The sequence below is a fragment of the Mobula birostris genome, chromosome 5 (genome assembly GCF_030028105.1).
Source record: "Mobula birostris isolate sMobBir1 chromosome 5, sMobBir1.hap1, whole genome shotgun sequence".
NCBI lineage: Eukaryota > Metazoa > Chordata > Chondrichthyes > Myliobatiformes > Myliobatidae > Mobula > Mobula birostris.
The window spans coordinates 191,092,196-191,164,284 of record NC_092374.1 but is presented as its reverse complement, the minus strand read 5'-3'; the positions used below and the strand labels follow the sequence as shown (position 1 = coordinate 191,164,284).

At 44.1% G+C, this 72,089-nt stretch overlaps 1 protein-coding gene across 1 annotated transcript; it reads right to left on the bottom strand.

The window, feature by feature from the left end:
- Window positions 1-16,342: 16,342 nt before the first annotated feature.
- Window positions 16,343-34,285, bottom strand: LOC140197403 (nurim-like). Its single transcript, XM_072257361.1, has 4 exons — window positions 34,090-34,285; window positions 26,140-26,342; window positions 23,322-23,498; window positions 16,343-18,654 (listed from the first exon to the last, which is right to left on the bottom strand). The coding sequence occupies exons 1-4, from the start codon at window positions 34,250-34,252 to the stop codon at window positions 18,328-18,330; spliced, it is 870 nt and encodes a 289-aa protein (XP_072113462.1). The 5' UTR covers window positions 34,253-34,285; the 3' UTR covers window positions 16,343-18,327.
- Window positions 34,286-72,089: the final 37,804 nt, after the last annotated feature.

The following is a 72,089-nucleotide window of genomic DNA, read 5'->3' as shown; positions in this document are numbered from 1 at the left end:
TAATAAATCTCCTCTGCACCCTCTCTAAAGCTTTCACACCCTCCCTATAATGAGGCAACCAGAACTGAGCACAGTTTTCCAAGTCTTGTCTAACCAGAGCTTTTTAGAGCTGCAGCATTATCTTGCAGCTCTGGAACTCAGTCCCCTGACCAATGAAGGGCAGCACACCATACGCCTGCTTAACAACCCTGTCAACCTGTGTGGCAGCTCCAAGGGATCTATGGATGCGAACCCCAAGATCCCTCTGTTCCTCCAAACTGCTGAGAATCCTGCCATTAACCCTGCCACTCTGCCTTCAGGTTCCGCCTTCCAAAGTGAACCCCTTCAGACTTCTCCAGGCTGAACTGCATCTGCCACTTCTCAGCCTGGCTGCCACCTCTCGCTGTTAATTCTTCCACTGAAATGCCCCAGCTGAAGCAACACCCACTGTTGTAACTGCATAAAAGAGGTGATTGCATGGCCAAATCGTAGCCTTGGGGGTCAGGAATATAGGGTTTCAAATTCCTTGGTAACCGTGAGCACAAACTCTAGGCTTAGACAGTGCCTCATTGTTGTTAAACAATCTGACTCGTCGGGTGTATGTAAATTGTCCGGTATTATCCTTCAAGGTATAGCATTGCTGACTTATGACTTCATTGTTTCATTTAATTTATCTTGATGTCTGAGGACAATGCACACCACTGCATTAATGCAAATCATGCTTTCTTTTACATTTTGCATTATCGAGGCCAATGTTAATAATTTCAGGAAAAAATATGTGTAACTGTAGGTATTCTGCTTCATCACCTATATCACCTACTGAGCAGCCACTTTACCTCCTTCCTATATCTTATAAAGTGGCCTCTGAGTGTATGTTTGTGGTCTTCTGCTGTTGTAGCCAAGATTCGAAGTGTTGTGTGTTCAGAGATGTTCTCCTGCACAATACTGTTGCAACACATTTGAGTTGCTGTCGCCTTCCTGTCAGCTTGAAGCAGTCTGGCCATTCGCCTCTGACCTCGCTCATTAAAATGGTCTCCAAGGAGCTGCAGCTTGACGCTCTTCATGCAGACGTAGTTATCAGAGAGACCGATCACTCATTGGTGAAGCAGCATAGGTTTTAATAAACAGCTGCGGTGCTTTCAGGACTTTTTGGTGGGCTGCAATCATAATCATCTATTAAACTTGGCAGGGGCCAATAAAAATCAGTGGGATGATGACAGAAGCATATAAACATAGAAAACTGACAGCACAATACAGGCCCTTCGGCTCACAAAGCTGTGTTGAACATGTCCTTACCTGAGAACTACCTAGGCTTACCCGTAGCCCTCTATTTTTCTAAGCTCCATGTAATCATCCACGAGTCTCTTAAAAGACCCGATCGTTTCCGCCTCCACCACCGCCGCTGGCAGCCCATTCCACGCTCTCACCACTCTCTGAGTAAAAAACTTACCCCTGACATCTCCTCTGTACCTACTTCCAAGCACCTTAAAAATATGCCCTCTCGTACTAGTCATTTGAGCCCTGGGAAAAAGCCTCTGACTATCCACATGATCAATGTCTCTCATTATCTTGTACACCTCTATCAGGTCACCTCTCATCCTCCATCACTCCAAGGAGAAAAGGCTGAGTTCACTCAACCTATTCTCATAAGGCATGCTCCCCAATCCAGGCAACATCCTTGTAAATCTCTCTGCACCCTTTCTATGGTTTCCACTGTGGCCACTGCGTGACTGGATGGTGTTAGAGTGGTCAGGTTTGGACAAGCACAGGTGGAGGCTCTAAGTAAAGTTTTTTTTCTCTGTTAGTACATTGCTAGGGGGCTGAGAATGGCTGCAGAGTATGTTCCTTGTGTGAGTCGTGGGAACTTCAGGAGACCTCCAGTCTCCCTTATAGCACCATCAGCATAAAATGCATCGAGCTGCAGATCCTTGGAGACCATCAAGGAAATGGAGCTGCAGCTGAATGTCCTTTGGCTCATACTGGAGAATGAGGAGGTGATAGACAGGAGCTATAGGGAGCCAGGTACCTTGGTGACTATCAAGAGAGAGAAAAGGAATAGGCAGACAGTCCAGAGTACCCCTTTAGCCATTCCCATTAATAACAAGTATACCACTTTGGATACTGTTGAGGGGGATGGCCTGCCAGGGGGATGCGACAGTGACTGGGCCTCTGGCACTGAGTCTGTGATTCAGACTGGAAGAGGGGAGACGTGTAGTGCAGTTGTGATAGGGGTTCCATAATTAGAGGAGCAGACAGCAGATTCTGTGCACATGAAAGGGATACCCAGATGGGCTGTTTCCTTCCAGATGCCGGGGTCGGGATGTCTCGGATCGGGTCCGCAGCATTCTAAGGGGGAGGGTGAACAGCTGGAAGTCACGGTACATATTGGTTTCAATGACGTAGATAGAAAAAGGAAGGAGGCCCTGAAAAGAGACTATGGGGAATTAGATATAAAGCTGAATAGCAGGACCTCCAGGGTAGTAATCTCTGGATTGCAAAACCTGGTGCCACACACCAGTGAGGGTGAGAATAGGATGATTTGGCAGATGACTGCTTGGCTGAGGAACTGGTGCAGGCTTTCAGATTTCTAGATCATTGGAATCTCTTCTGGAAAAAGAGTGACCTGTACGAAGAGGACGGGCTACACCCGAAGCCAATATCCTTGCGGGCAGGTTGGCTAGAGATGTTGGAGAGGGTTTAAACTAATTTGGTCAGGGTATGGGAACCGGAGATACAGGGCAGAGAATGGGGCAATTCGTATACAACTAGATGCAGTGTGTAGTGCGACTGTGAGGTAGGACAGACAAATGATAGGGCAAAATTCCAGTCAGTGGGATGAGTTAAACTGTAACAGGGGCCCAAACCTGAAAAGCGCAATGAATACAGGTTTTGTACTGGAATGCACATAGCCTATGGACTAAAGTAGGTGATCTCGTAGTGTGGTTAGAGATTGGCAGGTATGATGTTGTGGGCATCACTGAGTCGTGGCTGAAAGAAGATTATAATTGTGAGCTCAGCATTCTAGGATAAACATTGTATTGAAAGAACAGATAGATAGGCAGAGGGGGTAGACTGGCTCTGTTAGTAACCAATTGAAATCAAATCTTTAAAAAGAGGCGACGAAGGATCAGAAGATGTAGAAACCTTGTGGGCAGAGTTAAGAAACTGTGAGGCTAAAAAGTCCCTGATGAGAGTTATATATGGGCCCCCGTACAGTAGCTAGGATGTGGGATACAAATTAGAACAGGAGATAGAAAAGGGCAATGTTACGATAGTCATGGGGGATTCCAATGTGACTGGAGAAATCAAGTTGGAGCTGGGTCCCAAGTGAGGGAATTTGTAAAATTCCTTTGAGATGACTTTTTACAGCAGCTTGTAGTTGAGCCCACCAGGGGAAAGGCAATTCTGGACTGGGTGTTATGTAATGTGCCAGAATTTGTTAGTGAGCTTAAGATAAAGGAACCCTTAGGAAACAGTGATTATAATATAATAGAATTATATATCAGGACCCTTCATTGGTCTTGAAGAAGAGTCTTGGCCTGAAACGTCGACTGTTCATTCTTTTCCCTAGATGCTGCCTGCCCTGCTAAGTTCCTCCAGCAACTTGTGTGTGTTGCTTGGATTTCCAGCACTTGTGGAATTTCTCTTGTTTGTTCTGAAAGAGGTAGCTGAAGAGATGTGGAGGTATTAGTAATAATCTTTCAAGAATCACTGCATTCTGGAGGACTGGAAATTGCAAATGTTACTCCACTCTTTAGAAAGGAGAGAGGCAAAAGAAAGGAAATTCTAGGCCAGTTGGCCTGACTTCAGTGGTTGGAACGATACTGGAGTCTATTGATAAGGATGAGATTTTGGATTACTTGGATGCACATGACAAAAATAGGCCAAAGTCAGCATGATTTCCTTCAGGGAAATTCTTGCCTGACAATTCTGTTGGAATTTTTTTGTGGAAATAACAGGCAGGATAGACCCAGGAGAGTCAGTGGATGTTGTTTATTTGGATTTTCCAAAGCCCTTTGACGAGGCTGCTTAACAAGATAAGAGGCAATGGTCTTACAGGAAAGATACTAGCATGGATAGAATTCCCTCTGCTGTCCGTAAGGAGTTTGTACCTTCTCCCTGTGACAGCGTAGTTTCCTCCTGGAGCTCTGGTTTCCTCCCACTGTCCAAAGATGTACTGTTGGTAGGTTAATTGGTGAAAAAGGATTTTGTGCTTTCCCAGTGTGTATGATGCATAAACTCTTCTTGGGCTTCCAGCTGAGTCCAAGTGTCAATTTTGATGATAAACACCAGCATCTTCATCAGGGATGATGGCTAGGCATGTCTAGTCCAGTGGATCATATACTCAACTCCCGTCATCCGTCACTCCTGATTGGTTAGTCCTCAACTGCGACTTGTGATTTTTCCTGTGATTGAGGGGTTGTTGGGCAGGGTGGCTCAGAGGGCGAGAAGGTCATATTCCCCACTGTATTTCAATAAATAAACACAAAGTTTGGCTGACTGGCAAGAGACAGAGAGGAGGAATAAAGGGGGACATTTTCTGGTTGATTGCCAGTAACTAGTGCTGTGCCGGAGAGGTGTTGGTGTTGGGGCGGCTTCTTTTTATGTTATATGTCAGTGATTTGGATGAAGGGATTGATGGGCTGGTGGCCACATTTGTGGATGATACAAGGATAGGTGGAGGGGCAGGTAGTGTTAAGGAAGCAGAATATCCACAGAAAGCATTGGATAGAATGAGAGAACAGACAAAGAACTGACAAATACATAGAAACATAGAAAACCTACAGCATAATACAGGCCCTTCAGCCCACAATGCTGTGCCGACATGTAATTACTTTAGAAATTACCTAGGGTTACCCATAGCCCTCTATTTTTCTAAGCTCCATGTACCTATTTAAAAGACCCTATTGTATCCGCCTCTACCACCATCGCTGGCAACCCCTTCCACACACTCACCACTCTCTGCGTAAAAAACTTACTGCTGACCCCTCCTCTGTTCCTATTTCCAAGCACCTTAAAACTGTGCCCTCTCGTGTTAGCATCAAATGTAGGGAAGTGTATGAAATATCTCCCCATTTAGAAAATAGTCCACAAATTAAGGCGTGGACTATTTTCCAAATGAGGAGAAATTTCAAAGATCAAAGGTGCACATCCAGACTCTCTGCCATCCGGGCCATGACATCCTCTCACAGCTACCATTGGGCAGGAGGTACAAAAGCCTAAAGTGTGAAGGTGAGGATGAGGGGAGGGGAGACGGTGGATGGGGGAGAAGGGGTGGAAGGAGAGGGTGAGGAGGGGAGGGGTCGAGAACAGCTGCTTCCCTTCAACCATTCGTACTTGAGCCAATCTGAACAACCCTTACCACCACCTCTGTACTTTGCACTACAATGGACCTTCTTGCATAATTTTGCAGTATTTAACCCTTTCAATGTTGTACCTCTGATACTTTGTGCCTGTGATGCTGCTGCATGTAAGATTTTCATTGCACCTGTGCATACGAGTCCTCGTGCATATGACAGTAAACTCGGCTCATTGAGTTGCTTGTGAGGTTGTATTGTTTGCTCTGCCCTTGTCCCAGAGGACAGAGGCACTCAAAACCCTCCTGGATACAAGTACACACTGGAGTTCCTTGAAAGTGCCAACAGAGGTGGGCAGAGTACTGAAGATAGGTGTTTGGCATCCATGATTTCAGTGGGGGCACTGGGCATGAGAGCTAGCCTGCCATGTTGTAGGTGAGACCACACTTGGAGCTCTGTGCATAGTTCTGGTTGCTGAGTTCTCTGAAGGAAGTGATTAAGCTAAAGACGCTGGGACTGAAGGGTTTGAGTTATAAGGAGACTGGAAAGGCTGGGACTGTTTTCTCTGGAGTGAAGGACCCTGAGGGCTGACCTGATACAGGTTTATAAAATCGCAAGGGCTAGAGAACCCCTGAGGTTGAGAATCTGATTTTGTTATTTTTTAGCTGTCTTTTAGGTTTGTAGGGATAGTTTTGGAAACAAAGAGGGGAGTTACGAGTCAGGTTAGGTGTTAGGGGCTGGGATGTTGGGGGTGGGGAAGGAAAGGTCAATGTCTAACTCTAAGCCTAAGCCTCTGCTCCACATTCATAGCCCAGCAGCGTGGGCCAACCGGAGTTCGAGGCTAGTTTTCGGGATTCTGTCATCAGCGAGGCCTGGAGCTTGGAGCCTCACCCAGGGTCATTATCTATGAGTCCTGGGTTCAGAATCAGGTTTGTTATCACTGGCATGTGATGTGAAATTTGTTAACTTCGCAGCAGCAGCAGTTGAATTCAATACGTAATATAGAGGAGAAGAAATAAATAATAATGATAATAATAAATGAACAAGTAAGTCAATTACATGTTGATTTAAATTACGGGCTGATACTAAAGATCAAAACTCGAAGGTCAGTTGGATGTGAGGACAGGAGACATGGATAGGAAAGGTTTAACGGGAATAAGGGCCAAAAGCAGGCAAATGTGACCAGCACTTTGGTCGGCCATGGATGAGTTGGGTCAAAGGGCCCGTTTCTGTAAAGTCAATAAATCTACACCCTTTTCCAAGTCATCCCGGGCCAGGGATTCCCATGAGCAGGTGAAGGCTGTAACATACTCACAGGAAAGGTTGGCACAGACTGGTTGGGGTGAAGGTGCTCTACTGCCCTACAACTCTAAGGAGACCTAGAGAATCTCCTTGTAGCTGTTACACCCTCAGTCGCCTTCCCTCGCTCTTCCTCCCACCCCCCACAGGCTTCCTTGAGAGAAAACTGAAAGTACTTTTTGGAATACTCTGAACAGTCAGTCACAGAAGGAAGTTACAGGTGATCAAAGAGCATGTGGATTTAAGGAGGGGGGCAGGGGGTGGATGTTGCTTTATAATTGAATTCCTGGGCCCTGGGCTGCTGAAATGAGGGTGGGGTAAAGGAAAATGAGAACGTGGAAGGGAGTCACAATTGGAATGGCAGGATTAGAAGCTATGGTGAAGCAGGAAGGGCAAAGGTCTTTGAGGTATTTAATTCAGTGATCTCAGAATTTCGTACTGAGGGAGGGCACCATCTTTTCATATCCTGAATCCTCTGAACAAACCATACCGAGATCAAATTCCCTGAGCTGTGAAACTTGATTCATTAGTAGGATTGTTAGGCTGGGTTACAGCTTCTTCCCCCAGGCTGTGAGACTTCTGAACACCTGCTACCATCCAGTACGCATTATTTATGACAGCACCAGTAGCATTAGACCGTTGTAAATTTAACTACATGTCAGATATATACTTTATGTTGACTTGTACATCTACACAATATATATTTTTTATTAACTGTTAGTATTACTGGGTTAATATTATTCGATGTGCTGTTTGTAATATACTTACTGTGTTTTGGACCGTGGTCTCAGAGGAATTTAGCTGTATACGTGTGTATGGGTAAATTACAATAAACAAATGATCACTTGAGTCGAATACGATATTCTCCAAAGTGGCATTGGTAGGTCCCCTGGTGGCTGTAGATACCAGGGTGGATTCCCTTAACTGGAAAAATGCCAGTATGTGACTTTTTTTTAATTTCAAAATATACTTTAATAAATATAAACCATTCAATAACTTTCCATCCTTTACATACGTTTCCATTATACTCAGTAAAATACCCGTGTTTATAGCCACCCACGTGGCACTCCAGTAGTTCAGCTTAGCATCTCATTGTTGAGGGGTATACTCCTCGCCCACCAACCCCTCCCACTCCCACGGGTGGAGAAACCTATACTGTGGTCCTTCCCCACCGGGCCCTTGCGGTGGCTGCACCAAGTTTCAGTGCGTCCCTCAGCACGTACTCCTGCAGCCGAGAGTGTGCCAGTCGGCAGCATTCTGCCACGGACATCTCCATGTGCTGGTAGATCACCAAGTTTCGGGCTGACCAAAGAGCGTCTTTCACCGAGTTGATGATCTGCCAGCAGCCCCGGATGTTGGTCTCCGTGTGCGTCCCCGGGAACAGCCCGTAGATCAGAGAGTCCTCTGTCACGCAGCTGCTGGGGATGAAACGTGACACTAGCCCGTCCATCCTCCTCCACACCCTCTTTGCGAACTGGCAGTGTGCAAAGAGGTGGGTCACAGACTCCTCCTCACTGCAGTCCTCCCGTGGGCAGTGGGGTGCGGAGACGACGTTCCGGGCGTACAGGAGGGCTCTGACTGGGAGGGCCCCTCTCACCGCCAGCCAGGCGAGGTCTTGGTGCCTGTTGGTGAGATCTGGCGATGAGGCATTTTGCCAGATGAACTGGACAGTCTGCTCAGGGAACCACCCCACTGTGTCCATCACGTCCTTCTCCTGCAGTGCCTGCAGGACACTTCGTGCCGACCACTGCCTGATGGCCTTGTGGTCAAAGGCGTTCTCCTGGAAGAACTTTGCTACGTGGGATAGGTATGCCGGCAACGACCAGCTGACTGGGGCGTTGCGCGGGAGTGGGGCCAGACCCATCCTTCGTAGCCAGGGCGACAAGTAGAACCTGGGCACATAGTGGTACTTGGTGCCCACATACCTGGGCTCTACACACAACCTGATGCAGCCACATACGAAGCTGGCCATCAGGGTGAGGGCGACATTGGGGACGTTCTTGCCCCCGTTGTCCAGGGACTTGTGCATGGCGGTCCGTCTCACCCGCTCCATCTTGGATCCCCAGACGAATCTGAAGACAGCTCGGGTGATTTCCGAGCTGTAGGAGCGGGGGACGGGCCAGACCTGCGCCAAGTACAGCAGCCCTGAGAGCACCTCACACCTGATGACCAGGTTCTTGCCCGTTATCGACAGGGAGCGCCCTCCCCACAGTCCCAGTTTCTGTTTCACCTTGGCAGTCCGCTCCTGCCAGTTCTTGTTGCACGCCTCAGCCCCTCCGAACCAGATCCCCAACACCTTCACGTGGTCAGACCTGATGGTGAAGGGGACGCTGGATCGGTCGGGCCAGTTGCCAAAGAGCATGGCTTCGCTCTTTGTGCGGTTGACCCTGGCCCCCGACGCTAGCTCGAACTGTTCGCAGGTGCCAATCAACCTGCGAACTGACCTCGGATCAGATCAGAAGACGGTGACGTCGTCCATGTACAGGGAGGTTTTCACTTGGGTCCCTCCACTGCCTGGCAGCGTCACCCCTCTTATGCCCTCATCCCTCCTGATGGCTTCCACAAAGGGTTCTATGCAGCAGACAAACAAGACAGGGGAGAGGGGGCAGCCCTGCCTGACTCCAGACCTGATGGGGAAGCTGTCTGTTTCCCACCCGTTGACCTGGACTGCACTACGGATGTCTGTGTAGAGCAGTCTGATCCAATTCCGGATTCCCTCCCCAAATCCCATTTTGGAGAGCACGTCCGCCATGTACGTGTGCGATATCCTGTCGAAGGCTTTCTCCTGGTCCAAGCTGACCAGGCAGGCGTCCACCCCCCTGTCCTGCACGTAGGCGATGGTGTCCCTCAGCAGCGCGAGGCTGTCTGAGATCTTCCTGCCCGGTACAGCACAGGTTTGGTCCGGGTGGATCACCTGTCCCAGAGCAGACTTGACCCTGTTGGCGATAGCCTTGGACAGGATCTTGTAGTCCACATTCAGGAGAGAGATGGGTCTCCAATTCCTAATGTCCTCCCTTTCCCCCTTCTGCTTGTAGATGAGGGTGATGATGCCCTTCCTCATGGACTCAGACATACTGCCGGCCAGAAGCATAGCGTTGTACACTTCCAGCAGGTCTGGGCCCATCCAGTTCCACAGAGCCGAGTACAACTCAGCCGGTAAGCCGTCGCTTCCGGGAGTCTTACCCGACCCAAAGGAACGGATGGAGCCTGTCAGCTCGTCCAGGGTCAGTGGCTGATCCAGACTCTCCCGCTTGCCGTCGTCTAAGACCTGCGTGATAGACGACAGGAAGTTGCGGGAGGCTGTGGATTCTGTGGCCTTTTCCTCGTACAGACCGGCATAGAAGGACTTGCAGATCCTCAGTATGTCGGTCTGCGAGGACGCGACTGAGCCGTCCTCTTCCTTAAGGTTGTGGATCACAGAGCTCCCCCTGTGCACCTTTTGGAAGAAGAAGCGTGAGCACGTCTCGTCCTGCTCCACGATTTGGACCCTTGATCGGAAGATGACCTTGGAGGATTCAGCGGCGAGGTGCTGGGCTTGCCGGCCCTTCACCTCTCGCAGTTCCTCCCTGACATCCACCCCCTTCGACTGCAGAAGGAGAAGTTGCTGCAACTCTGTCTGGAGTTTACGCAGTTCCCTCTGCTCCTGCCTTGCCTTCTGAATACCCTTGCGGATGAAGAACCTCTTAATGTTCTCCTTGGTGGCTTCCCACCAGTGAACCGGGGAATCAAAGAAGGCTTTCAAGGTTCTCCAACCTGTGTACTCCCTCTCTAGTTCCTCGATGTTCTCTGGGGTCAGCAGCCCCTTCCACGTCCCCCTGCCTGCCTTCTGGTCCTCCCGTAAGTGACAGGTGGCTCTCAGAAGGCAGTGGTCAGAGAAGAACACCGGCGTGACGTCGGTGGACCTGACCGTGAGGGACTCAGACAGGAAGAGGAAGTCGATCCGGGAGCGGGCTGAGCCGTCCGATCGTGTCCAGGTGGCTTGCGGCTGTGCTCCACCTGTGGGGGTGCCAAAGGCGTCGCGCAGCTTGGCTGTCTTCACTATTTCCCTCAGGAGTCTAGAGGTACTGTCTAGCCTGCCGTCGGCACTGCCGGGTCCTCCAGCCGCGTCAATGGTGCAATTGAAGTCTCCGGCCAGAACGACCGGCTGGGTCGTCACCAGCAGCTGTGGGACTTTAACATGAGGAGGCTGATGCTTGGGCAGCCTCATCGACAGAATGGGGTCAGGGTTCCAGCAGCATGGAGTGCAAGACAACTGGGAACACCTCACTGTTGCTGCGTTTTCCCACCTCCGCCGCCATCATCTTCCACAGCTCCACTGCTGAGCTCTTGATTGGTTTGCTCTTTGTCTGGAGCCTCCCCCTTGACCCCTTGGGTGAATAAGGGTGTTGAGATTCACCTGTGTTTAAAGGGTTAATACAAAGGAAGAAGGAGGCACAAGAGATGTCATATGCTGGAATATGGAACAATGAACAGCAGCCGAAGCAGAGTGGGAAGACAGCCAGTATAAAGAGAGTTTGAACTGGAATTACTGGGGGGTGGGAACCAAACTGAAGAAGCTGGGGAAGATGTGGTTGGCTCACAAATAGAGAAAGCTTCGAGACAGTGTGAGAGGTCGGATAGGCAGGTGATAGAGAAAGGACGCGCTCAGACCGATAGTTTGAGATGTGTCTATTTTAACGCAGGGAGTATTGTGAACAAAGCGGATGAGCTTAGAGCGTGGATCAGTATGGAGCTATGATGTGGTGGCCATTACAGAGACTTGGATGGCTCAGGGACAGGAATGGTTACTTCAAGTGCCAGGTTTTAGATGTTTCAAAAAGGACAGGGAGGGAGGCAAAAGAGGTGGGGGCATGGCACTGCTGATCAGAGATAGTGTCACGGCTGCAGAAAAGGTGGACACAATGGAGGGATTGTATACAGAATCTCTGTGGGTGGAGGTTAGGAACAGGAAGGGGTCAATAACTCTACTGGGTGTTTTTTATAGGCTGTCCAATAGTAACAGGGATATCGAGGAGCAGATAGGGAAACAGATCCTGGAAAGGTGTAATGATAACAGAGTTGTCGTGGTGGAAGATTTTAATTTCCCAAATGTCGATTGGCATCTCCCTAGAGCAAGGGGTTTAGATGGGGTGGAGTTTGTTAGGTGTGTTCAGGAAGGTTTCTTGACACAATATGTAGATAAGCCTACAAGAGGAGAGGCTGTACTTGATTTGGCATTGGGAAATGAACCTGTTCAGGTGTCAGATCTCTCAGTGGGAGAGTATTTTGGAGATAGTGATCATAATTCTACCTCCTTTACAATAGCATTGGCGAGAGATAGGAACAGACAAGTTAGAAAAGTGTTTAATTGGAGTAAGGGGTATTATGAAGCTATCAGGCAGGAACTTGGAAGCTTAAATTGGGAACAGATGGTCTCAGGGAAAGGTACGGAAGAAATGTGGCAAATGTTCAGGGAATATTTGTGTGGAGGTCTGTATAGGTACGTTCCAATGAGACAGGGAAGTTATGGTAGGGTACAGGGACCATGGTGTACAAAGACTGTAGTAAATCTGGTCAAGAGGAAAAGAACAGCTTATGAAAGGTTCAGAGAGCTAGGTAATGTTAGAGATCTAGAAGATTACAAGGCTAACAGGAAGGAGTTTAAGAAGGAAATTAAGAGAGCCAGAAGGGGCCATGGCCAAGAGAAGGCCTTGGCGGGCAGGATTAAGGAAAACCCCAAGGCATTCTACAAGTATATGAAGAGCAAGAGGATAAGGCATGAAAGAATAGAGCCTATCAAGTGTGATGGTGGGAAAGTGTGTATGGAACTGGAGGAAATAGCAGAGGTACTTAATGAATACTTAACCAGTATTCACTATGGAAAAGGATCTTGGAGATTGTAGTGATGACTTGCAGCAGACTGAAAAGCTTGAGCATGTAGATATTACGAAAAAAGAGGATGTGCTGGAGCTTTTGGAAAGCATCAAGTTGGATAAGTCACTGGGACTGGATGAGATGTACTCCAGGCTACTGTGGGAGGCGAGGGAGGAGATTGTTGAGCCTCTGGCGATGATCTTTGCATCATCAATGGGGACAGGAGAGGTTCTGGAGGATTGGAAGGTTGCGGATGTTGTTCCCTTATTAAAGAAAGGGAGTAGGGATAGGAAATTATAGACCAGTGAGTCTTACTTCAGTGGTTGGTAAGTTGATGGAGGAGATCCTGAGAGACAGGATTTATGAACATTTGGAGAGGTATAATATGATTAGGAATAGTCAGCATGGCTTTGTCAATTGCAGGTTGTGCCTTAGAAGCCTGACTGAATTTTTTGAGGATGTGACTAAACACGTTGATGAAGGAAGAGCAGTAGATATAATGTATCTGGATTTCAGCAAGACATTTGATAAGGTACCCCATGCAAGGCGTATTGAGAAAGTAAGGAGGCATGGGATCCAAGGGGACATTGCTTTGTGGATCCAGAACTGGCGTGCCCACAGAAGGCGAAGAATGGTTGTAGACAGGTCATATTCTCCATGAAGGTTGGTGACCAGAGGTGTGCCTCAGGGATCTGTTCTGGGACTCTTACTCCTTGTGATTTTTATAAATGACCTGGATGAGGAAGTGGAGGGATGGGTTAGTAAGTTTGCTGATGACACAAAGGTTGGGGGTGTTGTGGATAGTGTGGACAGCTGTCAGGGGTTACAGCGGGACATTGATAGAATGCAAAACTGGGCTGAGAAGTGGCAGATGGAGTTCAACACAGATAAGTGTGAAGTGGTTCATTCCGGTAGGTCAAATACGATGGCAGAACATAGTATTAACGTTAAGACTCTTGGCAGTGTGGAGGATCAGAGGGATATTGGGGTCCGAGTCCATAGGAAGCTCAAAGCAGCTGCGCAGGTTGACTCTGTGGTTAAGAAGGCGTACGGTGTATTGGCCTTCATCAATCATGGAATTGAATTAAGGAGCCGAGAGGTAATGTTGCAGCTATATAGGACCCTGGTCAGACCCCATTTGGAGTACTGTGCTCAGTTCTGGTCGCCTCACTACAGGAAGGATGTGGAAACCATAGAAAGGGTGCGGAGGAGATTTACAGGGATGTTGCCTGGATTGGGAAGCATGCCTTATGAAAACAAGTTGAGTGAACTCAGCCTTTTCTCCTTGGAGCAATGGAGGATGAGAGGTGTCCTGATAGAGGTGTGTAAGATGATGAGAGGCATTGATCTTGTGGATAGTCAGAGGCTTTTTCCCAGGGCTGAAATGGCTGCCACAAGAGGGCACAGGTTTAAGGTGCTTGGGAATAGGTACAGAGGAGATGTCAGGGGTAAGTTTTTTAACGCAGAGAGTGGTCAGTGCGTGGAATGGGCTGCCGGCAACGGTGGTGGAGGCAGAAACGATGGGGTGTTTTTAGAGACTTTTGGATAGGTACATGGAGCTTAGAAAAATAGAGGGCTATGGGTAACCCTAGTAATTTCTAAGGTAGGGACATGTTCAGCGCAACTTTATGGGCTGAAGGGCCTGTATTGTGCTGTAGGTTTTCAATGTTTCTATAAAGGGGAGAGGAGCAGTGGTGAGACAGGGGCTGAGAGGTCACAGGTAGAAGACGGAGAGGTGAGGGATGATGGACAGCAGAGAGAGATGGAACTGGAGATAAGGAGCAGGTGGGCCATAGCTGGAAGAAAACATGGAAGAGAAAAGGAGGAGAGGGTGAAGGTGGAGGCAAGGCTTGCATTGCAAAAAGCGGGGACATAAAGCCTATAAGTGGAAAGTGATAAGCAAGGAAGGTTATATGAGGGAAGTTCGGTACTGGAATATCACTCAAGTTTAAATTGGACTGATGTGGATCGTTCACAGTCGAAAAGACTAATGATGGGCAATTAATAGGTTCGGCTGTTTAAACCAATAACAAAAGATTCAGGAAATGAAATGAGTCCGTCAGAACAACAAACAAGGTGAGAGAAGGTGGATAGAAAGCTGGAGAAACCATGGGCGTCAGAGCAGAGAGGGGAAGACTGTTGGGCAGAGTGTCTAAATCAAATCAAAGTGCTGCAATTGATCAATCGATTATCAGTCCAGGATCCAAGCACAGTGACAATCCGCAGGTGACCGCTGGAAGGATTTCCTTTGCTGTCTACTGCTCAGTGCGGTCCCATGGGGACTGACAGTGTGTTTATGTTTTTCTCAATACTTGGATCCTGCATTCAGAACATAGAACACCACGGGACCTTTAGCCCATGATGTCAAATCCAGCCCAACCCATCTGCCTGCATGAGATCCGTATCACTCCATTTCCCCGATGTGGATGTGTCAAAATGCCTCTATCATGTGTGTGGGAGGGTGAGTGATGCCATCATGTCTTCTTGCAACACCTCCCACTTCAGGAACCTAATACTCTGTGTAAAAGGTTTGCCTGGCATGTCCCCAAATAAGGTCACCTTGCACCTTGTTTGTCCACCTGCTCTGCACTTTCTCAGCAACTGTAACACTATGTTCTGGGTTCCCTTGTTGCTTTTCCCTTTTCACTACCTGGACCGATGGCATGACCTATCCGGTTGGCATGCAGAACAAAAACTTTCCACTGTATCTCTGTGCCTGTGACAATAATAAAACAAACTAAAATGTTGTGGTATAAAGGGATCGAAGAATCCAAGTACAACCACGCAAGTAGAAGCCTAATGGAACATTGACCTTTATTTAAGAGGTGTGGAGTATAAGCAGGGAGGGTTTGATGCAACGTTAGAAGCTGCTGGTAAGACTACACCCAGAATACTGTGTGCATTCTTGAAGGAAGGTATGATTACGTGATAGACTTGTGGAAAGTTTCACAGGGTTTCTCCCTGGGGTGAAGGGCCTGACATGCTAAGCAGGTTGGGCCTGCACTTTGGAATTTAGAAGAACCAGAGAGGATCCTACTGGATTGTACAGATTTCTGAGGGGGACTGACAAACTTGGTGCTGGACCGGAGGGGCACCAGGAACTAGGGAGCATACTTTAAGAATAAGGGGTCGTGAGGTAGAAGAGGAATTCCTTCTCTGTGGGTTGTGACTCCTTGGAATTCTCTATCCCAGACAACTGAGGAGGAGGAGCCATTGAACACAATCAAGTTGGAGACTGACTGACATGAACCCCTCACGCAGGTCACTGGGTAGAGAGAGAGAGAGAGAGAGAGAAAGCTGGAAGGTGGTGCTGATACCAAGACTGGATCTGCCATGCTCACAGCAACTGCTGCAGGAGGAGGGTCGAGGGGCTGATTGGCCTCTTTTGTTCTGCTGGTCCATCTGGGTAGGTGTGGAGACGATGTGCAGAATCCAAAATGGCGGGGGGGGGCAGAGGTCACAGTTTAAACACAACAGGTGCCCCTCAGCACAGGGCCAAGTTATTTTCTCTCAATAGGGTTGGGTTCCCTTCCCTTAAACATCAGAGGTGGGGGAATTCTTGCTCAGTGAGGGAGTGAAAGGTTACTACATGGGTGGGAATGATGAGGTTGTAATCAGAGTCAGATAAGCCACATTGTTATGAATTTGTGGAGCAACTTCAGATGTTTAGCTGATCCACCCGTTTGCTTCCCCCTGCCTGAGAGGACTTGGCTGGTGCCCCAAGCTCTCCCTCCACACCAGGGGTTCTTAACCTTTCTTACGGCATGCACCCCTTTGGCAGTCTGGTGAAGCCTATGGACCCCTTCTCAGAATTATGTGTTTAAATATATAAAACAAAATAGACAGGATTACAAAAAAAAAACAATTACGTTGAAATAGTCATCAAAATATTTAAAAACAAATTTCTGATACAGTAACATTTATGTGCTTCTTTATTAATGCATTTAAATAACTACCGTAACTTTGAAGTAGCGATGAGTGACGATTATTTTGCGATATTATAATGTGATATGAAAATACCTGTGAATTCTACTGGTGACAAGGCCACAGATATTGCTGAAACCACAGAGGCTTGTTGCCCACATGCATAATTGAAAAAAAAAGAGAAATTTTTGTTGGAGGTTATTGACTTAAAGATGTAAATTTTATCCCATTAAAATTCATGGACGCCAGGTTAAGAACTCCTGCTCTGTACCAAGACAGAGAAGAGTGTAGCTATTCTCACTGGTGCAGAACTATGGCTAAGAGGCGGTGTAGTTTAAAAAAAAATGCCCGTACACACAGACTTGGTCAAAGTTCTGAACTCTCGGCTGGTGCTGGTTCAAATGTGAAATGCTGAACCGTCGTTGAGATATTTCTGCTGGGTAGCACGGTACTGCAGCGGTTAGCTCAATGTTACTGTAGCACCAGTAACCGGGGTTCAATTCCGCTGCTGTCTGTTAGTTTGTCCGTTCTCCCCGTGACCACGCAGGCCTCTTTCAGGTGCTCCCATTCTCAGCCACATTCCAAGGACGTACGGGTTAGTAGGCCACAAGGGTGTAATTGGGTGGTGTGTGCTTTCTGGGCCGGGAGGGCCTGTTAGTATGCTATATCTCTAAATAAACAAACAAACACATTGTGGTGGTTGATCTGGAAGACATTGAGTTAGGTCACCGTTTAGCTAGGACCAACCAAACAGTCTGCCTAGAATGACTCACCTCATGTTCTCAAATGGCTTAAATGATAACACCTGCTGAGCAAACTCAGTGATCACCACGTACTGTAAATGATGACAAATGTGGACTGGATTACAGATATTACAATTTTTTAATGGATTTGTATCCTTTCCAATAAAACTCAGAATATTCCTCAAGTTCCACAACTCAGTATCCAAAGCAAATGCAGATTTTTCAGCATGATGGGCATATCTTTTTCTAAGGATATGAATCTTTCTCATATAAAAATTCCTATAAAAATATCAAGCTTCTCAACAGTGTTTTTTGCTGCAGTGGGTAAGACAGACATTACAGAGGTTTTCAGAGGCAGGGAGCCCTCAAAACCACAGTTGATCCAGGAATTGCTGTAGGCGGGAGACTTTGGCTCACTCTTCCCAGTTGAAGACAAGTCCCCAGCTGGACTGCGCCAGTCTTGAACCAGCAGGAATCAGTGGTCACGGGTCTGAAACAAGTGGAAAGGTTTGAGGGAAAGCTGAGGAGGACTGATTTCATGTAGAAGGCAGTGGGCATTCTGAATGTCACTGGCTGGACAGTGCGGAGAGGCAGGAATTCTCACTGCGTTTACAAGGATCCTCAGTGGGTACTTGAAGAGTCAGGACATGCAAGGCCACAGATCCCAGGCTGGAAGGCGAGATCAGGCTGGCTGGTTCCTGTGGGACTGTCACCAATCACAATGGGCCAGACGTCATGGGTTACACCTTCCACTGGAGGCGCGAGAGGCCACGGATGCTGGTACCTGGGGCACAGAACAATCTGCTGTGGCAGCGCCGTGACCACTCCCTCCAGCAGGTTGCCTGCTGCACCTTTCACTGGCTCTTCATGTCTGAGCCCGTTAGTGCTGATGGGAGTCTGCCAGCGATAAGGCACAGGGAGGCAGGAATGAGTGCGGGGGAAGGGGTGTAGGCGGAGGAATGGGAGGAGGGTTAAAGGCACATCACCGAGGCAGGATAAGCGCAGTTTTACTCCACGGCAGGAAGGGACCAGGGCGATACGTTGGAAGAGGAAGAGAAATAGCTAAGGAAACCCCCACCGGGCCACTTTTCTCATCGTTTGCACAGCGGAGACCCGCCTGTCTGCTGTCGGGCCTTACAGGTGGTGGCTGAGAAGGTGGGGTGGGGGAGAGAGAGCGAGATGGCAACGAGGCAGAGGCAGTCACTACGACGGACCTTGGGCAGGCTTGTCGGCTACTCCTGGTGCTGTCCGGCTCTGTCCTGTTCAGGCGGGCAGACGCTCGTGCCTCCCGCCTCCTCCTCCCGGGAGAAGATCTCGAACTTCTTGCGGAGCTGCGACCGCAGGTAGCGGTAATCCTGCTGGTCCAGGCCGTGGCCGCAGGTCAGGTAGAGGGTGAGGGTGGCGGAGAGCAGCAGCCGGTCCAGCGGCAGGCTTGGCACCAGCCACAGGATGACCAGGAACTCCAGGAAGACCGGGTGCCGCAGGTGGCCGTAGAGGCGCTGGGCCCTCTGCGACTTCAGCTCCATCGGGTGCCCGAGGGCGAGGCAGTGGTAGTAAACCTGTGGGAGGGACAAGAGGGTAAAGCACTGACCACACTGCAGGAAGGAGTGTCGCTTTGACCAAACCCTTTCAAACTCTGGAGGGGAGCACTGAGCAGGGTGTTACCAGCAACAGTTAACACAGGTTTGTTCATCCTCCCCATGGATTTCCTCTGGGTGCTCCAGTTTCCTCCCACTGTCCGCAGATTTACCTGTTACTAGGTTAATTGCTCATTGAAAATTGTCCCCTACTTAGGGCCAAATTGGTGGAAGGGTTTGTTCCGTGCTGTGTCGCTAAATTATCGACTTTTCAGACCGAGAACATTTGTCAGGACTGGGAAGGAAGAGGGAAGAAACCAGAATAAGGTGGTGGGGTGAGGGGAAGGGGTACAAGCTGGCAGGTGAGACCGCCTGATCCTGATCTGATGAGTACTGTGTGGCCGCTACTCTGGATCTTCAGCATTCCTTGTGATTCTCTCTCTTGTGCCAGTTCCTCATTGTCCTCAACCTTTCAACTACTTACCTACCTCCACCTCAAATGTATCCAACAATCGGACACTGTACCTTGGTGTGCACCATTGAGGAAATCTTCGAAAGGCGGCAGCCCTCGTGAACCATCCAGAACACGCCCTCTTCTCACTACGTCCATTAGGAAGCTGCTAGGGGAGCCTGAAGGTCCACACTCAACGTTTTAGGAATGGGTCCTCCCCCTCCACCATCGGATTTCTGAACAGACAATGAAACCACGTACGGCTGCACACTACACTGCTTTCTTCTTCACTCCTTAACCATTTAAAATATTTATTATTCCAACAGTTTTTTAAAAACATACTACTGCCACAAAACAACAAATTCCATGACATATGTCAGCGATCATAAACCCAATTCTGATTCATTACAATATAAAAGCACAATTTATCATCCTCAGGGACAGAGAATTCCAAGGATTCATTACCTTCTGAGAGAAGAAATTGTAGTTTTAGATGACCAGACCCCTCTCTCTTTTAACTCTGTCCTTATGCATGTGTCTCTCCCACCAGTGGAAACACCTTAACACCTCGCCTGAAAGAGCAGATGGGCTGGGATTGTTTTATTTTCAACAGAGGAACTTCTTACTACAATCCCCCCAAACCCCACCCAGTCACCTTCCACCTCAGCTGGTCTCACCAGCTTGCACTCCTTCCCCTCACCGACCTTATTCTGGCCTCTGCCCCCTTCCTTTCCTGTCCTGATGAAGGGTCTTGGCCCAAAACGTTGACTGTACATTCCCCTCAACAGATGCTGCCTGCCTGGCTGAGTTCCTCCAGCATTTTCTGTGTGTTGTAAAGAAAGGCAGTTAAGGTGTGGAAAATACTGGGGGGGGGGGGGCAAGATTGAGCTCACCTGCCTTTGTTGAGGCGTCAAAACTAGAGCTGTCGATTGTATTAAAGATTAAAGAGGAGATGAGAACCTGGGTGTCCTTACACACACGTTGCTGAAAGCCAGAATGCAGAAATGATTTATTGCGTTTATTGGCCAATGGTCTATCGGCTGGGTGGTGAGATGGAAGTACATGTCTCCCAAAGCATGTGCAAGGTGAGCCTTCTCTCCCCTAGCCTGCAGGTCACCACTGGCCAGGTGTAGCACCTGCTTGGCTCCTCCACCCCGATCAGGGGCAGGTGAAGCCATGGGAGCCGGTGGTGGGTGGTCGTGAGTCGCTGGTGCAAATCACAAGTCCCGGTTACGTGACCACTGACGCCAGGCAGACAATCTCCAAAGAGTATTGATAATGGCCGGTCCTGATGACGGGTCTCTGCCCGAAACGTCGACTGCGCTCTTTTCCATAGATGCTGTCTGGCCTGCTGAGTAGTGTGCATGTGTTGCTTGGATTTTCCAGCATCTGCAGGTTTGTGACTGCGTGCAGCTTTGGTCTCCTTTTGAGGAAGGATCTCGTTTCTTTATTTTTTTTTTCCATTTACAGATCCAGCACGGTGACAGACCCTTCTGACCCAATGAGCCTAATTAAATCCAGGAGAGCAATTAATCTCATAGCCCGTACGTCGTTGGAACGTGGGAGGAAACCCACATGGTCACGGGGAGAACGTACAAGCTCCTTACAGACAGCGGCGGGAAGTAAACCTGGGTCGCTGGCGTCGCAACGGCGTTACGCGAACCACCGCGATACTGTGCGGCTGTTGCTTGAAGGATGCTCACCAAGGTTCATCAGATTGAGCGTCGGGAGTTTGGGTTAACTTGGCTTTTATTTGTCAGACTTTAGCAGAAGGGCAAGTTGGTTTATTATTGTCACAGGTACTTTGTTTTGCATTCCATCCACACAAATCATTTCATCACATCTGTACCTCAAGGTAGTACAAGGGGTAAACAATAACAGAAAGCTGATTACAGAGGAAGTGCAGTGAATGAGAGAGAATTTTATCGAAACCTCTTCCTTTGTCAGATCAGGGCACTCAGGAGGTTGGAGGATATGGGGTTGGGTACGTAGGACTGCACGTGGGAAAGTCTTTTCCCCCCAGGCAGTGGTGATTTTGTGGAAATCTTCACTGTAGAAAGCAGTTGCAGCAAAAATCAATGAACGTATTCATGAAGGAATTAGACTAATTTTTTTAAGGGTAAAGGGGTGAAGAGGTATGGACAGAAAGCAGAAAGTGCTTACTGAATTTGGAAGATCAGGGCTCAACTTTATTCGCCATAACTTGTATGAGGGATTTGTCGTGGTGCATTGGCCAGGGCACAACATGCAACAACAAAAAAAAAACAACATCCAACAATTACAAAGAAAAACAAATTATATAAAAAGAAATAAGGCTAAAGTATCGATATGCATTAAAATGTGAATAAATACATAAACGAATATTTATAATGTAAACAGCAGTAGGGGAATTGTTATGGGGAAAAGGTAGACAGGTGGAGATGAGTCTATGGTCAGATCAACCGCAATCTTATTGGATGGCGGAGCAGGCTCGATGGGCCAGATGGCCTACTCCTGACCCTACTGTGATTAGCCATGATTGCATTGAAGGGAAGAACAGACTCAAAGGGCTGAACGGCCTTATTCCCCTTCCCACCTTCTCATGCGGAGGGTGGTCAGGATCTGGAATTCAGAGCCTACAAGGGCAGTGGGGGCAGAGATCCTCATCCCTGCCTGCACGCGTCCCTGAAGAGCTGCCACCTGCAGGCTTTGGGCCCAGTACCGGTGGGGGATGAAGCTCGGCAGCACCTAATGAACAGGAACCAATATGATGGGTCAAATGGCCTCCTTCTGTGCTTTAAACCTTCTGATTTGGGAATGTCTGTATGCTGTCAATCCACCCAGCTCCAGCAAGCTGGGTTAAACATTATCTCCACTCCTACTGACATCCACTGCTCCCTATTTACTCTCTGCTAATTTTACTGTCTCAGTGGCAAAGAGAACGATTCAGAAAGGATCAAGGGATCCTTCCTGTTGGAAAGTGGAGAAGATCTGAATGGAACACTCGAAGTGTTGTAAGAGTTTTGAGGCATTCATTAAAACATCTTATTTCTAACAGAACCAGAATCAGGTTTATTTGTTAACTTTGTGGTAGCAGTACAATGCAATGCATGGTAGCATAGAAAACAAAACTGAATTACAAAACGCACATATATGGAAAGCTGAGAAGTGTTTAATTCGTCATAAAAACTGGGAAAGCACGAGATCCTTTCCCATGTATGTCAAATAGTTACACTTAATAGGTAGTGCAAAAACAGAAATGAAAAGTAGTGAGGCGGTGTTCATGATTTAACTGTCCATTCAGAAACTGGATGGCAGACAGGAAGAAACTGTTCCCCAATCATTGAGTGTGTGCCTTCAGGCTTCTGTACTTCCTTCCTGATGGTAACAGTGAGAAGAAGGCATTCTCTGGGTGGTGGTACAGTCAGTGACTTGTAACTCAAGGCTAGGTGTGAGTGACTGGCAGACGGAGTGGAATCAATGGGCACCTTTACTCACAGGTTTGATAAAAGGACTGATTTGGAACTTTCTGTTCCCTGTAACGTCTGTTTTATTTGCAAACATGCAAATTAAAACAGAAATCCCAAAACTCCAGCCGGTGGCCCAGTGTAAACCATGTTCTCATAGAGAGGTACAACATGAAAAAGGCCCTTCGGCCCACTGGGCCCATGCTGACCATCAAGCACCCATTTACCCTAACCCTACTCTGGCTGATTTTGTTCTCATCAACTCCCCCTCCACCCCCCAAACCAGGTTCCACCGCTCAGCTACGCACCAGGGGCACTTCACAGCGGCCAATTAAACCATCTGCTTGTATATCTTTGTGACGTGGGAGGAAATCAGAGCACCTGGGAGAAACTCGCTCAGTCACAAGGAGAATGAGTAAACTCTACACAGAGGCCGGGATTGAACTCAGATTTGTTTTAGTGCCGCTGTCCAAAGATGTGCCACGCCCATACCAATGCCATAGAGACCCACTAGTCCTGTCGCATACTACACTGCGCCAGAACTGGATGCCTTCTGGGATTCTGTTGGTTACGTACAATTTAATCCTCCCAAACGGGACAGAGATTTTCCTGCATAGATCGGGTTGCTTTTCACGGCAGACGCACACAGCAGACTCTCAGTACGATTGGTCTCTTGTTACACCGAGCATCTATAGCCAATACTGGGGTGTTATAACCGGGCCCTGCGGACTTATCAACAGCCTGCCACCCACCTGCTTGAGGCCCATCAGCTCGGCGTAGTCGAAGATGAGGACAATGCTGAAGATGATCAGCCAGGCGATGGTGTGAACAATGAAACAGATGAGTGGGAACCAGGTAGCCCAGGGCTCCCTGCAGACGTCCCACAGGAAGGGGGCATTCCGGATCGGCTTCCAGCACCCCATCAGCAGCTGTGGGAGAACAGAGACGATTAGACTGGGGAGGTAGAGCAGGCAAATGCCAGGACACTCATAGTAATCTGATGTTGTAGGATCTGAGATTTCCTTTATAGTGAGTGGAGAAATGTACAGGGGGACGTCGGGGGCAATTCTCCCCCCCCCACCCCTCTCTATACCAAGAGTGGTAAATGCACTGCCAGGACTGGATACGTTAGGGGTATTTGAAAGACTCTCAGATAGGCACACGGAGGAAGGAAAAATGGAAGGCTATGTGGGACAGAAGGTTTTGATCTCGGAGTAGGTTAAAAGATTGGCACAACATTGTGGGCCGAATAGCCTATACTATTCTATGTTATAATTGGAGATTCTGTATAATATTAATATGGAACAATACTCCATTACAATAACTGTACATAGAACAGTACAGGCCCTTCAGCCCACATTGTTGGGCTGACCTATACAAACCTACTCCACAATCAACCTAACCCTTCCCTCCTACACAGCTGATAACCCTCCATTTTTCTTTCAGCCTTGTGTCTATCTAGGAAGTTTTCAAATGTCCCCCTCAGTGCCACGAGCGGCTGTGGAGGTCAAGTCATTGTGTGTATTTAAAGCAGAGATAGATAGATTCTTGATTAGCCAGGACATCAAAGGGTCTGGGGAGAAAGCAGGGGAGCGGGGAAGACTGGAGGAATTGGATCAGCCCACGATTGAATGGCGGAGCAGATTTGACGGGCTGAATGGCCTACTTCTGCTCCTATATCTTACGGTCTTATGTTATAATATGCAAGTACCTATTACACTGAATGTATAGTATTGTTCTGTCAGAATACAAACAAAATCCTGCTATTTTGCAATATAATATTATAAACATAATACAGTGGATACTGGTTAATTGGAGCAGCAATTTATTTGAGACAACTCAAAGAACAAAGTTTCATAGTACTGGTAGTATTTTAATTTGTTTGGTATTTCATTTGAGTATACAATCTGATGCACAGATTGATTAAAAAAAACCTTTTTAACCATTTCCATGAAACCGGCTAATTGAGGCAGCCACATAATTTGAACCAAAATGTACCAGTGTTGATGTGTCCCAATTAACTGGAATCCACAGTATGGAGACAACCTAACAACATCTGTAAATATGCTAACATACACAATTGCAATATTACAGCAACTCCAGAGCATATTTTGTGCTGTCAGAATAATGTTGGTGGAACATTCTCAAATTGGACAGTGTGTATTATATTGACTTTAAATGTTGTAATTTGGTTAATTTATTTAATATTTGATCGGAGTGACATATCTGATATGGAATGGTGTTACTGTGACAGTTATACACAGGCTGAACACCCCTTATCCAAAATCTAAAAACCTCCGAAATATGATTTTTTTTAAAGTGAGTGCCAACACAAATAGAAAATTCCATAAGATGCTGGGAAAGCTCTCTACACATCAGGCAGTTCTGAGAAGTGAACAGGAGTTAATGAAAAATAGAAAAACACTGTATAAGGTGTAAAATAAAGATCTCGAGCATATATTGAAAGAGTGGATTCCTTAGCGTCGGGACCAGAAAAAATTGGATTTCTGTTGGCAGGAATTTGAGAAAAGGCGGAACGGTACATTTTTAAAGATTTGTGGTGATAAAGCATCTGCCGATCAGGAAGTAGCAGAGAAATTCATTGACGGATTTCCCAAGATTGACGCTGCTGAAAATCTAACACGCTGAGTGTTTGCATCTGTACACAGGCATGATGAACAAATGTAAGGCAGAGACCGGTTACTGACAGCACGTAATTGCATGGTCAGGAATGATGGCGATGCTAAACAGTCATGGACTGCTGAGGTAGAGGTAGCTTACCTTTCTGATGGTTCAACGTACACATTATAGTTTCGTGCACAAAATTATTAAAATATTTCACAAAACTACCTTTAGGGTGTATGCATAAGCTCTATATGTAATGTAATGCAAAGGGACTTTGTGTGTAGACTTGGATCCCATCCCAAAGGTATCTCATTATACAGCGGCAAATATTCCAATATCCAAGCGTTTTGGTTAAGGATAACCTAATCTTTATGGTTAATGTGATTTACTGTGCCACACTGTAGCATAAGAACGCTGGTGGAATAAAATCACTGATGATCTGTGATGCAGGCGAAGGCCACATAATGGTACGGCAGTATCCAGACAGCCAGCTCTGCACAACAAGCAGTGAGGTGTTTCACTGTCTCTTTAACAGCCTAGGCTCTGGGTTAGGTTTTTGTTGTAGGAGAAGACACAGGAGATTGAAAGCCCAGACCTCTACAATCTAGAGCAGCTTCAGCCCCACTGATGTCAGACTTCTGAACCGATTTCCTCGTTCACACCCACTTCCCGGTGATGCTGCCACATTCTCAGGCTCTCAATTCTACCTTTCTCGATTATTTTGTTATCGTCCCTGCAGTGCAGGACGTAGTGTGGGCTCTGCGACCAGCCAATGCTGCCCCCTGCAGTGCAGGAGGTACACTGTGGACAAACGTGGGTTTGCCAGTGCTGCCCCCTACAACATCGGAGGTATAGAGTGGGCACTGGGACCACCCAGTGCAGGAGGCTCAGTGTGGACCCGCTGACCACCTACTGCTGACAGGACGGAAAGCTGAGTCACTTTACCCGCAGCGAGGCGGCTGTACAGAAGACGTAGAGCGATCGCTGGAGCACTCCGAATGCGGCCAGTGTCCAGTTCTTCACGGTCTCCATTGCCATGAGGCTGTGCTGCAGAATGAAGATGAAGAGGAGTGCCAGGTTGAAGAGGAGGGTCAGGAGAACGTTCCGGTCTGTGAGGGCAGACCCCCAATCCGCATGTTCACGAGCATCTAGGAGAGTGATCACAGTGGGTCAGGCAGTATCAGACTGGCTGTCTTATTACGCAAAACTTTGCTCAAGTCAAGTCCATTGTCATACGCACAATTACAACGAGCTACAGATACAAAGAAAATCTTTCTTGCTCAGCATCATTGGCAGACAGGTATAGTAAACAATTGTCTGTCTTATCTGGTTCCACGTCCAAGACAGCTTCTACCCTGCTGTTGCAGGAAAGCAGCATCCATTATTAATGACGTCCACCATGACTTCTTATTGCTGCCATAAGGATCTACAGGAGCCTCAAGTCCCACACCACCAGGTTCAGGAACAGTTATTAGAATACAACCACCAGGCTCCTGAACCAGAGGGGATAACTTCACTCACCTCAACACTGAACTGATTCCCCAACCCACAGGCTCACTCTTAAGGACTCTACAGCTCATGTCTCAATATTTACTGCTTATTTATTATCATTACTATTTATTTTTTCATATTTGCACTGTTTGCAGTCTTTAGCACATTGGTTGTTAGTCTGTCTTTGTCATGTGCAATTATTCACTGATTCTACTGTGTTTCTTTATATCTACTGTGAATGCCCACAAGAAAAATGAATCTCAGGGTAGTATAGTGACATATCTGCACTTTGATAATAAATTGGCATTGAACTTTGAAATATTAAGCAGCTCCCTAGTACAATACGTTGGACTCTTAACCTCACGATCATTAACATTCTGACACTTTACTGTTTTCCTGCACTGCACTTTCTCTATGACTTACACTTTATTCTGCATTCTGTTATTGTTTAATCTTATCCTGCCCTAACGCACATATTTGATCTGTACGAGAAGTATGCAAGACAAGTTTTTCAATGTATCTCTGAACATTCTCCACCTCGGTTCCATCGACTCTACAGACACGAGGCAACACAATAGGGTAGTGGGGAACGCAATGTTTTACAGCGTCACCTATTAGGATCAGGGTTCTATTGCGGACTGTAAGGAGTTTGCATGTTTTCCCGTGACTGCGTGGGCTTTCTCCCACAGTCCAGCTGCACGGGGTCAGGGTCAGGGTCAGTGAGTTATGGACACGCTGTGCTGGCACTAGAAACATGGTGATACTTGAGGGCTGACCAGCATGCTCCTCGCTGATTGGATTTGGTTGGACGCAGATACGCATTTTCACTGTGTGTTTCGACTTACATTCAAGATACAGGAACTTAATGTTATTTCCAGTACACAAGTGTGAGAGAGAAAGAAATAATTGTTACTTTGCATATGATGCAACACACAAAAAAAACACTAAGATAAAGAACACAATTAAAAAAACACAATAAAGATAAATACATAAGATACAGTAGCTTAAATACATAGATTGATTGTACGTCCATAAAGTGACGCATGGCACAGGACTGTCTGACAGGAAACAATGAAGTAGTGGTGTTTGGGGTGTGAAGGGGTGGGCTAGCGGGGAGAGGTTACTGCTCGGAGAAAGTAACCGCCTTTGAGTCTGGTGGTCCTACATAGCCTCGTCCCAGATGGAAGAGGGACAGACGGTCTGCGGTGGGTGTTACTGGCCTTTTCCCAGCATTTTTCTGTATATATTTCCTTGATGGGGGCTGGGCTGGTGCCAGAGATGCATTGGGCAGTTTTGACTACCCATTGTAGAGTCTCCTTGTCTGCCGTCGTGCAGTTTCTGTACCATGTAGTTGGTTAGGATGCTCTCTACTAGATGTCTGTAGATAGCTGCGAGTATAGGTGCCACTGGTTCTCATCAAATCCCACTGCTGCCTCTCTCTCTCTCTGGAAGAGGTGACCGAGTGTTGTGTATCTAAGTTTGCTGATAATACTAAATTGAGTCAAAAAGCAAATTGTGCAGAGGATACGGAGAGTCTGCAGAGAGATATAGATAGGTTAAGTGAGTGGGTAAGGGTCTGGCAGATGGAGTGTAATGTTAGTAAATGCGAGGTCACCTACTTTGAAAAGAAAAATGAAAGTTAATTACTGCTGCTGACACCCTTCAACAGGACCTTGGCCCAGAACGTCGACTGCACTCCTTTTCACAAATGCTGCCTGGCCTGCTGAGTTCCTCCAGCTGCGTGTGTGTGTGTGTGTGTGTGTGTGTGTATGTTTTTGTGTACCTAGTGCTGCCCCCTGCAGCCCAGGAGGTACATCGTAGACCCAGTGCTGCCCCTGCAGGGCAGGAGGTTCAGTGTGGACCCCGTAACCACTCGTGGTAATTCATGATTAGAGTCCGGTCTGTGTTTGACTCCAGCTCAGGAGGACCAAAACGAGGACTGAGTAAGTCTGCTGCTCCTCTACTGCTGGAGGATGGGTGTAGAGTTTGTGCAGATAGAAAGCCAATGAATCAGGGCCTGGTATTTCTCTGGTTCTGCCAGTCCTTGAACAGTGCCTCGAGCACCAGAGGGATTATCTGGAGTGTTTAATTGCCCACTACTGATCTCCAGTGGTGTTGGCAATACATCACATTCTGCAATGGTTGCTTTTTGCTGGATGGGCAAGTTGAAGAAAGGCCAGCACCTGCCCACTCTACCCCATCTAGAGTCATAGTATTAAACAAGATGGATACAGGCACTTCAGCTCAACTTCTCCATTCTGACCAACCTGTCTACCTGAACTAGTTCACCAGCCTACGTTTGACTTGTATCTCTCTAAACTTTTCCTATCCGTGTACGTACATATACAAAAGTTCTAATTGTGCCCACCTCTAACACTTCCTCTGCCACCTTGTTCCACATACCCACCACTCTCTGTGTGAAAAAGTTATCCAACAGAACCCAGCTTTCCCTTTGCACCTTAATCTATACCCTCCAGTCTTCCCTCGGGGGCAAAGGCTGTGACCATCTTCCTGATCTACATCACTCATGGTCTAATACACTTGTACCATAACGTTCTACGTTACAGGCCCTTTGGCTCACAATACTGCATCAACATTTTAACCTTCTCTAAGATCAGTCTAACCCATCCCTCCCACATAGCCCTCCATTTTTCTATCATCCATGTGCCTATCTAAGAGTTTCTTAAATATCTCCAACGTATCTATCTCCACTACCACTCCTGGCAAAGCATTCCACACACTCACTACGCTGTGTTTAAAAAAAAAATACCTCTGACATCCCCCCTATATTTTCCTCTAATCAACTTAAAATTTTCAAGGAACACACTCAAACTGCTGGAGGAACTCAGCAGGCCAGGCAGCATCTGTGGAAAAGAGTAAACAGTTGACATTTTGGACAAAGACCCTTCATCAGGACTGGAAAGGAAGGGGGGGGGGGAGGTTGCAGAATAAAAAGGTGGGGGGAAGAGGAAAGGGGGCAGCTGAACGGTGACAGGTGAAGCCAGGTGAGTGGGAAAGGTCAAGGTCTGGAGAAGAAAGAATCTGACAGGCAAGGAGAGTGGACAATAGGAGAAAGTGAAGGAGGAGAAACCTTGAAATTTTGCCCCCTTGTATTAGCAATTTCCACCCTGGGACAAAGTCTCTAGCTGTCCACTCGACCTACGTCTCTTATTGTCTTGTATACCCCTATCCCCTCAGCAACCCATAGTCCAGGGGAAAGGCCCCTGCCTACCCAGAATCACCTTACAACTTAAGCCCTGCAGTCGTAGGAATATCCTTCTGAACTTTCTGGCCTGGTGACTCCCTTCCTACAGCTGTATAAGTCATCGCTGAGCATCGTGTGCAGTTCTGGGCGACCAACATCTTATACAGTTCCAATAACAAGTCCTAAGTTTTGAACTCTGGTTTAGGAATGATATTGTGAGGCTCACTTTTGGCCAGCTTTGTATCAATCCAATGTTTGATATCACCTCGTTGGTAACTCCAAACAGAAATAGTGCAAGTTTACTGGGAGGTTAGTGCTTACTGAATGCTGGAGGGTTACGAGCAACCGCACTGCCTAGCACTGTCTTGGTGATTCTGAAGGTCAGCTTCAGGCTGGAAGTGCTTGCTGTGGTCCAAGAGCCCAGGGTCAGTGTTTGCCCACTGCTGCACTCCACAGTGGCAGAGGAGGAGCATTGACTCTGTACTTGCCTCTGTTGCTCAATGGAAGTTAAGAGTAGATTTTGTGCTAATTGAGAAGTTGGCACCCAGCATGAAGGACTGTCTCCATTCAGGACATGGCCGGTTCTCATTACTACCATCGGGGAGGAGGTACAGGAGCCTGAAGACGTACAAACAACTTTTTAGGAACAGTTTCTTCCCCTCCATGGATTCCCCATCAGACTTCTGAATGGTCCAAGAACACTACCTCAATATTTAGCTGTCATTTTTCACTTTTTAGACAGATATCCTTATTGTAACATACAGTTTTTTTTTGTACTGTACTGTTGCTGCAAAGCAACAAACTGCACAACTTACAGAACTGTGCAAAAGTCTTGGGCATGTATATACAGTCAATGTGAAGCAGAGCACTTGTAAATCTGGGAGCAAAGGGCGTTGGGAACGGTGAGGGTGGTGCGGGTGCTGACACATCCAGCCCTGAGACACCAGCCAAGGTTATTTCATTCCAAACAATTGCTTTATTGATCATTACAGAATGTCTCTCTGGTGCTCCCCGCTCCCTCCCCTCTTCTCAACCATGATTCCCCTCTCCCTGCCCCTTTCCCACTCTCAGTCTGCAATAGAGAGCCAAATCAGAATCAGGTTTATCATCAATCACCAACGTCATGAATCTGTGTTTCAGTTTGTGGAAGCTAACTGTGCGATACATAAAATTACTACAGCACAAACGTCTTCAGCACTCTCACTGTGTATGTGTGTCCAAGACTTCTGCACAGTACTGTGTGTCACTGATAACAAACCCAATTCTGACTAATTTTTGTAAAAATCATTACTGTTTTTTTATGAGTACTGTTTATCTGATGCTCTGAGCCTGTGACGCTGCCGTAAGATTTTCATTGCACTGTGCAAACACGTACTTGTGCAGATGACAATTGACTTGAGAAAGGGTGAGCAGATTCAGGTTCCTGGGTGTCAGCACCTCAGATGACCAAGGTTTGCCCAACACACAGATGATTCAGCATGTCACTGAAGGCTCTCGACAAACCTCCGCAGATGTACAGTGACTGGCTGTGTGGTATTGGAACACTAACACACAGGAACCCGAGCGGGTGGGCACAGACAGTTCTATCCCAGCTACAGCTCTCCCTACCACCAGGGGCATCTATAAGAGTCGATGTCTCAGGAAGCAGCATCTGAAATCAGAATCAGGTTTATTATCACCGGCATGTGTCTTGCAGTTTGTTAACTGAGCAGCAGCAGTTCAATGCAAAATATAAAAGAGGAGAAAAAATAACAATAAATCAATTACAGTATACGTATATTGAATAGATTAAAAACCAGAAATAATATATACTGAAAAAGTGAGGTAGTGTTCACAGGTTCAATGTCCATTTAGGAATTGGATGGCAGAGGGGAAGAAGCTGTTTGTGAATCACTGAGTGTGTGCCTTCAGGCTTCTGTCCCTCCTACGTGATTTAACAGGGCATCCCCTGGGTGGTGCTGGAGTCATGGACCCCCACCATCCAGGCGTGCCCTCTCTTCGATGCTGCCATTAGGCGGGATGTTCAGAAGCCTGAAGACCTACAAGGTTCAACAATAGCTTCTTCGTCACTGCCATCAGGTCTTGATAAACCTGAACAAGACGACAGACAAAATATTTTCTCTCTCCCTCAATGTTGCAAAACTGTCTTTTTAAAAAAAATTATTTTGCATGCATGTACAAGTTGTGTTAACCTTATCTCAATTGCCCTTGTCTTGCAATGTACTGTGCTGTTGCTGCAAAAAAGCAAATTTTCATGGCATTTATCTAGCAGGTGTGTGTTCCCATGGCAACAATAAACTTTGAACCAATGCTGTGGAGATATTTTTCTAACTTTGGCCACCACTGCCCCCTGCAGTACTGGGGTGGTAGTGTCCACAGAAGGTTGTAGACAGCAGTCACCCCACCACTCTTCAAAAAGCAATGCCTCAACAAGGAAACACCTACCATTAATGACCCCCATCACCTTGGACATGCCCTCTTCTCACTGCTACCATCAGGGAGGAGGTACGGGAGCCTGAAGGGACACACTCAGCATCTTAGGAACAGTCTTTTCCCCCTCCACCATCAGATCTCTGAACAGTCCATGAATACTACCTCACTATGTTTCTGTCTTTCTGCACAATTTATTTTTAAATATTTCTTATTGTAAGTGATAGCAATTTTATTTTATAGATTGAAATGTACAGCTGCCACTGACAACACACGTCAGTGATTTGGCCCATTAGGGCTCGAGTGCTGGAGTTCACCTGCCTGCGGCTGTCTCCACACTGCTGAAGGTTCAGCTTTGAGGGAGATCTGCCTTCGGCAGCACTGGACTGACAAGATTTGGTTATGCGCCAGTTGCTGCCTTGCACAGCATTGAAAGGGCTTCATCTGTATCTGCACCTGCCCTCTGACAGCCAGAACCACATCTAGCAACTGCTCTCTGTTGCGCGACAGGCCACGTGCTTTGTGACGTTCACTCTTGGCTGCTCAGTGAAGGGGCATATCTGGTATCTCCCCTTGCTGTTCCCAGTGTGGATCCCTGGTATCTGACATCTGTCTTCAGAAGATCCAGGAGCAGAGTGAGGCCACTCGGCCCATCAAGCCTGCTCTGCCATTTCATCATGGCTGATCCATTTCCCTCTCAACCCCAAACTCCTGCCTTCTCCCCATATCCCTTCATGCCTTGACCAATCAATAAAGTATCGACCTCTGCCTTAAATACCCATAAAGATTTGGCCACTGCAGCTGCCTGTGGCAAAGAATTCCACAGATTCACACCTCTTGCTAAAGAATTTCCTCCTCATCTCCGTTCTAAAAGGATGCCCCTCTATCCTGAGGCTGCGTCCTCTGGTCCTAGACTCCTCCACCACTGGAAACATCCTTTCCGCATCCACTCTATCGAGGCCTTTCACCATTCGATAGGATTCAATGAGGTCACCCCTCATTCTTCTGAATTCTAGCGTGTTAGAGGACCAGAGCCATCAAATGCTCCTTGTATGACAGGCCTTTAAATCGCAGAATCATTTTCATGAACCTCTTTTGAACCCTCTCCAATGTCAGCACATCTTTCCTTTGGTAAGGATCCCAAAAAATGCTCATATTACTCGCCAGTGCTTTATAAAATCTCAACATTACACCTTTCTTTTTATATTCCAGTTTTGAAATGAATGTTATCATTGCTTTTGCCTTCCTCACCACAGACTCAACTTGCAAATTAGGGAATCCTGCACGAGGACTCCCAGGTCCCTTTGCACCTCAACTTTTCAGCTTCCACTGCCTTTTATTTCTTCATGACTCAAGAGGAGGCCATTCAGCCTCCTGATGTGCTGATGGGCACGCTCCCTGCCCCGCTGCCGCCCCCTGCAGGTGTGGTGGAGCAGATCACGCTCCCCTGCTCACAGCTGCCTCCTGCACTGCTGGACGACCACCATCCACTCCCGTTCTTCTGTCGCTCCCTGCAAGACGGGAGAAGCAGCACTCAGTCTCACCCCTCTCCTACCCCTTGGAGGGAGGGCTGGATGACCACCTCCCACTCCCGGCTCCTGCAGGGCCGGAGAAGCAGTGTGCACCATCTCCCTGCGCTGTGCTCTCTCACAAGATCTATGCCGCAAAAACAGATCAGCTCCATTGATTCCAACTCCTGGTCACCGGTCCGGAGCCGCCTTCTCCCACCCGCCAACCATTGCCTCCCAGTTAGTTCCCGCCTCTCCCACCTGTTTCCGAATTTACTTCAGCTGCTGTCGCTCCCGGACTCCCACTCTCCCGGTAAATCTGCCGCAGGGAAATGAAAGTCATGAACTCCACCGTACTCCAAGATACGAAAATAAAATTAGCTAGCGACACACAAACGAGAAAAGCAGACTGGAGCACAGCCATAGCAACGCCAGAAACCCTTCCGGGTTATTGGGCGGTTTCCCGCCTTCTTCAGAAGCACCCGAGCCTGCGCAGCAGTACACAACTATAGTGAATAATACACATTCTGAGGCGCAGGGCAGTTTGGGAATAGATAGTGGCCATTGCGGCATCCAGCTTGACGATACCTGAAACTTTTAGGTAGTTTTTTCCCGTACAATTAAAGAGCCTCAAATTCAAGCTATTACAAATGGAACACATTTTAGAAAGAAGATAGTGTGGCTTTCATAGGGTGATGTAAAGAGATTCCAGAGTAAGAGACAACAGCCATAAAATTAGAATTACGGATTAGGGAATGATTATGGAAGTACCTCAGAAGGAAAGGATGCTTAATATCAGGAAAACAACTGTTGAATTTGACGGGAGATCGTTTAAGGATAGCGATGAGTCAACTTAGTCCTTCTAACTGGAATGTTTTGTGTTGCTGTTGAGTAATGTAATTACGCTCTACGATAGAATAATTTATCGAGCACAGAGAAAGGATTTTACTTTATTGTATCTTGCCTTTTCTATGTTTGTTCATCATGTTCCATGTTGTATGATGTAGCTGATCATGGTCTTTCCATGATCATAAGTATTCTTGGCAAATTTTTCTACAGAAGCGGTTTGCCATCGCCTTCTTCTGGGCAGCGTCTTTACAGAACAGGTGACCCCAACTATTATCAACACTCTTCAGAGGTTCACAAACAAGAGAAAGTATGCAGATGTTGGAAATCCGAACAATTCACGCACACAATGCTGGAGGGACTCAGCAGGCCAGGCAGCATCTATGGAAAAAAGCACAGTCGATGTTCTGGGTCGAGACCCTTCGGCAGGATTAGAGGGAAAAAAATGAGTAGTAGATTTAAAAGGTGGGGGAGGGGAGAGATAGGTGAAACCAGGAGTGGGAGGGATGAAGTAAAGAGCTGGGAAGTTGATTGGTGAAAGAGAGACAGAGCTGGAGAAGGAGGTGTCTGATAGGAAAGGACAGAAGACCATGGAAGAAAGAAAAAGGGGGAGGAGTACCAGAGGGAGGCGATGGGCAATCAACGGGATAAGGTGAGAGAGGGCAAAGGGATGGGGAATGGTGAAGGAGAGGTGGGGGGAGGGGATGGAGACATCACTGGAAGTAGAAATCAATGTTCATGCCATCAAGTTGGAGGCTACCCAGATGGAATATCAGGTTGCTTCGTTGAGCACCTACGCTCCATCCACCAGAAGAAGCAGGATCTCCCAGTGGCCACCCATTTTAATTCCACTTCCTGTTCTCATTCTGATATGTCAAACCATGGCCTCCTCTAGTGTTGCGATGAGGCCACACTCCGGTTGGAGGAACAACACCTTATATTCTGTCTGGGTAGCCTCCAAACTGATGGCATGAACATCGACTTCTCAAACTTCCGGTAAATGCCCCTCCACCCCGTCCCCCCATCTCCACCACTTTCCTTCGACATTCCCCATCCCCTTTTCCCTCTCTCAACTTATTTCCTTGCCCACCATCGCCTCCCTCTGGAAAAGAGTAAACAGTCGAGATTTCAGGCCGAGACTCTTCATCAGGTCTTGGCAAATGGTCATAAATGCTGCCTGGTCTGCTGAGTTCCTCCAGCTTTGTCTCGAGAATCGAGTCCCTGGTTGCACCAAGCCGGAGATATCAGACAGACAAATGTTTTCTGCATGCCTGACGCCTCCTGCCTGAAACAAGTGTTGAACTTGGAACTTTAAAATGGTAAGTGATTACCAAAGAGTCAAGGAAGAGGATTGGTGGTCACTCTGGAAAGATGCAATATTCCCATCTCTTCCCAACTGGAAGAGATATTGCATCTCTTGCAGCATGTCCAGGAATCCTCTTCCTTGAGAATCTCTGCCCCAGACCACTCAGAGAGGGGAAGAAGCATTCAGGATGGCATGGGGAAGCTCGAGATCAAACACTGTTAATACAGAGCAGCTTTCTATTAATGGTGCATGGACCAAGTGACATCACAGCGCATCCACCCACCCGCCCCATGAGGCCCCTCTTGTCACACCTATGGAAAACTCTGCACTTCCAACGTTGGCTTTATCGGGCACCTGCGAACTCACAAACTCAGAGTGGAAGCAAGTTACCCTCCAGCCTGACAGTTGAAAGCAGGGACAGGGCATTCATCATGTCTACTTTGCGATTTGCTAAACTCAGAGCTGATATTTTATCTTAATTTCCTTTTCTTGCTCAAATTTCATATCCTTTAATTGCCTGAACATCTAAAATCTATCGATACCCGTTGTTGACAAATTGATCCACCGGGCCTCCACAGCTCTCTTGTGTGAACTTTTAACTACCTTCTAAGAACATTTCTTCTTATCTTTGTCCTAAATGGTTCAAACCTGATTTTGAGAAAGTGATTTATGGTTCTATACATCCCAGCCAGTGGAAACATCAAACCCAAAGTGTAAACTTTATTAGGGTCACTTGTCATTCTTCTAAACTCAAAAGGTTACTTAATCTGCTGTCTCAGGAGTTGATCTAGTTAACGTTCACTGCACTCCCTCTTTGGAAGTAGATCATTCCTCAGGTAGTCATAGTCATAGTCATACTTTATTGATCCCGGGGGAAATTGGTTTTCGTTACAGTTGCACCATAAGTAATTAAATAGTAATAAAACCATAAATAATTAAATAGTAATATGTAAATTATGCCAGACAGCATCCTGGTAAATCTCCTCTGTACCCTTCCCAATGCTTCCACATCCTTCCTATAGTGAGGCAACCAGAACTGGACACAGTACTCCAAGTGTGGCCTAACCAGAGTTTCATAGAGCTGCATCATTAACTCGTGACTCTTAAACTCTATCCCTCGACTTATGAAGGCTAACACCCCATAAGCTTTCTTAACTACCCTATCTACCTGTGGGGCAACTTTCAGGGATCTGTGGACATGTACCCCCAGATCCCTCTGCTCCTCCACACTACCAAGTATCCTGCCATTTACTTTGTACTCTGCCTTGGAGTATGTCCTTCCAATGTGTACCACCTCACACTTCTCCGGGTTGAACTCCATCTGTCACTTCTCAGCCCACTTCTGAATCCTATCAATGCCTCTCTGCAATCTTCAAAAATCCTCTACACTATCCACAACACCACCAACCTTTGGGTCGTCTGCAAACTTTCCAACCCACCCTTCTACCCCCACATCCAGGTCGTTAATGAAAATCACGAAAAGTCAAGGTCCCAGAACTTATACTTGTGGGACACCACTAGTTACAACTCTCCAATCCGAATGTATTCCCTCCACCACGGCTTTGCAGGCAAGCCAATTCTGAATCCACCTGGCCAAATTTCTCTGGATCCCATGCCTTCTGACTTTCTGAATAGGCCTACTGTGTGGAACCTTGTCAAATGCCTTACTAAAATCCATGTAGATCACATCCACTGCACTACCCTCAGCTATATGCCTGGTCACCTCCTCAAAGAACTCTATCAGGCTTGTTAGACATGATCTGCCCTTCACAAAGCCATGCTGACTGTCCCTGATCAGAGCATGATTCTCTAAATGCCCAGAGATCCTATCTCTAAGAATCTTTTCCAACAGCTTTCCCACCACAGATGTAAGGCTCACTGGTCTGTAATTACCCAGACTATCCCTACTACCTTTTTTGAACAAGGGGACAACATTCGCCTCCCTCCAATCCTCCGGTACCATTCCCGTGGACAACGAGGACATAAAGATCCTATCCAGAGGCTCAGCAATCTCTTCCCTCACCTCATGGAGCAGCCTGGGGAATATTCTGTCAGGCCCCGGAGACTTATCCATCCTAATGTATTTTAACAACTCCAACACCTCCTCTGCCTTAATATCAACATGCTCCATGACATCAACCTCACTCATATTGTCCTCACCATCATCAAGTTCCCTCTCATCGGTGAGTACCGAAGATAAGTATTCATTGAGGACCTCGCTCACTTTCACAGCCTCCAGGCACATCTTCCCACTTTTATCTCTAATCGGTCCTTCCATCACTCATGTCATCCTTTGGTTCTTCACATAATTGAAGAATGCCTTGGGGTTTTCCTTCACCCTACTCGCCAAGGCCTTCTCATGCCCCCTTCTTGCTCTTCTCAGCCCCTTCTTAAGCTCCTTTTTTGTTACCCTATATTCCTCAATAGACCCATCTGATCCTTGCTTCCTAAACCTCATGTATGATGCCTTCTTCCACCTGACTAGATTTTCCACCTCACTTGTCACCCATGGTTCCTTCACCCTACCATTCTTTATCTTCCTCACTGGGACAAATTTATCCTTAAAATCCTGCAAAAGATCCCTAAACATCGACCACATGTCCTTAATACACTTCCCTGCAAAAACATCATTCCAATACACACTGGCAAGTTCTAGCCCTATAGCCTCATAATTTGCCCTTCCCCAATTAAAAATTTTCCTGTCCTCTCTGATTCTATCCTTTTCCATGATAATGCTAAAGGCCAGGGAGTGGTGGTCACTGTCCCCCAGATGCTCACTTACTGAGAGATCTGTGACGTGACCCGGTTCGTTACCTAATACTAGATCTAGCATGGCATTCCCCCAGTAGGCCTGTCAACATACTGTGACAGGAATCTGTCCTGGACACGCTTAACAAACTCTGCCCCGTCTAAACCATTGGAACTAATCAGGTGCCAATCAATATTAGGGAAGTTAAAGTCACCCATGATAATAACCCTGTTATTTTTGCACCTTTCCAAAACCTGCCTCCCAATTTGCTCCTCGGTACCTTTGCTGCACCAGGGGGCAGATAGAATACTCCCAATAGAGTAACTGCTCCCTTCCTGTTCCTGACTTCCACCCATACTGACTCAAAAGAGGATCCCGCTACATTACCCACCATTTCTGTAGCTGTAATAGTATCCCTGACCAGTAATGCCACCTTTCCTCCACTTTTCACCCCCTCTATCCCTTTTAAAGCACTGAAATCCAGGAATATTGAGAATCCATTCCTGCCCTGGTGCCAGCCAAGTCTCTGTAATGGGCACTACATCATAATTCCATGTATGTATCCAAGCTCTCAGTTCATCACCTTTATTCCTGATGCTTCTTGCATTGAGGTACACACACTTTAGCCCTTCTACCTTACTACCTTTACACCCTTTATTCTGCTTCTCTTTCCTCAAAGCCTCTTTATATGTTAGATCTGGCTTTACACCATGCACTATACTTGCAGTTCTCGCATGACCTTTATCCTCCTGAACCTCACTATCTGCTCTAACATAGTGCGTATACTGTGTAAGTAGTGGCTTCTTGCAATTAGCCGTCAGCAAGAAATAACAGATTGTGCAATGCACACAGTTATAAAGAAAGTGTATTTCTCTGCTTTATCAAAGAATTAGTAAGAAAATGAAAGGAAAAAAATTAAAAAGGTTCCATCACAGTTAACCCAGTCCAAATGTGCACAGAAGTTGGAGCTCATCTTGAAGTTATCTTTAACTTATGTGCCGGACCCATGGTCTGCGTGAAAGCACTCACCACCTTCCGAATGTTGCTCGAAATCCATCTCGAACAAATGGGCTCCTCCACGGGAACACAAGGAATTCTGCAGATGCTGGAAATTCAGGCAACACACATCAAAGTTGCTGGTGAACGCAGCAGGCCAGGCAGCATCTCTAGGAAGAGGTATAGTTGACGTTTCGGGCTGAGACCCTTCGTCAGGCCTAACTGAAGGAAGAGCCAATAAGAGATTTGAAAGTGGGAGGGGGAGGGGGAGATTCAAAATGATAGGAGGAGACAGGACGGGGAGGGATGGAGCCAAGAGTTGGACAGGTGATTGGCAAAAGGGATATGAGAGGATCATGGGACAGGAGGCCCAGGGAGAAGGAAAAGGGGGAGGGGGGGGAACCCAGAGGATGGGCAAGGGGTATAGTCAGAGGGACAGAGGGAGAAAAAAGAGAGTGAGAGAAAGAATGTGTGTATATAAATAAATAACGGATGGGGTACGAGGGGGAGGTGGGGCATTAGCGGAAGTTTGAGAAGTCAATGTTCATGCCATCAGGTTGGAGGCTACCCAGGCGGAATATAAGGTGTTGTTCCTCCAACCTGAGTGTGGCTTCATCTTTACAGTAGAGGAGGCCGTGGATAGACATGTCAGAATGGGAATGGGATGTGGAATTAAAATGTGTGGCCACTGGGAGATCCTGCTTTCTCTGGCGGACAGAGCGTAGGTGTTCAGCAAAATGGTCTCCCAGTCTGCGTCGGGTCTCGCCAATGTATAGAAGTCCACATCAGGAGCACCGGACGCAGTATATCACCCCAGCCGACTCACAGGTGAAGTGTCGCCTCACCTGGAAGGACTGTCTGGAGCCCTGAATGGTGATGAGGGAGGAAGTGTAAGGGCATGTGTAGCAGTGGAACTCATCGGGTACCAATTACATTTTTTTTGTGTGTAAGGCTTACTCCTTAAATCTCCTTCCAATCTTTCCCTTTCCCTGAAACCTATGCTTCCTAGCTTTAGATACGGGAAGTCTGCCTGAGCTTATTATATCTTCCTAAGATTTTTTCACCCGGAATTCCTTACATTTCTGTATATACCCTTCCCCCTCCCGTTGATTATTCATTTTAATTTCAGACAAATCTAAACAAAGGCCGCTGCACGCCTATTGTTCTGCATCCTTTGTATTCATTAAGAGACAATTTTGCATTTATTTCATACCTTACTTGATTTCTTTCCTGAGTATCAGTGGTTTTCTGTTATAAAATGGCATGCTACTTTATTGTAACACACACAAGATGCTGGAGGAGCTCATCAGGCAGAACCCATGGAAAGAGTCGATGTTTCTGGCCGAGACAGTTCCTCAGGACTGCAAAGGAAGGGGTGGGGAAAACACTTGAATAAAAATGAGGGAAAGGGTAACTCGAAGGTGATAGGTGAAGCCAGGTTGGGGGGACAGGCTGGATATGAAAGGATCTGATAGGAGAGGAGAGTGGATCAAAGGAGGAGTGGACCCGGTGGAAGGGGTAAGCAGGTGAGAAGAGGTAAGAGGCCAGAGTGCAGAATAGAAGAAGAGTGGAGAAGGAGGGGAAATGACTGGAAGGAGGAATTGATGTTCACGCCATCAAGTTGGAGGCTGGCTACCCGGATAGAATATAAGGCATTGTTCCTCCACGACGAGGGTGGCCTCATTGTGGCACAAGTTGAGGTTCTGGACTGACGTGTTGGAACGGGAATGGGAATTGAAATGTTTGGCCACAGGGAAGTTTTGTATTTTTGCCTGCTCTAGTAAGTTACTTCCGTTTCCTATACCGGCACAAAGCAGCAAAAAGGAAATCCAAACCGTCAGCCGGCGACATATCAGTTACCTTCATTTTTTAATGTCAACAGGTTCACTGTGGTGAAAGAAAAACATAGAAATGTCTCGGTGTTGGACAAAAAGGGGTGCACAGAGTGGCATCAAACACTTATCGGCCAGTTAGAATCGTTTCCAAAATTTGATTCCAACCCTGTAAAGATCAACAGAAAATCAAACAAAAGACATGCACACTTTGAGAATCTGAAACAAGAGCCAATGCTAGAAATACTCAATAGGTCACCAGCCTCTGTGTAGAAAGAATCTGATTTAATGTTTTGCTGGGAGAGGAGCTTGAAACCAAGGGAATCGGTCCAATTCCTCGACTATTTTCGACTGCTTGGTGGACGGTTTCCGACCTAAAATATTAGCTGTTTCTTTTTCTATGTACTGTATATCATGTTACGAATAGTTAATGTTTAAAAAACGAGTACGCACTGAAGATTTTTCTCTTACCTAGATCATCCCTAATGGCCATCAATATCTCTAGTTCTGAAGGAAGCACATATACTTTACTTTATTTCTACGCTATGTTAATTGTGTTATTTTAATATTTTTGCACTTTTCAAATATTATTTTAATATTTTTGAAATATTTTACTTCAGTTATATAACATTTCCAATCTAGTTTAGTTCCCAGAGGCTTATTGCCCTTGGAAGATATGTTTATATATCATAAACACAAGGGGTTCTACAGACACTGGAAATCCAGAGCAACATGCAGAGAATGCTGGATGAACTCAGCAGGTCAGGCAGCATCTGTGAAAACATAAAAAAACACAGTCAACCCTTTCAGAGATCTCCTCCCGAAATGTCGATGGTTTTTTAATTTTCATAGATGCAGCCCCGTTCCTCCAGCATCTTGATGGTATATATTATCTGATAATACACACAAAATGTTGGAGGAACTCAGCAGCTCGGATAGTATCTATAGAAAGGAGCATTGACTGGAACATTGACTGCTTACTTTTTTCCATGGATGCTGCCTGGCCTGCTGAGTTCCTCCAGCATTGCGCATGCTATTTTGATTTCCAGCATCTGCAGATTTTCTCTTGTATATTATCTGATATTTTGTTTTCATAGGATGCACATAATAATGCAAGCTATCAAACTGTTTTGTTAATATATTTTGGAGCAATAGGTTGCAAGATAAAAGCATGACAACACTGATTACCAGATCTAGTTTCCTTCATCCTTATATCTACATGGATTTAAAAGGGAAAAATATCAGTATATTTAAAAATATCATAATAGTAGCTTATTTCAGAATCATAGCCAGCATCTGGTTTATTATCACTATTTTATGAAATGAAATGTGTTGTTTTGCAGCAGTTGTACAGGGCAAAGACTCGAAGACAAAATCATTCAGCAAATTGGTGGTGGTGGGTCAAAACTGTTCCTGAATCGTTGAGTGATTGTTAACTATGTCAAGATGATTACATTTTCTTACTTTCTGGTAAAATGGTCCCACGTTTAGACTCAGTGGCCTCCCGGGGACCAACCAATGGTGTTTTTTTTCCCTTTGTTAATGTGTTTTTTATAACTGCAAGACAATGATGGACTCCAAGAACTTTGGGTAAAGTAGGTCTACCCCATTAGAGAGCAGCTCATTGATCAGAGTAGCTGGACTGGGTGTCCAAGGAGCGGGCTGGCATGTCAGAGGAGCCAGACTGGGTTTGGAGGAGCTAGCTAAGGTGAAGACAGTGTTGCTGCCTGCTACTTGAAGGCATCAGACTTGGTGCACGATGACAGCGTGCAGTATAACCGTGGGTGATTGTCTTGGACGTTTCTGTTGCGATCACAAGACCCTGTTGGACATTGATAATATAAGATGCCGCAGGCCTGTTTCCCTTGTTTGGTGCGGTGACAGGCAGCGAAGAAGCTGCGTAGCCTTGGTTGTAAAGAGAACTGGGCCTCAAGGCATAGGCTTGCCTGCTGCTGCAGTCCAGGAGAGGAAACGCAGGAGGCGGTGCAGCGTGGAATTCGTGCTCCGTTACGGGCTGGCCTCTCACATCAATTTTGCCCTCCCGTGTTTGATTGGTAGAATGACAGCCTGGATTGTGTGTGCATAAGCACTGCCGGCAACTGTACCATCAATTTGTGGGACATGTTGCTCAGGATGCTGGGCTATATATGTGTTTTTTTGCATGACTATGTTTTTTGTACGCTATTTTGAATGTGCTGTGTATGTCTTGCACCTTAGCCCGAGAGGAGCGGGGTTTCGTTTGGCTATATCCATGCATGGTTGAATGATAATTAAACTTGATTTGATTTGATTTGCATGATCGAAACTTTGCTTGATATGAAGATGAAAATTACTGATTACTGCAATTTTCCTGACTTTATAATCACTTTTTCCAAATTAGGATGATCATTATTTAATTATTTAATTTAACTTTATTTTCACATGGTTTAATTATTTTTGGTTAAGAGGTTTCTGGCAGGATCAAGCTGTCATGTTATCAGGCAATTCGGGGCAGGATTACTGAGTCCGCCACCTGTAACAGAGTCTTTGCCTGAGGATTGCTCTATTTCAAACCCTGTGGACGCGGGAGCCGGGAATAGAAAGTTGCGGATGAACTCATCCTGTTCCGATACCTCAAGGCTTATCAGAGTTACTTTGCAGATCCTTGCCTTGGTTTAACAGTTAATAAAAAAGAAAGCAAGATTAAATGCGGCCACATAGTAGATCTGCCCAATTTACACTTCTTACCACATTACAGAAAAATAGCCTTCGACGAGGTGTATAATGTGTGTGTTCTGGGTTTAAAGACATGTTTATACTGCATCTTATTAATTAGAAAATCGTCAGAGAAAAGAAAATATAGCTTGCAATATTTTGTTTATAGCTAAGCGCATTGCCACGTGCACAAGTACGATGGGCTACGAGTACCATGCAGCAGGTACTTGGTTGAAGCTGAATCACAGACATGTACAACGCAGAATATAAATTATAAATAATTAATTTAAATAATTTCATAATTTGTGCACAATTCCTATTTCTTTCTGCCGAAGATGTTGGTAATAATGTTACTTTGCAAAATGATTAATGTTTGGTGTATATTATGATATTTAGACTTTGATTCACATCTGAAGGAAGATGGTGAGTAACAGGGAACTACAAAATGGATCCTGTTATTATTTGGACAGGTGGAATTGAATCGAATCGTATGATTGTTAGCTATATCTTTTCTAAATTTATGCATGGAATGGGCCCTCCCAGCCTTTTGAGCCGTGCCACCCAGCATACCTAGTCTAATCATAAGACAATTTACAATAACCAATTAACCAACCAACTGGCGGGTCTTTGGTCTGTGGGAGGAAACCAGAGCACCAGAAGGAATTTTGTTCGCTTGTTTTTTCTTTCTTTCATATTGTCCAGTCAGAGCAGCGGGATGCCAGCCAGGATAGTGGAATGCCCCTCTTACGGGATGTGGGAAGGCAGAGACCTGCGGTGTCCTTGATAAATGCACCTGCTAGAAGCGTATCCAGCTACTCTTCCTAACAGATCGTGTTAAGGAATTTGAGCTAGAGCTGTATGAACTCCGTGAAGCTGAGGAATTGATGGACAGAGCATACAGAGAAGTAGTTACACCCAAGGTGCCGGACACAAGTAACTGAATGACTGTCAGGAGAGAGAAAGAGGATAGATAGCCAGTGCAGAGAATCTCTGTGACCATTCCCTTCAACAACGGCTATACTGGTTTGGATACAGTACTTTTGGGGGTATGAACTATCTGTCAGGTCCCTGGCACTGAGTATGACTGTGTCCCAGAAGGGATGTGTGAAGAAGTGGCTAGCTGTAGAGATTACTGCGTTAATGGGAATACATTATTGATCACCAAACAGTCTCCTGTAGCCATGGGGTGACTACTTCCTATAGCTCCTGTCTATCATTGCTTCACTTTCCTTAACAAGCCGAAGGTCATCGAGCTGCAGCTCCAGTTCTCTAACACGGTCCCTAAGGAGCTGCATCTTGATGCGTCTTGTGTAAAGTTGGCGGTCGGGGAGGCTGGGAGTCTCCTGGAAGTCCCACATCTGACACCCAGAGCAGAAAACTGGCTCTGTATTCTCTCTAGAGTTAAATAAGAAATAAGGAATGAACGAACCGTCTGTTCTCGCTGAAGCTTTGTTGAGCCACAGCCTTACCACTCTGACTGAAGCCTACTCCGACGATGACTGCTCACACGATGACCGTTGCGCTGGGCGATACCTCTCTTTTATAGAGACTGTTTTGTTTTAAAGCCCCACACCGGACCTGCGAGGGAACGCTCCTGTTGCGTCTGCGCAGTACTCCAATCAACAGCGCAGTACTCCGTTCAATTAACGCATTATAATGAGCTTATTTGAATGAACAGTATGCAAGAAAAGTTTCTCACTGGACCTCCGTACATGTGACAATAAAAAAACCGAATGACCATTTTTCACAACCTAATTTATCCTGCATCCTGTTGTAAAAATCTATTTTGAGTCAGGTTTATTTACTTATTTAGCGATGCAGCGCGGAGTAAACCTTCCTTGCCCTTCGAGCAGCGCCGGCCCAGCCACCCCCGACACCGCGATTTAGCCCGAATCTAATCACGGGACAGTTCACAATGACGAATGAGCCGACCTGGTACATCTTTGGATTGTGGTCCGAAAACCCACGCATTCCACGGCTGGATGTACAGAGACTCCCTACAGATGATATTGGGACTGAACTCCGAACTCCGACGCCCTGAGCTGTAATAGCAGCACGCTAACTGCTGCACGAAGAGCAAAACTGAAATCGCTAATTACCACCTAGAATGAATTTGAGATGCTGATTCCACCGGATTGAAATGAAACATCCAAGACTTCCCACCTTTTTATTCTAAGACGTCTGCGTGGCTAAACTTACATTTCCACGAATCGAAGATTTTATCCATTGTTGCGAGGACATTTTTATCAAACTCAGTTGTTTGCTTGAAGATTTTATTTGGTGAACAGAGAAAAATGTTGGTTGTCAAATTTTTGGTTATGTGGTTATGTTCTATTTTTTTTTCTTTTTTTTCCATCATCACCGAACCGTTCAATGATGGCATGCCCGCATCAGTAAACAGATTGGCACCACAGTAGCGTAGTGGTCAGTGCGATGCTATTACAGCTCGGTACGTCGGAGCTGGAGTTCAATTCTGTGTCTTCCGTAAAGGAATTTTTGTATGTCCTCCCAGTGGAATGCGTCGGGTTTCCCCGGGTTCTCTGGTTTCCTCCCACATTCCAAAGACCTACCAGTTAGGTTAATTTGTCCCTGTAATTGTCGCGTGATTAGATTAGGGTTAAATCGGCGTTTCAGGCTTTGCTGGCTGGTGCGTCTCGAAGGGTCGGAAGGGCATATAACACCTTATATCTCTAAATCAAAAAAATCTGGGTCAGATTTACCTTTTCACATCAATCAGATTACTCATGTTGTTCTAGAATAACGGTACTTGGCTCTCAGGAATTAGTCATGTAGAGGAAGAAAATGATTAACAAAGCCAACGATCGGGAAGACGACACAACAGCCAATATTTTGCGACCTTATTTTGGTGCTTCTTGTGAGATGTTTGATTTATTTCTCCGACCTTTCTCTTCCAAAGCCAGCCTGAGATTTCCAAGTTCTAGGGAAAGCAAAAACAAAGGTTCTTTTTTAAATGAAACGTCACCGAAATCAATCTGAATGCGTACTGTATATGTCACAATTCTGATTACATGTAAATAGCACCTTGAGCAGATAGTAAAATGTTATAAATATGAAGGGAATTTAAATGCATCAGTGATGTACCACTGTGTTTAATAACAAGAAGGGAAGGATGAAGTGTGGAAATATTCTAAAACAGAGTTAGAATATCGGGTATGAAATAAAGAAACCAAAATAGGGGTTGATATACCCAGATGAGCATGGTAATGATGCAATCCACTTGGGGATGGAATTCCATAGAAGTAAAGAGAGGGCCCCATTTAGGAGCCGCTGAGTTTGCAGGAAACAAAATTGGAACGATAAGGAATAGCATAGATTGCTAAAGAAGAAATAGTGCTACTAATGAAGAAAACACAAACTACACTATTCTGGCGTCAACATAGCAAGGCCAAAATACTCGACATTGGAAGTGTACTGGTAGATATAAAGTGGGAAGTGGGAAGTACTCGGAATAGCTGATTAAACAGCACAGAATCAAGCTCTTTGTCCCATCATGTGTGTGCCGATAATCAGCTATCTATCTATATTAAGCGCATTTTCCAGTGTTTGAACCGTCGCCCCCAGCGCCTTGGAGAAAGTACATTCAAAATACGCAGTAACCTGTGCTACACCTAATACCGAAAGCGGAATTAGAAGTCAGTTGCACCAAGCGGATTTGATCAATGTTTCTCCTAGTTCTAGCCATATTTGGATGGAAAACAAATCTTGCAGTAAGTGATGATTGACAGACGGCAAAAGATAGTGGCCCAGAGGCGGTGTTTGCAACTGTAAAACATCTGTCTGGACTGGAAAACAAGCATATCATTCCGTAATGCCGCTTCTAACTTTAATATAATAGAAAACCAAATAGGTTATACAATCAGAAATTCATTAGATTCAGCCAGGCAGACCAATTTAGGGTGGCCCCAAATATGAAAATATATACAGTATTTTTCATTGCTATCAATATCTTTATTACTAACCATCTGCTCTGATGTATTTATTAAGCCCTAAAACAACCTAGTTTTGTTATTATCAACTATTAATTTGGTGCTGTATCGGTTCTTAAACTGGTCATACACATCAAAACATTTTAAATAATCGCAGTTATTGTAATATAAAACATTTCATTTCTAATGATTTTACCTTTTTCTTTGTTTTGGAGATCAATATCTGTTGGAAAGCGGACAATACTAAAGATCTGGTCGAAGTTTAACTCGTTGAGTTGATTGGCACTGGCTTAGAAAGCCCATAGACTACAACCTTCTTCAATGAACTACAGTAATTGGTGCAAGAAGCGACTAGATAGAGCAAGTGGACTGGTTGTGGTTTGTTTTCTATTTACATCGCTTCATACCTACTGGATTTTCAAAGTACATGCAATGAGCCTTATTCCAGCGGGTGTTCAACATCTTAAAGCGACAGAAAGTGGTAACATGAAATGAAAATTGGAAGCAGAAAGTTTTAGAACTTTAAGCATTTCTACCAAGTCATTGGCGCTGCTCATTAGTTGCAGCATTCTGAATATTATCTTACTTTCGTCCGATATTGCATGAGGTAGAAAGTGATAACGGAAATTCTGGAGGATTGCCGTCAATAAATACCCATGCAATGCATTTATGGCATTCCTCTTGCAGTTGAAATTGTTTGGTACCTTGAACTTCTTGGAGACAGAGACAGACTTTACTTTCTGCGTTCATCGGGAATGGATTCATATGGCCAGTCAGAATGTCAGGCCATGTTGCATTCAGATCGCTAACCACAAGTAGTTTTCAGATGCGAGTGTACAAAAATTATACAAATTGAAATATTGACACTTAGAACATTCGACTTGTTTAACCACAATGCAAATTAAACGAAGATTGAATAGAGGTAAAACAGTTTTCACATTAGGCCGTCCCCAACAAATGAAAAAGAAAATATAACGCATTCAATTACTATCTTACCTGCGTCACCTAAAGGTTTTCTCAGACTGCGCAAGTCTGAAAATTACAACAGAAGATGATTTCCTGATTGCAGCTTCCCTGTACCCGGGTTGCAATTGATTAGAGACATCCTTGCTTGCTCAGCCAGTATCAATCTTAGCGGAAAGAACAGAGATGGCTCCCGTCTAACTGGAAATATTGAATCCTAGTATGCCTAAAAACAACATCGCACAAAATGATTGGCGAGTTGCACCAAAAACAGTTTTTACAATATTGATGTAAGTTTATTGCCTTCTTTTATTTGTTACCACAATTTCTTGGAAACCATGTGTTTCATTTATTGTCCATTTACCTCCGCATAAAACAGACAAAAATCCTATCAGTGGAGGTTTTTAAGGCCTCTTGGAAAAGTATAAACCAGAAATCATCCAGCTTTTGGTCAAATAGGGGTAAATAATTATCTTAAAACCCAACAATATAAAACATGTCCCTTAAAGAGGGAACCAATTCACCGCGGCACTTATGACGTTCTAAAGTGCATCCGACGATTTCTGCCTTTAAGAATAGTTTAGTTCAAATGCATGAGAATGCTTGGAAGACCGAGTTTAAGTAATAATAAAAATGCCTTTGTGGATAACCTATCCAAACTCCAACATGCAGACTCTCTACTTTGTTCCTGGATGGCAGTCCTTTTAAAATAAGTGAGGAAGATTGCTTAGATAGGATACATCTTCATTGTTATCTAATGACACCGTTTATTAGAAGTTATCTCCATAACATTAAATTTGTTAACGCCTTATATGTTACCTATATGATTTTATGGTTACATGCCTGCCTTGCTTAGATCCAGCTGTTTACATGCCAAAAGGCAAAAAAAATCAACAAAATATTAACGATTATCAAATAGCAAAAGATAGAGTTAATATGCCATTTTTAGTTTGCCTAACTATCCTAATTTAGAATATTTTACCACATCCCTGAGACGACTTCACTGAAAGCGGAAACTAATAAACAATTAATCGGAAAATTCAAACGTGTACAATACCTGGTTTTAAGACCGGTCTTTATTTTATTAGTACAGGTATGCTGTTGGATATTTTATTTTCTGTAAATTTTCTTAAAATGCAATTTGTGTTCTTTTAATTACATCACGCAATCGGGTCTTTTAATTTTTTTGCAGTTTAAAATAAAAATTCAGTTGATTTAGATGTTTGGCTTGTTGAATTAGCCAATGGTATCTGCCCTGGGCACACTCTAGAGCGAGCAGGGGAAAAAGAGCAGGAAGCGATTTTCTGCAGAGCGATCGAAGCGTTTTGGAGGAAAGTAGAAAGATGGAGAGTGGGAGGGGGCATCAAATATAGCTGAAGAAGACTGTGAAACGCTGGCAGAACCCATCTGGTAGGACAGGCACCGATGTCAGAAAATCCTCGTGGAAACTATGGTTTCACGGAAAATGTGCAAATACTTTCAGCACACGATATTGCAGAATATATATATTGGAGATTATGGACCCTTCTTTATTTTGCTTGTTATAGCTTAAAATGCTTTGTCAATACAATTTTAATTCAAGTTTATACTGGTGTGAGCTAATCATTGCTTCCAGGCGAACGGGAAAATTGTTTGAGTGCGTCAGTATTCATGCAAGTAATAGTCTTATTTTCCCTAAAGGAACATTCAAACTATTATGTTTTGTGTTTACCTGATCCTAGATCTGTTTATGTACTGGAAATGACGCTCTCATCGTATTTCCCATGCACTGTAGGATTTTGTTACTGTTAGCTTGTATTTACATTAATAGTTAACTCATTATGAGCCGACGGTGAGAGGGTTACGAGTGTAATATATCAATCTTCACCTCGCTTCGCCAAAGCGCATTTTTCGCCTCATCTTCCTCATATTTTTACCATCACTTAGCTGAACTATTATAGACTTTATGGCTATTGTATCAACTAGCCTTGAATTTATCTTTCATTTCACAATCACTGAGGTAAGCTAATAAGAAATAAAAACAGACTTTGACAGATGCTGAATTTGGAAAATAGAATTGGAATTATCTATCTCAAATCGTTCTTTAAAAAATTATTAACGACCATAATGACCATTCTGTTAAGATGCTAAACCTTAATCTGTTTTTTTTTTCTTTAATTCTTACTTCAACAACTGAAATGAATCAGAGAAGAATAAATGTTCCAAGCGGTAAAGGTTACCCTCAATAAATGAAAACTAATGTTGACTTTTGCCATTTCAAATGGAAGGTTGACTATCCAATCGAACATCACACTTCAGAACAGATAAAATCTTCTTATCATCACCGGCGCGAAGCTCTTCAAGTTCTTAAAAAGTATATTTCAAGACGGTAAAATTAGGAAATTGCACTTTCATTCAAGTACAGTTGCGAAGGTTTATCTGATAAAAGCTGGAAATGGTTGATTGTGCGCCTGTACTATTTGGAGGTTAGAAGAATGTGGGAGTCGAATATTGAAAGACCTGGACAGAGTGGACGTGCAAAGGATATTTCCAATAGTGTGAGAGTCTAGGAACGGAGGGCACAGCCTCAGAACAGCCGGGCATCTAAGAAAAGATGCGATGGCATTGGAGTGGGTCCCGAGGAGGTTCAAGAGAACGATTCCGGGAAGAAAATGTTAACACAAGAGAAGCGTTTAGAAGCTCGGGCCTTTACTCGCTGGAGTTTAGAAGAATTAGGGAGGGGGAATCTTTTTGTAACCTATAGAATATTGAGAGGACAAGAGAGCGTGTTTGTGGATAGGACGTTTCCTATTGTCGGGGAGTCTTGGACTAGAAGGCAAATCCTCAGAATAAAGGGCCTTCCATTTAAAACAGAGATCAGGAGGAATTTCTTTAGCCAGTGGGTGGTGAATCAGTGTCATTCATTGCTCTGGACGGGTGCGGAGGCCAAGCCTCTGGGTGTATTTAAAGTAGAGGTTGACAGGCTCTTAATTAGGAAGGGCATCAGAGAGAAGCAAGCATGGGCTTGATAGTGGAGGACTCTGTTGCGGGAGAAGGAAGTGGAAAGGGGATGAAAGGGATAATAAATCAGCCACGAGCAGGCTTGATGGGGTGTATTGCCTAATTCTGCTCCTATGTCCTATGGTCTTATGGTCTTATAGGTCTAGTACCAATGAGTGAGCATAGCGATTATATGTGAGAAGGAGAATGCCAGTTACGATGGTAGCAGGAGATTTCATGATAACTTCAAGTTACTAGACAGCAGAAGTCAGAAGTCTAGCCTTCCTATATCTGCCTGTAGAATAAATTGCCGAGATGCTTTCTGGGTCAATGTTTGGAAGAGCAACTAATCTCCAAAGTTCTACGTTAAAAGTTTAAAGTAAATGTATTATTAAAGTACGCAAATGACACCATATATCACACAAGGTTCATTTATTGCAGTCATTCACAACAGAACCGAGTATAGGATCAATGAAAAACTACATAAAAACAAAGACTAACAGCCATCCAATGTGCAAAAGAAGATAACTGTGCAATTCATAACCAACCAACCAAACGCTCAAATAAGTAAACAAATAGCCAAATAAATAAATAGATGGTTGGACGGTTAACTGAATGAATAATTAGTTAATTAATTTATAATGAGAATATGAGTTGTAGGTCTTTGAAAGTGATTCCAGAATGAGTTCAGAACGAGGTAACTGAAGTTATCCACAGTGGTTCAGGAGCCTGATGGTTGAGAGTACGAACTTTTCCTGAACCTTGTGGCGTGTGACCTGAGGCTCCTGTACTTCCTTCCCAGTGTCAGCAGCGAGAAGCAAGCATGGGCTTGATAGTGGAGGACTCTGATGATGGATGCTGCTGTTCTGTGGCATCGCTCTTTGTATATGTGATCAATGATGGACTGGGCTGCATCCACCACTTTCTGTAGGCTTTTACATTCTTTGACATTGCTGTTTCCATACAAGGCTGTGGTGCAGCCGCTAGATCTTGCGAAATCACAAACAGATTTGTGCCTTTAAACCAAATTCAGGACCTTGTTGGACGTGGCTGCCGGATCATTTGACCTGTCACGAATTTCATTTAGGTGATGAAGATTTCAAACTAGATGGAGTGTCACATACATTCTACTCTAGCCAGTCACGATAAATCTCTTCCTCACCCTTTTCACACGGGACGGAAGCGTTTCCAAAGCCCCAAGAATCTAAAACTCTCCCTTTTGCCCAATTTACTCAGCCACACCTTCACCCGTTCGGTGTTTCTGTTCCTGCCCTGACTAGCACGTGGCATCTGGAATAATCCAGAAATTACAACATTTGAGATCTTGCGATCAGCGTCTATACTCACTGAGCAGAACGTCTCCTCATTTCTAACCTATCATTTTTTCTCTGCCGGACTTTAATCTTTTCTCTTGAGCGTCAGAGCTGGCCACAGTGCTACTGAGCTGGCTGCTGTTGCTCTGCCCTGATAGATCGTCCCCACAGGATTATCCAAAGAGAGGAATGGCTCCTGGGCAACCCTGTACCGACTGCCTGCTTGATCTACCTTTCATGGTTATCACCCAACTATCTGTTGCCTGCACCTTAAGTTTGAGAACCTTAATGGTCTATGATGTTCTAGGCACCACGGATGATCCTACATACATTAGCTACAGCTGCACGCACTTTCCACTTCCCAGGGTCATCCACAGTCTCCCTGATCTCCCATATCCTGCAGGAAGAGTACGCCACTGCCCCGACTACCATCCCGGCTACTCTAAGCTGCAAAACAATTCCAAGAAAAAGCCTACCTGCTCCGCCTGCTCTCGCTGCAGCCCCCTGAACAAACTCTCAGCAGCTTTATTCAACAGTGGTTCATACACCTGAAACACGAACACTCCTGAAATGGCTGCTCTGTTATATACAGTAGCTTTAAGATAAGATTACCTTTATTATATTTATGTTCTGCCATCATTGCTAATGGCCCAGTCTTCACCACCTTGCTTCAGAGCAAATTTCATTGCAATAGCATATGGCATATGTGCAGTATACAAATGTACCTTTCACTTTCATTCGCAGCAGTTCCACTATGGGCAAAAATCAGCACGTTTTCAGCAGTGAGGTTGCAAGGAGTAAAGATGATCGTTTAGTCTTTTAAATACACTCTATAGCAATAAGTATTTTCATGAAGAATCCTTGGCTGGAGTTAAATATAAAGAGTTCAAATTGTGCTTATCGCCAGTCAAAAATAGGACAAAGTGATCTCACCGAGGATTCTAATTGTTCTTGGTCTGAAAAAAAAAGGCAGGATTAGGGAAAACTCCAACGCATTCTACAAGTATGTGAAGAGCAAGAGAATGAGTCATGTGAGAATAGGACCAATCAGGTGCGATAGTGGAAACGTGTATGGAGTTGGAGGAGGTAGCAGAGGTACTTAATAAATACTTTGTTTCAGTACTCACCAGGGAAAAATACACTGATAATTGTAGGGATGACTTACAGCGGACTGAAACGTTTGATATATAGACATGAAGAAAGCGGATGTGCCGGGGCTTTTGTAAAGCATTAAGTTAGATAAGTAACCGGACCGGACGAGATATACTCCAGGCTACTGCAGAAAGCGAGGGAGGAGATTGCTGAGCCTCTGGTGATGATCTTTACATCATCAATAGGGACGGGAGAAGTACCAGAGGGTTGAAGGGTTGCAAATGTTGTTCCCCTGATCAAGAAAGGGAGTAGAGATAACCCAGGAAATTATACACCAGCGAGCCTTACTGCAGTGGTGGGCAAGTTGTTGGGGAAGATTTCTGAGAGGCAGGATTTATGAGCATTTGGATTTATGATCTATCCGGATTAGGGATAGTCAGCATGGTTTTGTCAAAGGCAGGTCGTTCCTTACGAGCCTGACTGAATTCTTTGAGGATGTAACAAAACACATTGATGAAAGCAGAACAGTGGATTCAGTGTATATGGATTTCAGTCAGGCAAATATTAGCTTTATCCACAATGATGCAACACATTCCGACCCTATGTCGCCTCTTTCTAATTATTTGAAATCATTTTTTACCAACAGAGCAACACCACCCGCTCTACCTGCCTGCCTGTCCTTTCGATACAATGTGTATCCTTGGACATTAAGCCCCCAGCTATGGTTTTCTTTCAGCCATGATTCAGTGATGTCTACAACATCATACCTGCCAATCTGTAACTGTGCTGCAAGTTCATCTACCTTATTCCGTATATTGCGCACATTCAAATATAACACTTCCAGTCCTGTATTCACCCTTTTCGATTTTCCCCACGTTTTACGTTGCAACTCATCCCGTTGACTGTACGTTTGCCCTGTCATCGGCTTCTCCTTGCTAGGAGTCTCACCACACATTTTCGCTGTTTGTAAACCATCTACTTCATCTTCAGCACTATCACTCCAATACCCACCCCCCTGCCAACTTAGTTTAAACACACCCAGATAACTCTTGTCAAACTTCCCACAAGGATATTGGACCTCCTTGGGTTCAGGTGTAACCTGTCCCTTTTGAACTGGTCATACCTTCCCCAGAAGAGATGCCAATGATCCATAAATCCGAACCTCTGCCCCTGCACCAGATCCACAGCCACGCATTCACCTGTCAAATCTTACCTTTTATTCTTACCTTCATTGGCACGTGGCACAGGAAGCAATCCAGAGATTACTACCCTGGAGGTCCTGTTTCTCTTGTTTCAATAGAACAGATGCTAATGGTCCATGGACACCCTCGTTCCCACTTCCTGTTCATGCACTATATTTTCTGTTGAGATTCTCTGCCTGGTGCCTATGGCCCATAACCAATATCTTATTTTGAGGTCTCTCAATGATTGTTGAGTGGAGGTTGCAAAACTTTTTTCTAATGTTTGTAATGAAATGATATATTTATAATTTTGTGGAAATGAATCTTCACGTGTTCAAACTTTTCTACCAAGAATCCATAGTTTTCGATACAGAAAAAGCTTATTTCTCTGCTCGGTAATTTGAGAAACGGTGCAGTTTTAGCGTACTTCGCTAGCATTCATTTCTATGCCTGGAGAAAGTAGCGAATGGAACAGGAATTTTTCATTTTACTTCAACTGGCCGAGGCATTGAACAAACCTGCTAATCCCAGCACAGGGTATCCACCGATCTTATCACCTCTCTGAATGGGATTGGTCAGAGATTTAAAGAGCCATTGCATTACTCACCATCTGATCTGTTTTCTGTAACGGTAACATTATACAATACTTCAACAGATTTCAATTTAAATCAGCCCAGCAACAAAACTCTGCACGTAATAGCCTTCCGACGGAGAACCAAAGATTATTTTTCTGCCGTCTGCTTAAGGAACGGACCATTAAAACGGTCTCTGATATATGCAGGCAGATGAGTGCCACGACACTTGTTTGAAATGTATTTCCGAAAGTAATGGTTAGATTGTGCTGAAATCTTTTATAAACTAACTTAGAGTGATGAAATCCATTGTAATCTACTGTAGGAGTGCAGGCTTTAATGGCGAAACAGTGACCGGAGACGCCGGAGGAATTCAGCGGATCAGGCAGCATTTGCGGAGGCAAAGAGATAGTTGACATTTCCAGTGCAGCCTACAATCCGCTGAATTTCTTCAGCAGCTTTGAAAAAAATTTGCTCGATTTTAATAGCGTCTCCTTTTCCCTAGATTATACAGGATTTAATTGGAAACTTAAACTTGTTTTGCTGATCTGTTGCGTTAACCATATGGAAGCACTCTGTGTTTCTAAGTTTTTTTTAATGGCCTTTGTGTTTTTTTATTGCTTCTTCTTGTTAATTGATCAGTAATGATCAGCGTCACGGAACAAGGCGAGAGATTGCACCAACAACCTGCATCCACGAGGGGGAGGTATAACGCAGCTGTCACTTTAGAAAGCTCAGCCGTAGATGAGTTTACCAAATAGACAACGTATCAATTAACTCCAACTTATCGAGCATTTAAACCTTAGCCACACTTCAGTAATCTAAATGGACCATTATTATTTTATCCTGCATTGAAAGTAACACTAGTCGGCATGCAAATAGTTGTTCTTCACCTGGAACCTACCAGCCTTCTCCTTCCCACCCTCCCCCCGCCTTCTTTATAGGACCTCTGCCCCTTCCCCCTACAGTCCTGACGAAGGGTTCCGGCCTGAAACGTCGACCCATCGTTTCCACGGATGCTGCCCGACCTGCTGAGTTCCTCCAGCGTGTTGTGAGAGTTGTTTTCCCTTATTATCAGAAATTTGTCTGTCGGAAAGGTCGGGTCGGGTAAAATTATCTTGTGTCTGTGTTTTCTCACTGAGAGAATTATAGTTTTACGTCTCATCTACGTCTCTTTCTGGAGGCAAGAGATGTCTATTCTGCGTCCTATATTTATTGGTATATATCGTTATGGCTTCTGATGCCACTAAAACTAATCAGATAACACCATATGTTAAAATAACGCTTCAGAGTAACAAATAGTAAACTCCAGCTTTATTATATTTAAAAGGTAATCTCGCAGTTTACACCTAACCCTTTATACTGTTCCTTTTGAGAGAGATCAGCTTCCATTCTACAGTTTCAGCAAAACATATTAAACTGAGAACTGTTTTATATTATTTTTACTGAATTTTAATGCTAATTGTTGTGATTGCCATTTAGACAGATTTGTATCAGATAAATTTTATACTTTGACTAAAAGTTAGAACATTTAAGAAAGGACGTTTTTCACGTGTCATTAAAATTGCATTCTTATGTACCGCTGAAGCCATAGGATCTAATTCCACCCAGGAACGAAATGGAGTCAGTTCCCTTCTCTCCAATGTTCTCTTAAAAGGACAAGCGGACAGACGTTTCCCACTTATTTTTCACCGAGTTCATCAAGGCGATTTTTCAGTGAAGGAAATTTCTACTTGCAAAAACGAACAATAAACTTAGCGAGTAACTATGATATTAAAATCAAGATTCATTCATTATCAAAGAATGTATAAGTTATACAACTTTGAGGTTTGCTTGCTCACAGGTAGCCACAAAGCAAGAAATCCGAAAGAACCGAATTAACGGGAAAATTAATAGAAAATAAAAAGGCGCCAAAGAACAAAATACAAATCATGCAAACAATTGAAGCGAACAACAGCATTCCGAACCAAAATTAGGTTCTCAGATCTGAACCCCGGAGAAGCCTGGAGCAGGCCCAAAGCCTCGTTTATCAGTTCAGCACATCAGCGGGCACGGGACACAGTAGGCGAGGTAGTCTTCATAGCCTCAGCGCCATGGAGGTGACAATTTCAGAGAGCGAGCGCCATCGGTTCTCGTCCCGACCGACACCTTGTCTTTTCAGTTTACCTGGGCCGGCGTTTAAATTGACCCGACTTCGGAACAGCGAAAGGCTCCGCGTCCTGCAGAGAGGAGTGAAGATCACGGAGAAGCAGCGAAGTCAGGGAAAGGGCAGAGGCCCTATAAAGAAGGTGGGGGGAGGGTGGGAAGGAGAAGGCTGGTAGGTTCCAGGTGAAAAAAACAGTAAAAGGAAAGATAAAGGGGTGGGAGAGGGGAAGCATGGAGGTGACAGGCAGGAAAGGTGAAGAAGGAATAGGGGAAAACACAATGGGTAGTAGAAGGAGGCGGAACCATGAGGGAGGTGATAGGCAGCTGGAGGAGGGGGCAGAGTGAAATAGGGATAGAGGAAGGGAGGGGGAGGGTATTACTGGAAGTTGGAAAATTCTATGTTCATACCAAGGGTCCCGGTAACCACGCACTTCAACTCTGCTTCCCATTCCCATTCAGATATGTCCATACATGGCCTCATCTACTGCCATGATGAGGCTAAACTCAGGTTGGAGGAGCAACACCTCATATACGGTCTAGGTAGTCTCCAGCCCCTGGTTGAGCAACTCGTTGAGGCTGGCTTTTTCTTATGAATGAAAAGGGAATGTGAATGAGTGGTGGCTTTAAATAGGCTTCAGGTGATGAGTTGGAATCGAGTTGCAGGCGACTCATTTTAGCTGGGGGAAGATTGGGAGGCGCCTGTCTGTGCAGGCGTGATAACAGAGGTATCAGAAAAACTAACTTCTGCTCGGAAATATACTTCTACTAGGAAACATGCAGAAGATAAAATGTCTTACCGCCTACAAGAAAAGCCAATCGCCAACAATAGCATATCAGTAGAAACAGTGGAATTTAAAGAGAAAAAGGGCAAAAGGTTTTATGTTTCACATTTTACCTGTTGTTTTATCTTTGCAGTTGCCGACCTACAAAATATATTGTATAATTTGCAAGCTAGTGGATTAATACATCCAGGATTTGATTTCCTTCTTTCTATATTGTATAATTTGCAAGCTAGTGGATTAATACATCCAGGATTTGATTTCCTTCTTTCTTTAGTTTATGTAACCTTAATTTCGAAAGTTTACTGTTTTTGCTATTTTACTGTTGGGAAATAGAGGGGCAGGGTCCATCTAATTACCTAGTGCTAATCCGGAAACGACCCAATTATGGACAACTCTCTGGACACAGAGGAGAAGCGCTGGAATTCGAAGAAGCAAGCAACCTGCCGGAGGAACTCAGCCAGTGAGATGGTATCTGTTGGATGAAAGGAATGTCAACGCTTTCGATCGGAACCCTGGATCAGAACGAAGAGTGGAGAGATGGTTTGGCCAGTATAACCCATTATACTCGTATTCCTCTCTTTGCTCTGCACATCTCGCCCGATGCAGGGCTTCAACACGAAACGTCGACATTTCCTTCCCTCCCACAGATGCTGCCTGATCCGTTGAGTTCCTTCGGCATGTCGTTTGTTGCATTCTAACTCTCTATATGCTGTCGGCTACCCACCACCTTATCTTCGTATGTTTGCTACCCCAACCTCCTTAAATACAAGATGCTGGAAACCCAAATCAACACAAGTAAACTACTGGAGGAACTCAGCATCCACGGAAATGAATAAGCGGTCGACGTTTCGTGCCGAGACTGTTCTTCTGGACGTTGCCTCTGTTTGCTATAAGCCAGCCACTGCTTTTCCGATGCGTTATATGTAGCAAACGTCATTCAATAGCGCAGGCCACTTTTGTTTTCTCTTCATCTTTATTACTAACCAGTCCTCTGTCACACTTTTTTAGGTGCCGGAAGTACGGAAACAAATAATTACTATCTGCAAAGCCGGCAACTGAACCAAAATCTGACACTTCTTGAAGATTAACCCACAAACATATTTGTCAACACGACGCGACACCAAGGAAACAGTCCAATTATTATAGTTAATCCCCCACCTTACAACATTTATTCGTCTCTCCTTTTTTAAGAATAACATTTATGTGGCATCCACACATTTTGAGAATTACAGCCAAGTTTCCTACTGAAGCCCATGAGCTCCTGAGATGATGTTCCGAGTCTGGGAAGATTGACTTCCATTTACACAGATTCAGTCGCCTTTTGATTCCCTATGAGGCATATCGACTTCAGTTTTATCAAAGTGTTTGATGGCACTCTCGGTAAAATGTTTAAGCCAGAATTCAGCTCCCTTATCTATTTTTGGAAAAAGACTCCAACGAAGCAGGGGACAGAGTGGCCCTGACGACATGCGAACTGGATACCAGGGAAATGACGGCGATAGCACTGGCGACGGTGCCTTCCCTCACCTTGCAATTCAGAGTCTGCCGATTGGGCAGCAAATTGATGATTTGGATTTGCCCCGCTTTTTGTGGTTAGTGGTCCACATTCTCTGGTACATGTACAAATAACAATTGGGGTCATGGCGCAGATAGAATTAAGGCTTGTGTCTGTGTGGGTGTGTGTATATCTGTTTGTGTGTGTGTGTGTGTGTGTGTGTGTGTTGAAGAGGGGAGTAGGGGCTCTGTGCTCCAGGAGTCGTTGTTGTATCCATCACTCTACTGTCACTTGATATCACGTAGGGAATCAAATGCGCTGGAGATGGGCTTTTGTGGTAGGAGCAATCTCAGATTCAAGCTGAGGTGAATAATCTATTTGACCTTTAAAGACCAACTAGATCAAACAGTTCAAACAGTGTAGAAGTATATAGAGATGGCGCCAAAGCCACGGAGTATAGATATTGCAGGAAGAAATCTATGTGCCAAATTTCCTGGAAAATAATAATAACAAATCTCAGGAGTGTGTATGGTGACATATATGTACTTCGATAATAAATTTACTTTGAATGTTGAACTTTCAAAGTTCGTGCTCGGTAAATCCACAGGGATTTTTAAGCAACTCGCTGTTAACACGAGCAATACACATCAAAGTTGCTGGTGAACGCAGCAGACCAGGCAGCATCTCTAGGAAGAGGTACAGTCGACGTTTCAGGCCGAGACTCTTCGTCAGGACTAACTGAAGGAAGAGATTTGAAAGTGGGAGGGGGAGGGGGAGATCCAAAATGATAGGAGAAGACAGGAGGGGGAGGGTTGGAGCCAAGAGCTGGACAGGTGATAGGCAAAAGGGATACGAGAGGATCATGGGATAGGAGGTCCGGGAAGAAAGACAAGGGGGCGGGGACCCAGAGGATGGGCAAGGGGTATATTCAGAGGGACAGAGGGAGAAAAAGAAGAGTGAGAGAAAGAATGTGTATAAAAATAAGTAACAGATGGGGTACGAGGGGGAGGTGGGGCATTAGCGGAAGTTAGAGAAGTCGATGTTCATGCCACCAGGTTGGAGGCTACCCAGACGGAATATACTTCCGCTAATACCCCACCTCCCCCTCGTACCCCATCTGTTACTTACTTTTATACACACATTCTTTCTCTCACTCTCCTTTTTCTCCCCCTGTCCCTCTGAATATACCCCTTGCCCATCCTCTGGGTCCCCGCCCCCTTGTCTTTCTTCCCGGACCTCCTGTCCCATGATCCTCTCATATCCCCTTTTGCCTATCACCTGTCCAGCTCTTGGCTCCATCCCTCCCCCTCCTGTCTCCTCCTATGATTTTGGATCTCCCCCTCCGCCTCCAACTTTCAAATCCCTTACTCACTCTTCCTTCAGTTAGTCCTGACGAAGGGTCTCGGCCTGAAACGTCGACTGCACCTCTTCCTAAAGATGCTGCCTGGCCTGCTGCGTTCACCAGCAACTTTGATGTGTGTTGCTTGAATTTCCAGCATCTGCAGAATTCCTGGTGTTTGCGTTAACACGAGCAATTGTGTTTTGTCTTCATAAAGGATGTCAAGAATTTTCAGTGGATCTGGGTATGTGTCACATGACAGTTGATGCAAAAATAATAACGGGAAAACGAGGTGAAAAAGAAAGGCAAAATTAGAGAAAATTTGTATTTCCTGGGTGTTTCCTGCCCCACTTCTACATTTCTTGAACAAATGGACGGATTTACCTTTTTAGTTACAAAAAAGGGAAAAAGCGCAGGAAAGACAGGAAACGCCACACTGACAAATGGTAAATACAGAGGATTTTGGTTAATTCAGCGATCGGTTAATCGGTGCAGCCGCTGATTTTGGACAAAGAACAAAAAATAATAAGGAAAATAGCCGGGTTTCCCTTCGTTTTTAAATAGTGCCGGTTGTATGTGCTTGTGTACACGGTAGTGTAGACTTGATGAGTTCCTCCGTCGATAACTATTATGAACTAATATACGATTTTGTACTACTGTAGTAGTATTGGTTGTGTTCTAATTTGTTCTGAAATTCATTTAAATTTGCGACTCATTTAAATGGCAGTTTGTCTTTTTAATATACCTTTTAAAGCATTTCCATAAAACTTCAGATAATTGACTCGTTTAAATTAGCAAAATGTGCTGGTCCCGATGTGTCCCAATTAACCGGAAGCAATTAGGGAATGATGCATGAGAAACTGTGAAGTCGCCGACAGCTTTGTAATTATAATTTTTTAAATCATTGCACAGCTTAGATAACTTAGTACAATCATACAAATTAGTTGGAAAGTGGAGAAGTAAAATACAAAACAAAAAGCGTTACCCTCAGCTTTTGAACGCAGTGCCTTTTCTGCATAGAAACAAAATTTTCTGCAATGGTAATGACGATAATCAATGGGGTACTCTCCACCTCAGCATTTTACTCGTGATTTGGAAAATGAGGCATGATATTGTACGGAAATATTCTTATATTTATTGATCTAAATACCTTTAATGCAAAGAATTAGTAGATTCTAGCCCAACACGAGGAAAGGCTCAATGACTCTTTATCAGCCGTTCAGGAGAGTAAAACTGCTAATTCCTCTCCCTATATTTAAATCCACTGATTTCCCCTTGTCAAAAGATTTATGCAAACTCCAGCTGGATGTCGTTCTTGGACACTTTGGATCCATAGAAACAAGGGGAACAGAAGCAATAATAAGCCTTTTACCCCTTCTAGCTGGCTCCACCACTCACTAACCACCCAGTACTTTGCATGGCTTTGTTGAATAGAAAAGATCAGCCATATGGCTTTACCTTTATGGTCTTGAAAAGACAGCTTTCCCATGGTCTACTCTCGGGAATCACGTAAATCTGCGAAGTGTTTTCCATATCTAGAGTTTCAGATACTAAACCACCAGGCTTGGTGACGATTGCGCGTGGATGAAAACCGTCCAAGAAGGGGAGCACATTTTATATTAAGGAATATCATTGCTCGGACCTGAGCATTGTAGATCGGATTATTTGCTACTGACCAGGGTTGAAACTGATGAGCATTACATTCGAGGCAGCAAAATGGGAACTAGTCCACGAGGAGTAGCGAGCTGAAGTAACAAAGGTTTATTACTTGTACACTGCTGCGCCCTTGGGGCTCTGCTTGTTGGAGACACACTGGATTGATAAGCAGAAGCGAAGCTTCTTCGATGTCTCGAAGCAGCAGGATTTCAAGACGCTAAGAACATCAGATCAAATTCACGTGTAATTTTCATTCAATGATACATATCGATGGTAACAGAGAGAGAGAGAGAGAGAGAGAGAAAGAAAGGAAAACAAGTTGGAGTGCCACTTGCAGATCCGGATGTCGATAGAACCCCAACCAACTTGAAAAGGAAAACAAAGAGACATTACAGAGAGGAATTTAAGCTGTTTTCGCAGATGAGCTCGAAGGGGTAGCCACTTTGCTCCACCTTAACTCTGTCTCACGAGATATTAAACCTAATAATTGAGAAACACGTCAAAATTCATATCAACTTAATCTGATCTCAACTTAATTACCACTGAATTATTAATAGCGTAATTATACTCTGCTGTTATTGTGACGAAAGTGCACATAGACTAAGATATTGACTGTCCTGTGCTATCACCAGTGGGATCAACAGCTGACCCTGTCTTCAGGAGAGAGAGATAAGGAAGACAATGGAGCAGCATTTGGAAATGTTAATGAAGAGACGGGAGAGCTTAACGGAAGGAGACAGCGGTCTGGGAATTGTCAAGACCGGCTCCTCTTTGAACCCTGAACTGTTTGAAGTGATGAACAGGCGATACCCCAGCAGAGGGATAAAAAGGGACAGGTTCGCTAAGGCAACACACACACGACACCACGAGGTAACGAGACCCTGGAAGCGGTGTGCCCCCACAAGTCGGTGGTAGTTTTGGACGGCTGGTCGCGGGACCAAGCCATAGACGCACAGGGTGGAAAGTACGATCGGCGGGAACCTGGTGTGTGTCCGCCTTTGCCTGGGTGCCGGGTTCACTGCAGAGGAATGATCGTATCTGAAACGGAGGGGTCACAGTCGGTGACCTCAGAAGACATTACAAAGGGCTCGCCCGAAAGCTGACTGTGAGGAATATCGAAGGTCTGTTTGGAATCCGATTTGAATATTCATTCGCGCGCTCTCTCTCTCTCTCCCGCGGCGATGGCGATTACTGCGAACTGAACTAAACTGAACTCTGTCACTTTGAAACTGGTCATTTACCCCTAGACGACGATAGAGCTTGATTGATCTTATTATCCTAGTTCTGTGTACATGTGTGTTTATTCATTGCTAACCTGTTGCATTTATATCCTTACTATTAGAGTACTGTGTTGCTTATTTCTTTAATAAAACTTTCTTAGTTCCAGTAATCCAGACTCCAACTGAGTGATCCATTTCTGCTGGTTTGGCAACCCAGTTACGGGGTACGTAACATTATCAACACTTTGTTGTTCATGCCTTCAATGTAACTACCACCCAAATCTGCTCCCCTTTCTGCTTTCTTCTCTTGAATGTCCAAATCTGCATTTCCCCTTTATGTCAAGATGTAAATTTTGGGCCACAATTCACGTTTGACGCATTTGGAAATATTGTTTAGTAACAGTTATGAGCAGCAATTGCTATTATATAACGAACAAAATACAAACCCCACATTGTTCATGTTACAATCCGGGTAAAAAGGACACGTTCTGTTTAAAAAGACAGGAAAGGCCCAGTGAAAGGCCAGGTGATGCATGGCAAAGAGCTGCACTGAAGAGTCTGAGTTTTATTTCTTTTTAAATAATTTGTTTTCGTAAAATACTTACTAATATCTATGTGAATACTGTTCAACTGATGTAAATGCATTCATGTTGATTATGGATAATTCTCAGAAAAAGTTTTCAGCATCTTTGCTAGGAAATATCGTTTTTCTCTGCTGGTGCATTCAATCTGGAATGAGGTGACTGAACTTCTCTTTTTTAAAAAAATCTTTTTATTAATTATTATTGAAAATCAACAACAGAGAAAAATACATCAAAATACTCAAGTCAACATATCCATATGTAGAATAAGAGTTAACCGATCAGCCAGGCTGAACAGTATATCAATAATAATCAAAAAAAACAACGTGTTAACGCTTTTTTTTATGGGAAAAAGAAAGAAAGAAAAATAGAACCCCTACTACCTAAAACAGGAAAAAAACCCTAATAACTAAAAAAAAGGAAAAAAAAATACCCATTTGGAGCACAAACCCGGAGCTATGAGCCAGACAAGCTTCCATAAAAAAAAAAAACATCAAACTGCCAACCAAATCCATATACCCAAGCATCAGAAAAGGACCATCTTTATTAACTCAAGTCAAGTGATAATAACGGGCCAAAGAACCCCATCTTTTCTTGATCAAAAGTTCGACTTCTAATTTTTTCCAAACTAAGACATAACATCACCTGAGAGAACCATTGTATCAAAGTGGGAGCAGAGGCATCTTTCCATTTTAATAAAATAGCCCTTCTAGCCAATAATGTGACAAATGCAATTACATATTGGTCAGATATAGAAATACCGTGAATATGTTGAGGAATTATACCAAACAAAACTGTCAACGTATTAGGTTGTAAATTGATTTTCAAAGTTTTAGAAATTGTAGAAAAAATAGATTTCCAAAATTGTTTCAGTACAGAACACGGTCAAAACATATGTGTCAATGTAGCTATCTCAGTTTTGCATCTATCACACTGACTATTTACATTAGGAAATATTTTAGACAATCTCTCCTTTGTCAAATAATAACGATCTACAATTTTACATTGAATTAGAGAATGACTGGCACAAATCGAAGAAGAGCTAACCAGCTTCAAAATTCGCAACCAATCCTCTGTTATCAATTGTTATCCTCTGTTATCAAGGTCATATTAAGCTCTCTTTCCCAATCTTGCTTAATCTTAGGTAAAGGATAATTATCCTGCTGTAATAGTAAATTGTAAATTTTCCCTATAAAACCTTTCACTAAAGGGTTCATTTTTAAAATAATGTCTAACAGGTCAGAGTCGTGTATATATGGATAATTACTTAAATATTCTTGTAAGAAATGTCTGACCTGAAGATATTGCAAAAACTGTGACTTCATGAGAGAGAGTATTTAGTTACCAATTCCTCAAAAGACATCAATCGACCTTCTTACAAGTCCATAAAGGAAAAGATTCCTTTATTCCTCCAAAGAGAAAAGATAGGATCACTAAGTGAAGATTTAAATAAATAGTTTCGATAAATTAAACTAAGAAAGTTATTTTTTTTAAGATTAAAAAAACTTACGAAACTATATTTAGAATAGAAATTTTGGCTAATTGTACAGGTAAAGGAGCTCCTAATAACGAAGTTAAATGAAATTGTTTCACAATTTTCAATTCCAAATCAACCCATGGTGGTCGTTCCTTTTTATCGGTCCAATATAACCAAGAACACGCATAACGTATATTAACCACCCAATAATACATTCTTAAATTAGACAAAGTAAGACCTCCATCCTTTTTTAATTTTCGTAAATGACATTTTCCAATTCCTGGTCTTTTATTATTCCAAACAAAAGATGAAATAATAGAGTCAACCTGATTAAAAAAACTTCTTAGTTAAAAAAAAGGAATATTTTGAAATACATATAAAAATTTTGGTAAAATCATCATTTTAACTGCATGAATTCGACCTGCTAACGAAAGTGTAAGTGGATTCCATCTAGAAAAAAATTGCTTCATAAAATCCACTAAGGGAACTAAATTAGCTCTATAAAGGTCTCCATCATTTTTAGTGATGATAATACCTAAATATTTAAAAGAATCCGTAACTTTTAGAGGAATGCCATCACATATAGAAGCAGAATCATTTAAAGGAAATAATTCACTTTTATGCAGGTTTAATTTAAATCCTGAAAACAATCCAAATTCATTTAATAATTTCAATAAGCTAGGAATAGATACTTCGGGATTCGAAACGTAAACCAAAAGATCATCCGCATAAAGGGAGATCTTATGAATAGTCCCATTTATAGGAATTCCTTGAATATTTTTAGCTTTACGAAGTGCAATAGCCAAAGGTTCCAACATCAAATTAAATAACAGAGGACTTAACGGACATCCTTGTCTCGTACCCCGGGAAAGTTGGAAAAAGTGGGATCTACAGTTATTAGTGATAACAGTGGCAGTAGGGCTTTTATATATCAATCTAATCCATTTATTAAAATTAGTACCAAAGCTAAATTTCTCTAAAGCTTTAAATAGATATTTCCATCCAACTCTATCAAATGCCTTTTCAGCATCTAGAGAAACAACACATTGGGGAGTCTTAGAGAGATATGAGTATATAATATTTAACGATCTCCGAGTGTTAGAAAAAGAATAACGGCCTTTTATAAAACCCGTTTGATCCTGAAAAATAATTTTAGCTAGTATATTCTCCATCCGATTAGCCATTATTTTTGAAAGAATTTTGGCATGCACATTTAATAATGAAATAGGTCTATATGAAGCACAATCAGTAGGGTCTTTATCTTTCTTAAGAATTAAAGAAATAGAAGCTTCATAAACTGTGGAAGGTAACTCTCCTAACAGAAAAGAATCTTTAAGCATTTCCAACATATAAGGAGTAAGCAAATGTTCAAACTTTTTATAAAGTCCCACAGTAAAACCATCCAATCCAGGAACTTTACCAGATTGCATTGAAAGAATAGCTTTCTGAATTTCTCTTTCAGTCAAAGGAGCAACAAGAATTTGTTGATCTTCAACAGATATTCTAGGAAAATCAATCTTTTGTAAAAAGGCATACATATTAGAAGGTTCAGCTGGAAACTGAGATTTATAGAGTTCACTGTAATAGTCTTGAAAAATTTTATTAATATCTTCATAATTACTAGCTAAACTACCATCTCTCTTACGAATTTTTAAAATTTGTCTTTTAGCTCTAACTGCTTTAAGTTGAGATGCTAATAGCTTTTTCCTTTTATCTCCAAACATATAAAATTGACTTTTTAATTTAAGCAAATTTCTTTCAATAGGATAAGTTAATAGTAAATTATATTGTGATTGAAGTTCAACCCTTTGTTTAAATAAATCAGCATTAGGAGAAACTGCACAAGAATTATCCAGATCTTTAATTAGTTTGAAAATCCTATCTAACTCTATTTTTGTCTGTTTCTTGAGTTTAGCCAAATAAGATATTTTCTGACCTCGCAAATATGCTTTAAATGTATCCCATATAATCAATTTCGAGACATCGCCCGTATTATTAAAAAGAAAGATATCTTTTATCTGAATCTCTATAAATTTAACAAAGTCCGAACTTTGTAATAAATTTTCTGGAAAGCGCCAAGGCAAGTTTACATTACTAACATCATTTAACTCAAAAGTTAAGCTTAAAAGCGCATGATCCGAGACAGCAATAGCATCATATTCACATTTCTGGACTTTGGACAAAAATCGGAAATCAGCTATAAAATAATCAATTCTCGAATATTTATTATGAACATATGAATAAAAAGAATAATCTCTGTCATTAGGATGTAAATTTCTCCAGATTTCTATCAAACCATAATCAATTAAAAAGGAATTAATAAGTGTTGCCGAACGACTCGGAAGCTGCTGATTAGTTGAACTCTTGTCAATCAAAGGGTTTAAACAACAGTTGAAGTCACCTCCCATCAGCAGCATATATTCATTTAAGTCTGATAATTAACCAAATACATTTTTTAAAAAAGAAGGATCATCTATATTAGGTCCGTATAGATTAATCAGGACAATTTTTCTATTACAAATTGTTCCTTTAATAATTAAAAATCTACTATTATTATCTGAGACAACGTCTTCTTGAATAAATAAAATATTAGATTTATTAAAAATAGATACTCCCTTTGTTTTATTTTGACAAGTAGCATGGTATTGAAGGCCCTTCCATGTTTTAAAAAATCTATTTTGATGGCCCGTTCTGATATGCGTTTCTTGAGCAAAAATTATATCGGGCTGGAATCGATTAATAACTTTAAAAGTCTTCCTTCGCTTAATAGGGTGATTCCAGCCACGTACGTTCCAACTAATAACGTTTATTTGTTTAACTACCATTGGATATTATTCTGAACACGACAATACACGCAGACCATCGCGGGCGAATCAAAGATGGCGGTGATGAACATAACCAAATAGAAAACGCGCATGCGTAATAATGGGGAAAAATACAGAAAGTGTGTGTGAAAAAAAATCCCACAATAAACCCCAAAATACAAAAATACCCTCAAACCTCCCACCATCCCCAAAGAAGGAAATCCGGCAAAAGAGAGAAAAAGCCGGAACGCATCCCCAAGAAGAGAAAGATGAGAACGGAATTGCGCGTGCCGCTCAATTTAAATAATGATTAAAAGTTTTTTCTCTCAATTCCCCCCTCCCCCTTACAAAGAAAACACGAAACCTTAAGATAAGAAAGTTCAGCAAAGAAAAAAATGTTTATACTTAATCATTGAAAATAAACTAAGGGAATGCGAAGACAGTCTCCAAAGACGCCAAAACAATACTATTAACCCAAACAGTTTAATCTCTAAAGAGAGAAAAGCAGCGCCATTATTCTTTAACTTACTACCTTATTTAACAAAAAAATTAAAGCTAATTATCTATTACTAAACACTCCATAATATAAAAAAAGTCTATATAAACTGTAAGCAAACTATCACTTAATTAATGAAGGAAAAGAAAAATAGAAGCAGATAATCAAACCAGTTCACAATCTATCGGCTGTATTAATGCACTCCGTATACTTAACAGACTTCAAGAAAAAGTCATTCTTTAGTCAAACCAAGAAGATCACCTCTTCCTTAAGTAATCCATCGTTCAGAGGATATCTTCAGCATACCGAAATCTTCAAAACCTGTTTTCTTTCAGAACATTATTCAGACACTCTAATATCCTTCATACATCAGGCGATTCCACAATAGAACTGACAAAATCCAATGCCGCTTGGGGATCCAAGAAGACACGAGGGATAGAATCTTTAGGAAATAACTTTAGTCTCCCTGGATATCTCAGGGATGGAAAAAGTCTTCTTTCGTGAGCGATCTTCATGACCGATATGAATTTGATCCGTTGTTCCATAATTTCCCGCGGATAATCTTCATAAAAACGGATCCCGGAGCCATTAAATTTAAAAACTTTCTGTTTTCTTGCACAGTTTATGATTTGGTCTTTAACTTTAAAGCGAAGAAAGTTGACTAAAGTTGGTCGAGCTTTATCTGACGAAGTGAAAATTCTGTGAGCTCTTTCAATACCGGGAGGCTGAGATAGAATATCCGGGAACAGAGATTGAAACAGATTGGCAAAATAATCCAATAAATTCCCATTTTCGGAGCCTTCCTGAAGACCCACAATACGAATGTTATTCTGACCAGACTTTGCCTCTAAATCGACAATTTTGCGTTGAGCCTGTTCCAATCGGGTTGAAATATCCACAATCTGACGTTTCGATTCTTTAAACTCGGTATTCAAGGAAACAATATATGCAACTGTGAGGGTGTAAGGAGAGTGTCATACACGGACCGCAAGAGGAAAGAAATGCGGAAGGGCTCTAGTCTCCAAGGCTCTGCCCATGTGATCTTGCGCTTGGGAAAATCCCATTTCGTCCAGGCACCGTGGGGCTCCCAACTCCACTGCCTTTGATAGCCGCCTTTCGTCCTCACGATTCCGTACCTCTGCCAGGCTCTTGCATTTGCACTCCCCCATCGTTGGAACGGTGCAAAGCCGTCGTCTGAGGCATGGGCTGCCGATGATGTCTCCCAATTGCAGAGAGCTCACTGCTTCGTCTATGGCCGAGTTGGTGGCCCACTTTCGTCCCGATGTTGTTGTGACTCCTGCTTGGTTTATTAGCTTTTCACCGGAGCCCCTGTTAACACAACTCTACACTTTGCCACCTTCAACGCCACTACAGATGACAACGGCAGTTGTCATTTTCATAAATTTACAGCATGGCTGAATGCATGTTTCCTCCCTGGTCGCCTGTGTAGATCTTAAAAGGAAGTGTTGAGTAGATTGCTTGCTGCGCCCATTAATGCTTGTCTTTACATTGTATTAGGAAAAAGATTAACCAGATGTATGAGCCAGAATAAAAAGTCAGCTAAATATGCAGGCACTGCAATGAGGCAATCAACACTTTCTTTATTTTCATATCAAGTTCTTATGGTCAGTGTGCATAAAACAGAGACAAGACATTGTTCAGAGAGATATTGCACTTTTAATTTACCAAAGCATGGAGCAATCTCATGGAACAAATAAATACGTTTGATACATCACATTTTAGTCACAAGGAAGCTACAAATTAGCTTTTTTTTGCTAACTAAATCGTAACGTGAT

Bases quoted from the DNA above. Each gene is read 5' to 3' on its own strand.
- LOC140197403 (XM_072257361.1), bottom strand. From the start codon at position 34,252: ATGGCTGTGCTCCAGTCTGCTTTTCTCGTTTGTGTGTCGCTAGCTAAT. The intron at 26,343-34,089 runs GTGGGAGAGGCG...TCACTCTCCTAG, and splicing joins TGAAGTAAATTCGGAAACAG to ATGCTCGTGAACATGCGGAT. The intron at 18,655-23,321 runs GTGGGTGGCAGG...TCCCTCCCACAG, and splicing joins AGCTGATGGGCCTCAAGCAG to GTTTACTACCACTGCCTCGC.